General features: G+C 44.5%; 5 protein-coding genes across 5 annotated transcripts in view; 4 read left to right on the top strand and 1 right to left on the bottom strand.

Moving 5' to 3' along the window:
• LOC119460637 (Down syndrome cell adhesion molecule-like protein 1 homolog) overlaps window positions 1-25,467 on the top strand; it is a 42,967-nt gene extending 17,500 nt beyond the window's left edge. The window contains exons 2-16 of the mRNA XM_037721669.2: window positions 3,592-4,140; window positions 6,594-6,878; window positions 7,279-7,398; window positions 8,021-8,188; window positions 8,719-8,866; window positions 8,985-9,133; window positions 11,153-11,275; window positions 11,505-11,669; window positions 12,347-12,417; window positions 13,716-13,950; window positions 14,892-14,984; window positions 19,338-19,523; window positions 20,311-20,457; window positions 21,292-21,446; window positions 22,842-25,467. Coding sequence (XP_037577597.1) covers window positions 4,029-4,140; window positions 6,594-6,878; window positions 7,279-7,398; window positions 8,021-8,188; window positions 8,719-8,866; window positions 8,985-9,133; window positions 11,153-11,275; window positions 11,505-11,669; window positions 12,347-12,417; window positions 13,716-13,950; window positions 14,892-14,984; window positions 19,338-19,523; window positions 20,311-20,457; window positions 21,292-21,446; window positions 22,842-22,979 — 2,295 coding nt within the window. The 5' untranslated portion in view covers window positions 3,592-4,028 and the 3' untranslated portion in view covers window positions 22,980-25,467. The remainder of the gene's footprint in view (window positions 1-3,591; window positions 4,141-6,593; window positions 6,879-7,278; window positions 7,399-8,020; window positions 8,189-8,718; window positions 8,867-8,984; window positions 9,134-11,152; window positions 11,276-11,504; window positions 11,670-12,346; window positions 12,418-13,715; window positions 13,951-14,891; window positions 14,985-19,337; window positions 19,524-20,310; window positions 20,458-21,291; window positions 21,447-22,841) is intronic.
• A 3,369-nt stretch (window positions 25,468-28,836) lies between these two features.
• LOC119461945 (fibroblast growth factor receptor-like 1) lies at window positions 28,837-32,703 on the top strand. The gene is made up of 3 exons (XM_037723308.2): window positions 28,837-28,843; window positions 31,296-31,331; window positions 32,062-32,703. The coding sequence occupies exons 1-3, from the start codon at window positions 28,837-28,839 to the stop codon at window positions 32,649-32,651; spliced, it is 633 nt and encodes a 210-aa protein (XP_037579236.1). The 3' UTR covers window positions 32,652-32,703.
• A 2,579-nt stretch (window positions 32,704-35,282) lies between these two features.
• Window positions 35,283-36,314, top strand: LOC119460636 (fibroblast growth factor receptor 3). The gene has a single exon (XM_037721668.2). It carries the CDS (start codon window positions 35,285-35,287, stop codon window positions 36,023-36,025), a length of 741 nt encoding a protein of 246 aa, XP_037577596.1. The 5' UTR covers window positions 35,283-35,284; the 3' UTR covers window positions 36,026-36,314.
• A 780-nt stretch (window positions 36,315-37,094) lies between these two features.
• LOC119461944 (nicotinamide phosphoribosyltransferase) lies at window positions 37,095-57,366 on the top strand. Its single transcript, XM_049672331.1, has 10 exons — window positions 37,095-37,181; window positions 39,892-40,005; window positions 41,657-41,887; window positions 42,733-42,861; window positions 46,182-46,340; window positions 49,198-49,328; window positions 50,143-50,374; window positions 54,625-54,885; window positions 55,914-56,036; window positions 57,214-57,366. Exons 1-10 carry the CDS (start codon window positions 37,095-37,097, stop codon window positions 57,316-57,318), a joined length of 1,572 nt encoding a protein of 523 aa, XP_049528288.1. The 3' UTR covers window positions 57,319-57,366.
• Window positions 57,367-58,915: 1,549 nt separating this feature from the next.
• On the bottom strand, window positions 58,916-71,046 carry LOC119460635 (proteasome subunit alpha type-5-like). Its single transcript, XM_037721667.2, has 8 exons — window positions 70,956-71,046; window positions 70,537-70,632; window positions 70,340-70,466; window positions 68,493-68,560; window positions 66,226-66,392; window positions 65,692-65,794; window positions 62,006-62,092; window positions 58,916-59,062 (listed from the first exon to the last, which is right to left on the bottom strand). The coding sequence occupies exons 2-8, from the start codon at window positions 70,630-70,632 to the stop codon at window positions 58,985-58,987; spliced, it is 726 nt and encodes a 241-aa protein (XP_037577595.1). The 5' UTR covers window positions 70,956-71,046; the 3' UTR covers window positions 58,916-58,984.
• Window positions 71,047-71,277: the final 231 nt, after the last annotated feature.

Below are 71,277 nucleotides of genomic sequence, written 5' to 3'. Positions count from 1 at the left end.
TTGATCTAAATCACTCGATGAGGCGGCTATTACTTCAACGAGAAATGATAAAGCTTAGTTGAATAATTCACATAATAAACATAATTAACATGACTGCATTCATTAACTTTTCTCCTTATTTTCATTGCGGCACTTATTCAAATCCACGAATTGTAGTTAGTGAGTTTCCAAGGCATATCGACTTGGAACGAATTCTGAGGATGGAACTGGTTTCGAGATACGTACCGTCAAACTTGCGATAAAAAATGCACTGTTGTTCCACTTACTTATTTGTGAAAACACTGTTTTATGCACTAAAGCACGAACTTAACTGGAACGCCAATGCATTTCCTCGGACACATTTAAAATCAATATCTCAAAACTGGTGTAGTCCTCAAAATTCGTTCCAAGTTGATACCGCTTGCGAACTCACCGGCGTATATTTCATTCCTGGAATGAAATATATGCTGTACAATTATTTAAAAGATAATTAGTGTAAGTGTTATTTGTTCAATTAGAAAATTTGATTTTGCGTAGAAGTAATGGCCGCCTCATCGTGTCATTTAGATCAAGGGTTGGAGTTGTGTTATCTGCCACAGGCACATATCTCCAAACCGGTTCTATCCTCAAATTTGGTGCAGCAAAAAAAAAAAAAAAAAAAAAAAAAACACCTACCTGGTATAGGGTCCTGTGTTTGCGGGTGAAACACTATAATGCCCAATTTTAACACACCGAGCAATATTTATGAAAATCGGTTGAAACCCCATTTCTCCGAAATTTGACCATTTCTAAGTTATAACAACAAATTCAGGTGTTACAAAACTAATTAGCAATACCAGCTTTTGTGAGCAGATATGATTATTAATAATAATTTATAGATATGGTATATGGCTCGTGTTTGCTTAATACTCAAGCAATAGGCAGCATATATAAAAATGCAGTAAATTCAGTGTCTATCAACATTGAGTGAATGAACGAACGTTGCTTTTTTTAGTGACCGCGTTTAATTGAATACGACCAATGGCACATCGCATCGCACTTCCCACGCGTCACATACATGTGAATGGTTGTGATACCCTCGGAAGCAAAATAACGCAGCGCTGGCGTTGCTCTGTATTGCGAACGGTAGCTGTGACATCGAGATGATGTTTACCCAACTACATTATGTTCAAAAAAAGGGTCATTAAATTAATTTTGCTACAAGAGCGTATTTTGGGGACCAGAAAAACAGGACAGTAGGCAAGAACGAAAAGCCCGACAGGTCTAGGATGTACACAGAAATGCTCACAATGCATATGATAATCTATGACCGCAAGGGCCTTGCAAGATAATGAAAATCATCAAACCTCCTGCGAAGCATACCCGTGAGCACTAGTTCTGGCACTTCTCTTCCTTTGGTTAAAAAGTGCAGCGAACAAGGAAGTGATCTCGAAACCTGTCTCTTAATCTGGTTTCTTTTAAATGCATTGATAATTCCTGAAAATGCGAATTCGTAGACGTGCGATGGTCCCCTGGTTTGCAAGCAGCTCTATTTGCCATTACATGTTCTGTGATGGGATTTCGCTTGTTTAAGCATAACGTTTGTGTCCGAAAGGAGACCATTACTTGTGTTCATCGTTTGTAAACGTTACAGGGAAATCCGAAACTTGGGGCTGCCAGACAACTAAATCCCCGATGTCTACCCGATTTTTTTTTTCTTTCAAAATGACATCCAATCTTTACATCCCGAATTTCAAAAACTATAAAACCCCAAAACGAATGACCTTAAGTACGATGTGCCGATTCTCGTAAACATTACCAACATTTACCTGGAGGATGAAACGTTATGTATGCATTATGTAAGGATTGTGCATAATGAACGTTCCAGGACCGTTCGGGCGTGATAACGTCGTTCAGGGTGCCTCCTGCTCTTGGCACAAATATCCAGAGGACAGTATGTGCAGCAACGGCAGACGGTTTGATGTATTTTGTGCAAGTTCGTGCAATATTTGTCATCTTGCACAGCTTTTCTGGGGGTGTTTGATGTCTGTTCGGTTTCGATGTTTGCTGTCCCTTGTCTTCACTGACCAGTCTACTGGTGAGAGAAGAAAAACAAAAACAAACACCTGAAAGGCTCAAATCTGGGTGAGCGTGTGCGACATTTTCGTTATAGTACTGGCTATCATGAAGAGCAAGAACGTAGACATTTATTTTACGGGCCAGATGAGTCTCCACACTGTCGCACTTTTACACAGCTGCAACCTCCTGTAATTGTATTTGATATTGATAGGCTTCAAGTTATACGACAGTCCCACTTTGAAAACTTTAACCTCAAGCATTTTTCTCGATAACGACCGAGTACAGAAATAGCCAAGAGTGACACGTTATGGAAGTACGCCACTGTCTTTTCTTTCGCGACGCCATGCACTCGCTACAATACGTGAACTTGCTGTCGAGCCTCCACAAGTGACTTCACGTGAGCGAGCATGCTGCCAACGTCTGCTGATCTAATGATAATGATTATCACCGTCACCATCATCAGCCGATATTTATGTCCACTGCAGGACGAAGACCTCTCCCTGTGATCTCCAATTACCCCTGTCTTGCGCTAGCTGATTCCAACTTGCGCCTGCAAATTTCTTAATTTCATCATCACCCCACCTAATTCCTATTTGCAACCATTTGAACTGGAGTGACGACAATTAGTCACCTAGCCTGTGTGGTCTACTACGTGTTACCATATCATAACCCAGTACTCTTTCTATATCTGCTTTATCTAGCTCTCTGCCTATCTTTGTTGCCTACATGAACACAGTGACTTTGCACTAATCAATAAAATTCAGCAGAGATGTGTGGTGTAATAAAGAAATCGTTAAGCAGTTTTTGTTTATCGAGTATTATTGTTCTCGTTATCGTTATACATTTTTTTCATCATATCAACATTCTTATTGTTCAAAAGTAATCTCATTCTCATAAGGCTATATTTTGAGTGGTATTCAACACTTTTCAGTAAGAAACACAAAGGCGTAAGCGTCAGCCAGGCATCGCTAACATTAGTTAATACATAATATAATTACATTTATAAATAGCTACGTACAGTGTGCTCCGCTTGAAAGTGTATTAATAAGGTGGGATCCTACTTGCATTCTCGATGCGCCGTGTTTTGTTTCTGTTGCTTTCTGTGTTTCTTTGTCTACTTTATTGCTTCTGTATTTGTATATATTCTAGGTACTCTAGAATAAATATTTTAGTTGTGAGACAGCGCTCGTGTCGAGCAATTCTGAATGCGTCCCTTGTTTGAGCGCTGAGTTTGCTGCCATGAATATTAAAAACTTCCCATCCGTCCATTGGTCTGCGATCTATCCTGTAAGTCTATCGATTGGTAAAAATTATGTTATTGCCATGCGAACTAGCAGCAGGGACTGCCTCGCTTGCCTGCGTTATTGTACGTTTGTTTAGTGGAGAAGCCTCGAAACCTCTACGAGTTTTCACACAAAGTACTCCGGTGTGATTTTTTTTCCTTTACACGCGAACGTGCATTCCGCAAAAAAAAAAAAAAGAAATGGGATCAGAATACGTTTCCTTCAGAGCCGAGCGTAACCGCATTCGCTCTTCCCGCTTTCTGGCCCGCAGGTCCAATCACCGTGGCTATGTTAAGCCAAAACAGAGCCGAGCCGAGCCAAGCCCGAGCCCCCCATCGAGGTGGATCGAAGTCCACCGAACCCGGAATGCCCCCGCGAGCAGCCAACGCAGCCCGCTCTTCCTCCTCCCTCTCGTGAAGCTTTTTCATCCCACCGCCTGTGAGTCACGCTTCCCCACAGGGCACGCCGGAGGTTGGGGGGTGCTCCGCCAAAACAAGCCCGCAGACGGGAGCGGCAGCAGCAGCAGCGGCATCAGTCTTGGAGGCATCGTTCCCGCGAAAAGTAGGGAAGAGAAGGAAGCCGGGAAGGAAAGGAAAGCAGACGCATCCTCCGCTCCCGCTTCACAGCATCGCGCGCGTTTCGCTGGATGGTTTTGCGGGGTTGTGCTGCTCGTTTGTCGACGACGCCGCATCCGCGGTCGTGTATGTCATGGGTGTGGTGGTGCGCGAACCCGTGCGGCCGGTGACAAGACGATCGGTAGTGCTAGCGACCATAGTGCTGCTTCTCGCTGGTGGCCTGGATGACATCTGCCATGCTTTGGGTGAGTCATTTCACCTACGCTGACGTCATCAAACAATACTAATTGGACAGTGATGCTGCAACAGCACATCTGCGTGATTCAGCATCAATAGCATTCATTTCACCGTAACTTGCTTCCTAAAGGCCTGCTGGCCCAAGCATTTTTGTCAAAAGGAGTAACACGGGTGGCACAACATGTCTCACAATGTACTTAGTTTACTTAGACCTTTTCAAAGAAAGCACGACGATTGCCTTTCACTTTTAGTCCTACGCTTGCCAGAACTCGTCGATATTAAACACATCGCAACTTAATACAACTTTGTAATATTACAGCCGAACTTGAAAGCGTATGTAAAGATTTCAACGAAGATGACCTTATCTTACGCTTTTTCAAATCCATGTACTAAGCAAAAGCGACGTTTTTTTTTTTTTTCAAAGCAATAACGTAATAAGCGCTTAAACGCAGGGTTGTTTTCTTGTATTCACTGATATTTCAGGTATTTGAGGCGAACGTTGTTATGTTGTATGCTTAGTATACAATTATCAAAACTTGAGGGCAATACGCTACCGGCAAATCTACTGACGCCAAACGGCCAAGCCCAGTGAGGACCAAGAGTGGCTGCTCGGCAAACTAAAACGGGACGCCATTTTTATCGATCCGTGGTCTCCGCAACCGAAACGTCTATGTGAAATTATTCCCCCCTCGTTTTCCTTTGATGTGCGTGCACTCTGCGTCCACAGCGAATTTCTCTAACAGCGACAAAACCATAAATTATTTCTGCTCATGCATGAAAAACTAAGCAGCGAGCCTCAAATGAAGAACTGTGTTGCAAAAAATAAAACCGAAGAAAACTTACTCCTCGTGCAATGGAGACCCGATAGATTTCTCTACAATACCACAGAGGACGCTACATAATTTAGCCCATGGCTCATCGTCTTGCGTTATGCTAGATTTTATCACCTTGAATTTATAAGTGTGAGATACTGATCTTGATTGAGTGGGCGCTAGAATTGGCATGAGGCCAACATAGAAAGTTCAGGAGCAGACATGACGCTCAGAGCGGTGAATGCATAATTGCTCCAAATAATACACAAATATGTAATGCATTGATTTGGGTGGACACCATAACAAAGACCCCCTGGCTCCCCCTCCCACCTCTCCCACAACACCAGATCCGGAGTTCCGCCACAAGAATTACAGCGGCGGACTTTCGAATTATTCCTTATCAATGTCAGTCAAATGACCTAGAAGTCTAGACTCTCAAAATTCCAAGAAATCATCTAATCACCTTTACTACACTGCTTCATGAGCTTCTGTAACTGTACTAAGTCCTTTCCGCAGTGACACCGCAATTACTTCAAGTTTATTACTTTTTCTCATCAGTTTGTGTTTGCCGGTTAACCTTCTTTTTATTCATTATGAATAATAAGAGGCGCAAAACTTTTAAACAGGAACTCAACAGATCTTCTTCCTGCCAAACATATAGAATTTAAAAAAGAGTAATTAAGTGAAGTCATTTATTGAAACACGTGCATGTTTTGCCGAAACTGGAAAGGATTTACTTCGTAAATCATCCTTACTGCAGTAGAACTTTCGAACATGCGTTCAAAGATTTGTGCACAGCCGGTTCCCTTCCAAAACAGAAATACATCCGCCCTTTCTATCGAGGCTCAGTAAAAAAGAAAGATAATACTGTATTTAAAAATCATATTTCTTAATTCTCATTAGTCAATCAACATCACAGAATATGCAAGAGCAAGATCAACTAATGTTCACACGTGTCAGAGCCACATTCGCTGCGTTTCTCTTGTATGTTTTGATCATGCACAATGTCGCGGGATCGAATCCTGGCCATGGCGGCCGCATTTCGATGGGGGCGAAATGCGAAAACACCCGTGTGCTTAGATTTAGGTGCACGTTAAAGAACCCTAGGTGGTCCAAATTTCCGGAGTCCCCCACTACGGCGTGCCTCATAATCAGACCGTGGTTTTGGCACGTAAAACCCCATAATTCATTTAATTATATTTTTTGCGTTCTCTTGTGCGTGCGCATCGTCATCTTGCATCGTCACCTTCCTTCTTTCTCTCTACCTCTTCCGTGCGACGACCAAGAATTTCAATAGCCCTCTTCAAACTGCTACCTGCGTATTTCTATGGCAGTGGTCTGCAAGTTGTGTCAAGCGTGTAACGTCATACTGGCATAAGCAAATATAACACATATAAAACGTTTTAGTTTCCATAGGCCTATTATCTTAGCACCTGCACAGCCATGTTTTTATGCTCAGAATCCTTCCTTCGGGGCCTTTCATTCGCTTGCAAGCGAACAAAGATGCCTCTGATGCCAAAGAGACTAAGTATCACTGGTTTAAGACTCGCGGCGATATGCCGAAATTTTTACCTTTGCTGTTGCAAACGTTTTCACTTGAGCTCCACAATTTCAACGTCTGCTGCCACTTTCCTACCCAATCGTTGCAGAGGCTCCCGAGATGCACAAGATGTACGTGGACTCAAACCTGAAGCTCGGCGACGGTGTGGACCTAATGTGCTCTCTCAAAAGAGGTTCGGCACCGGTACACTTTGCCTGGTACCACAACGGCCGTGAAATACGCGCCGAGGACAAACTCGGGGACGTGGTCAGCCTTCAGGGGAAGTCCATTCTCGTGGTGCGCGAAATCTCACGGGACCACATCGGCAACTACACCTGCTCCGTGCGCAACCCGGCCGGGTCGGACAGCTACACTGTCAAGCTCTACGTGGATGGTGAGCGCAACAGGACAACAAAACAAACGCGCCTCTTACAAACATGGGGAGGCGACAGGTTGCAGTGGGGACGGGGTGGTAACAAAAAGTATCCGAAAACAAATGATCGCTATGCACGAGACGAAAAATGTTTTGCTAACAGTAAAGAAAAAATATCAGGTCGGCTAATTCGCATTACTGCTATGAACACACCTGCCCCAACAGCACTGCGGTCGCACGCAGTGCACGGCCGCGAGAATAACTGCAACTTCTCCTTTTAAAAAAAAGCAAAATAATTTACTAATCTTTTTCTTAACTTCCTGCCGGACAGTTTCATCTTCTGGGTATATTCGGGACGGGAGAACTGCGTTCACTATAAAATCGTCACGTTTCTTCTGACTTGTCCGTTCGTCTCTTTCAGTGAAACCCATTTGGACCAAAGAACCAGAAGATGCGTCGGCTTCAACTGGATCTAATATCGTCATTCACTGCAATGCCTTCGGTTACCCTGTTCCAAGGGTCGAGTGGAGCAAGGAGAGAGGTGAAAGACATTTGCTTTTACGTCAACGCTACCACAGTGTCTCCCAACAATCATGCACCAAGATTTACGAGCGTGAAAGAAGCCCGCGAATACACGCAAAATTGCCGCTCGACTGGCCGCTCGAGGCACTTTGCGTGGATTGGAGTAATAGTTGGACACCCTGTACATCTATACTTGGGCTGTGTACAATGCAGCAGCACATTCAACCTTCAGGTTCATATTGTTCTAGGTGTAATTCTCAAAACGGTGACATGAATAAGATGTCTTGAAAGAAGGAGAACAAAGTGACACACCCGGCCGAGAAAGGCGTTCAACATAAGATCAATGCTGAAAATATAGCCTTTTTTTCACATTTGCAATTACAAAATCACACCTTCCCCGCCACATTACGTTCTCATCACGTTGTTATTTATTAAATGACCAGATCCCGGGAAAGAAAGCTCACAGAAAGGCTGGCTATCCAAATCATAAAAAATAAGCTCCTGCCACTGAACAATGTCGAATGAAAAAAAAAAAAAAAGACAGAAAGCAATGATCCCAATAAGCTTTTCTTTTAACACAAATGTCGCTCTCTTTAAGAAGGGCTATTTCGTCAATCTCGCATGTGCCTTTTCTCTCGCAGATGACAGAGACTTCGAGCTTGTTCGCATGGGCGACAGATTCAACATGGCGCCAAACGGAAGTCTGCAGATCCGTTCGGTGAAAGCTGAAGATGCCGGCCACTACAGGTGTGATGTCAGCAACGGGCTCGGGAACGGCCTTTCCAAAATCATTAGCCTCGCCATTAGCAGTAAGTGCGGTAAATGCTTTAATGCGGTTTGATTAGGCAAAGTGGCGCGGACATCAAGTTAAAAGGAAGTGAATGAGTCTAATGGAAGCACTTTCCCATGAGAAAGTGCACGTTAGCGCAAAGAAAATATACATGTGTAAGCAGACTAATGACTTCTGTAACCTTTCGTGTCTTATTTCTGTTACTGAAGTGAAACAGTCGACTAAAATCATGCATAGTTTCTCTCTAGTTTGCGCAATCTGATATATGTCAGTTGTCAGCTTTCTGTAGATCCTGATATACACTGCTTTATAGCGCCGGTATTAGTGATAATGCGGTTCACACATGAAAGGCTGGCCGTGGTTTGTTAACTAAGAACGCCGTTGAATTCCGTTACATTATATGTGTCAAATATTTTTTTCTTCTTATTGCGTTCTTATCTCATTTTCCCCCAAAACTATTGCTAGTGTCCTGCACCAATTAAGCTGACATAACGGTAAAGAAAAAAATAACAGCCGCTTAGTTTCATGTATATTGTTTACATTTTTCAGCGCCACCGAGAATTTTAGAGCGCATAGAGGAGACAACTGTCCGAAGAAGTCACAGTGTCCGGTTGAAATGCGAAGCAACGGGCGACCGTCCACTGACAGTCCACTGGTTCAAGGACCAGAGGCCATACCAGGCGACACTGCGGGAAGGGTAATGTCGCGTCTACCATTGATATAATGTCACATGATTGTGGCATTCGTCACGTTTGAGTAAACACATTACTCTTTGACTGAAGGACAGTATTTGATCGACAGTGTTATCTCTGCAGATTCGACATCATTGAGCGAAGCCTGCCAGGTGGCGTAATTTCTGAGCTCCTAATTCAGAACAGTTCGACGTCAGACACGGGTGCTTACGTCTGCAAGGTTTCCAACAAGTTCGGCAACGTGACATCTCTCACGAAGCTCTACGTGCTAGGTATGTAATACTGCTAAACACAAGACTAAATTCAGCGAATTGTGAAGGAATAAAAATAATGCCGCAGTATTATTTGTTTTAACTAAGTTAACACAGTGGCAGACACCGCTTTCAATATAACGGAATGGATACCGACGGTGAGCAGCTCTAATAAGCATTCAAGGATACTCCACACTGCGGTGAGCGAGAAGTACGGTGTCTGATCAGGCCTTGTATGCTCGCTACTAATTGGCTTGACCAGATACTCAACTTCCTCCTCACTTGCTCTGAGCCAGTCATCTTGCGTAAGGCGCGACCTCAAATTTCCTGTAGTGACGGTGCAGATCTTGCAAATGACATTGGCAGGCTAAGTGGCACGTCATGCTCAGTGGCAAGTCGTCACTTCACAGTAGAGCACTGCACGGGCCGATTTTTGCGGCCCGGGCCCGGCCCGGGCCCGTTTTCACATTGGGCGGCCCGCCCGAGCCCGATCAAAACTTTTATGGCGAGACCCGGGCCCGGCCCGGGCCCGGAAATAATCTACGTTACCCGCCCGGCCCGGCCCGCCACCCCTTTACCTTAAGCCCGAGCCCGGCCCGAGCCCGACTCGAAACCGGCCCGAACCCGGCCCGAGACCGAAAAATACATGTTTTTCATCACAGCGCCGCTGAGATATACGCGGCGGCGTCCACTAGAATGGTGTCAGTTCGGCGACGCGCGGTTTACAGTAGCCATTCCAACGTCACGTCTTGCCGAAGTGTGGTGAAATAAAGTGAATGCCGACCAAGGAGTAAAAACACTCAGTGAAAAATTTTGAAGATGAACAAGGCTCCGGTATGGAGCCTAAATGTCCTTTTAATTTTTTCACTAAATGTTTTATTATTATTATTATTATTATTATTATTATTATTATTATTATTATTATTATTATTATTATTATTATTATTAGTTCTTGGTGGGCATTCTCTTTTATTGCGATAGCAATTATATGAACACTTCCACCAGATTTCTGCCGTCGGCGTCGCCGTCGCCGTCGCCGTGAGGTTCCGTATAGATAAAATCTTCGCCGCGCGCCATATGCCCGAGCGGAAGCGTGCGGTGACGCACGCTGTCACGGAGAGCGAACGAACTCAATCTTCCACGCGCCAGCAAGGAAGCGGGAAGCGAGCGCCGGAGGGAGCGGGGGGGGGGGGGGGGGGGGGAGGGCATTTCTACTCTGCCAACAACCGCGCTCGTCGCTCGCTCGCACCGTCTCTTATCTCCACACGGCTCTGACCTTTATGCGCTGTGCATTCGCCGCTCAGATTCCGTTGAAGCGATAGACAGCACGTACCTTCGCCCGCTGCGGCGTATATGCGCTTGCTGCCAGCGTTTTGACAGTCGTTGTCTGCAGTCGTTCAGTGTGATCGCTTCATGTTTGTTTGTGCGCGCTCACATCACAGTTAGTAATAGTCGGGCCACATTTTCCACCGCACGCTACACATACAATGCTGCCCGGATCGGCAGTGCAGCGCTACAGGTGTGTCCCTTCGCACGCGCTGCCCACGGGCAGCGCTTCTCATCAACACGACCGTTTCACACGCGCCTTCTCGTGGTCATCGAGTCTCTCTTCATGTCGGTCTACTTACGCCGCAGCACACCTGCTTACTTAATCAGCTCATGTTTACTACAATTCATATTGCTACCAAAGCCGCTCACCTTACTTCGTATGACATTGCTGTGTTGCTATCAGCATTCATTGCTTCACCCTTAGGGCGAAACCGTGACATTTTTTTATTCATCATGCCTGTTCCCGACCAGTCAAGCCCTGAATTTCTTCTTCTCGAAGTGCTGTCGCTTTCACTCCCGATATCGTCAGGCTTCGGCGAGATGATCCCGCCCTTTGATGGGCTAATGAATGTAAACGTAAAAGGCCAGTTTCGTCGTCCAACCAGTTCTGTTCGTGTGTTGATTCAGTATTCTCACTTGCAAAGCATTTTCGGCGTTATATTTTACTCGTATTTTCCAAACTCAAGCCTTTGAAACTTTCGTCTTCTCTAGAGCCACCATCGCCTCCTGTCAGCATCAAAATCTCGGACATCAGAAGCCGCACTGTCCGACTGACCTGGCAAGCGCCCTACTCGGAGGTGTCCACGTTTCACGTACGCTTCTGGAAAGAGAACTGTGAGTTGAAAATACTACTAGCAATTAGAGGTATCCTGCACAATCTACCATTGTTAGATCACTCGGCAATGAGTCGGCTCGTTTCATGACCACACTGCACTGCATATAAAAACAAGAAGCGGCAGCTTCACTGCAAGTAAAGACGTCGAGAATAATTAGCTGCGCAGCAAATAAAACTGTAGTATTCCTCTAAGGCTCGTCGGTAATCTTTATCTCGGCAACAACGCAGCCCAAAGTAGGAAGCTGACGCTGATCACGGTATCGGGATCGGAGACCTCGGTCTACCTCAGCGACCTCCTTCCCGGCACGTCCTACGGTGGCTACCTGCTGTCCGAGAACAGGGTCGGAATGAGTGCACCGTCTACGTCCCTTCACTTCACCACGAGTGAAGAAGGTAAGGAGCAAAGTGGTGATGTCACGCGTTAATTATGCCTCGCTTACACGCGGGCGTATCTGCTTTTGTGACATCCTCTCCCCCCTTCTATATTAATTTGTTTACTTGTCTGCTTCTTTGTCGGATACTGCAAGTGCCCCATGGAGAGATATTAAGTATATTATAACAAGTTAAGCTACAAGACGAGCAAAATAAAGTCAGTGCGTTCTATAACGTTGCTGAACGCAGTAGATAAGACAAATGTATCGCGCAAAGTTGTAATTGTATAACTGTAATTGCATAAATTAGAATATCAACGCAACGCTTGAAAATTGACTGTTGTCATGGAACGTGCTACGGCAGCACAGGCTATACACATCAGCTCATGGGCTCGCAGTGATTGCAGTACATGACTAAGAAACTGAATAACACTGTTAGTACATGAGTAACCAATTATCCATCACTTCTCCAAGATTTAGGTCACATTAAATGATTATATGACATTTGTTGTACCATTCAAGCAGACCCCTTACCAGATGAATAACGTGTACTTTTGTTACAAAGCACCCAGTGACAAAAGATCTGCCGAATTTATCATGCACACTTTCAATACCCCTTAAGGCATCCTCCTGACGTATTTTTTTTTTCATTTTCACCGAGCTTAAGGAAGCCTTGTGCCTTTCTTTCTGCTGACACAGCTCCCACCGCACCTCCCTTGGACATCCGGGTCGTCGGGTTAGGAAGCACGCACGTCAAAATTGAGTGGAAGGTGAGAATTACAGCCTCTTTGCTTTACGAACGATAGACAAGCAGATGTGCTATTCTTGCCACCCTCCTGCCACGATAACACAACTTCTTGCACCGTACTTTATGCGTTTTACATAAAGCGCGAAATGTTATAGTTTTTCATCCTACGATGCTATTGCAATCATCGATGACAACCATGGCAGTGATCTCCTTAACAACTCATAGGCGTGAAACATCGGCGTCTACCATAGTCATTCTAAGATAGAATGAAACAGTAACACTAAGTATGAACGTGCATCAGCTAGCGCAAGATTACTGCAACGTTTTGCCATGCACGCAGTACGATCTCATCCGGTGACCTTCTGCAGATTGTGCGACGGTTTTACGCTCGTGCTAAAGCTATGAAAACAAATTGTACTGCACGACTTCACTCCTTAAGTTCTCGCGAATACTCTTGCGCTTAAAACTAAGTAAAACTAACTAAATTATGGGTGGGAGGAACCATTAAATAAACAAAAAAGAACTGAACAGGACAAGCACTGAACTTACAACTGAAATTTATTGAAATGGTAGACCCCGACATCGATATAGCAGCGCATGCTTAAACTCCCGCCATCTGACCCGGAAACAAAAGCACAAGGCAAAAAGGAAAGCCAAGAACGCTAACCCAGGAAACCAGTCTAACATTAAAGAGATGAAAGAACTTGCGTCAGCAATCGAAAAACGCAAACTATTTATCTGTGAGGAGGAGTGAGAGGTTGCTTACACATAAACTTTTGCCCTGATTGAACATGAGCTAACTCGCCCAGCAAACAACCTTACTAACTAAATGAAACTGCATCCTTTTAGCTCAAAACATAGCAGAAAGCTTCCGGATCGCCAGGAAAGCGCCGTGTTCCTCCATCGGGTGGAACATTTGCACTCTCAAGTTCGTGCAGCACAAATCTTTACAAGTTCGAAAATACGTTGTTATTAAGGATGTGAACTATATTTAAAAACGTGAAACGTGAAAGAACAACAGTTTTTGTCTTCATTATTCACAGCGTAGACTGCGTGGAATAAATACTGTGTTTAAAAAAAATTAGTCGATGCGCTAACTCCTGGGAAAGTAGCTACAAATAGAAAGTGATACGGGATACATCTTAGGACACGTGCGAAGACAGGATGAGCACTAAACTTCGTCCTATATTTCCATCCTCACCACCTGCCCCTTCACGCTGGTGTATATACAATGCGTTCCGAATCCACACTAACTATCCTGCTGTAATGTGAATATCATTACTGATACACTTTTGCAAACATCACCTTCCGTTTACCAAGGCACCGCCCAAAGAGCACCAGAATGGCAAGATACAGGGTTACCACGTCGGACATCGAGCCTACGACTCCCCGATGCTGCCCTACACGTACCAGACCGTGACGGGCGTTGACGCGAGCCAAGCTGTCTTGCGTGCATTGCGACCGAACACCCGCTACGCCGCAGTCGTGCAGACCTTCAACTCAGCTGGGCCGAGCCCATCGTCTCATCAGCTGGACTTCACCACACTCGAGGAAGGTACACATCTCGCTTTTGTTCTAGCCGTATTTATATCGACAAGGCATTGTTCGTGCAGTACAAAACTTTACAAGTTTGAAAAATACGTTGGTATTAAGAATGTGAACTATATCTAAATAATCTTATAAGCAAGAATCCCGGAAATATTAGAACACATACCGTCTTTACAATGACCGAATGGAACACTGATTCTTTATCGAGGAACTAACGCAACAATGATTTGAGGTTGCTTTCTTTTTTTCAGATTGTGGTGGTGATTGTGGTAGATTTGTTTCGTGAGCAATGCCGTTGCAGCAAATTATTGTTATTACCAAACAGGATGACGCAATTTTTCAGCTGGGAAAATATTGAAGATACAATTTTCATGTTTATTGCTTATACTTTATTAACAAAGCAGCTTACGGGACCGCACCATGACAAGATCAATTAAATACTGCCGTAGCATCAAAAAGTCTATCAATTCTTAAAGCACACGTCCGTACGAAAAAGCACACGCCGAACGGCACACTAGCATGCCTGCCCACAAGCACTGTAACTAGAAATTGCGGGGAAGTGAGTTCGTATGACGGAAGACAACCGAACTTCATCAATTCAATACTTGTCACGTGTGCTCTTTTTGTTTTCTCGGGAATGTCTTCCTGAAGTAACAAATCAATGACGCGAAATTTCTTCTTCTCCTTCTGTTTTTTCTTATTACTCATTGGGATTTTTTGTTACCCTTCACTGTGTCTTTGTTATGCCCTCCGCTATGAGGCAGGCGGGCTTTGTTCTCCTTGCGCAGGCAGTTGCCAGCCTGCATCTAAGGCCTTTAGTTGTACTTGGCTTCACATATTAACAGTCCCCTATGTTAAATAAGTTGTTCCTTCGAGACGTTCTCTCTATCAATATTTATGTATGACACAAGCCTAAAATTTTTTGTGGATTTTTCCATATTTAACCAGACCTCCCAGTGGCACCCGTCTTCAGCGTCAGCAGTGTCACATGCTGCTCTGCAACATTTACCATAAAGGAGAAGAAACGAAGAAGCCTAACACGTAAGCTCATCGTTTCCCTTTGGACTCTTCAGAACGAGTAAATACATAATTATCAAGTATTCGATAAAAAAAACTTACTTCTTTGTCCGCTTTTCTTTATATGTGGCTGGAAAAAAATCTACAGTCAAAATGACAACTGAGTTGCGTCAGCGTTATTATTGCATGCTTTGGAAGTAATTTTCCTAAGGTTTTTATTAGTGCAGAACGGTTATTCATACATACACTATTTGTAGGAACAGCGGCATTGCAAATGGAATTACATTGCATGAAAATGAGCGGAATAAATAAAAATGTGATAGAAGGTAGCACACCCCGGCACCGTACACGCGTATCTAGCAGGAATAATCAGGTAACAATGTAAACGTGTATCCTAGTCATGAGCCTGCCTGTGAGATCAAAAGTAATTTCCGCGTGGCGACTGACACAGGATTCCCAGATGCATTTCCTGAATAATATATGCTTTTTTTTTCAAATATATATTTGAAAAGAAAGATCAAAATATGCCGACTGGTAGGAGTAACTTTTTATTGAAGTATTGAAGTCCTTCACAAAAGTGAATACCGCGAAATTTCAAAGGGGTGTAACAATTTTCCAAGTCTATACAATCCCAACAAAAACATAAACGCCATTCTGTAACGTGCGTTTAATAACGTTTAAAGTGTACCTACTGGACGTGTTTATGTATGACGCGAATTTGTTACATATAGGTTCACAGTCTCGCAAAATTTCTATTCAGGAAATTGCGCTACCTAGAGTCAAGTATGCCAGATTTCTTTTTCCATAATGTCCCTGTCGAAATCTTTGAGGAACTTGCGTCATCATGTCACAGATGGCACACATGAATCAGTGATAAACGTTCACGTCTTCCAAAGATTGTTTCTCGGCCGCGTACTAACTTCTTTGCCACTTTTCCAGGTGAATTATTTCAACTCCACTTCTTGTATTTTTCCTTTGACCTAGCCTTGCGCATACGTTGCTTTGTTTATGCTATTGCCGTGCTTTCGTGCCATGTCCCATGATGGGCATTATGTTTAACGCAGAAAAGCTTATTCCTTGGTCCCCACCAGCTTCACAAAATCTGTAACAGAACTAATGTCACCGATTTTCATCCTCACGCACTTGAGCCGCCATGCTATTAGGGCTTGGCGCACTCCAAATACCCAGGCACGCATAAAAATTTTCATCAGGCATTTAGCTTCTGTATTCGCCTATTTTGAGCTTGGAATTATAGTGTGGTGCTTTATCCCGTGTCTTCTCTCGTCAACGAAAATATTGCAGCCCCTCCTTTTTATATTGATTTACTTCGCTGTTATGGCAACCAGCGTGCAGTGTTAAACGTCATTCCTACTTCCATAAAGCACGTTCAAAGCTGGCCCCTCTCATACAGGGACACGACGAACACAACGCAATAATTCGCAGAGTGTCCTGAAGTAGGTTGCTGGGGAAATTACTGAAACCGCAGCGAACATGGCAAACGACGCTACGAGGTTTAGGACAAACACGGCGCTATATGTTTGGCCATCCTAACTTTAGTTCCATCTTTCGCCCTTGTACCTAATCATGATTTGCATATCACTGTCCAAAATTACGTTCTGCTCTGTTATGCAGGCCTTGCTTTGGAGATATTGAGGTAGAGAGTACCTCGGCTACTCTATTTCTCAATGATGTAAAGCGATGAATAAATAAATATTAATAATAAACTAAACTAATAAAAAGAAAATCCTGCGCATATATATATATATATATATATATATATATATATATATATATATATATATATATATATGCCAATCTTTGCAACTGATGTACCGCAGATAGCGAAGCTGTATGTGCAAGTTGTCGCACCATTCGGAAGTACTAGGGGTCTGTTTGCTGGCCCATCTTTAATTTCTCATCACCGAGGACGCCTGCGCGTTCTCACCGACGTTCTGGTGATGATACTGCCACTTCGGGGCTCCCACGCGGGCTGCGCTGCTGGCTGTTCTTTGATTGACATTTCATACCGAGCAAGCCGCCGCATGCCTGCCTTCACCGCCTCAAGGAAACTACTGCAAAACTTCCCTTAACAGCTGTAAAATGACAATCAAGTTAATAAATGCAACGCCGCAAGGAGAGTTCACACTTGACGTCTATCCGTGCCGCAACAGAACAATATATACTTTGTAGCCCTCGTCCATTGGTGCTATCTGGACGTCTCCTAAGTGCGCAATGATTTCCATGTATTATCCGAGACAGTTATTTACACGAGTTTAGTAACCCCAGACCTATCCCTGACGCGAAAATTGAATGATGGTTCTGAAGGATCGCGCTAAATTATTCGTGCCATAACTTCACCTCCCTTGCCGTCGTTCACTGATCACGTTAAGAAACCCCCAATAATGAAAAAAAATGTGGTTGATCCCTCTTATATAGGAATCGGTATAGAACACGAAAGTGAAACGTGTCTTCACAGAAGTAGTGTAATGTTTATTGCACATTGATATATAATGTCTATTGGTGTTTTGTGGCTAAAGCGCCCTTAGGCGTTGATGCACCCACGCTGACGCCTGGTGGCACGTCTCCTCCATCACGACTACCAACGTCGATGACCATGAGCAACCGTCGTGCATATGGAAGCTGCACTACGCTGCACACGCTAGCACAACGCGAAAGACGAAGCACGTAACTGACACACTAATACAACGCGCAAGACAAAGCACGTAACTGAATCGTCACCGAGTCAAATCAGCGCGTACAGCGCGTCGTAATTGCAGCCTCCGCGATCAACTTCAGAAACATTTTCAGAGCTAATTGCGGAGGCCACGCTCCGCTGTGCTGAGTACGGTGAACGCCACCTAGGTGGCGTTGGTAGTGCTTCTTGATGCCAGCGTCCCTTCGAATGCTGGCATCGAGGCGTCGTAGTGCTGAGACCACCGAAGCGTTCACTGTCGGTGCGCGTTAGTGTCATAATGCAGTACTTCTCTTTTCTGCTCGTAGGCGGCGGCACCGCCCCGAGCAAGAGCGCGGGTACACGGAGGAGTGTTAGATATATAAGGCGCGTCTGTGTAGCTCTCTGCAAATGCGTTTGTGGCGCAATGGGTTAAACGCTCGGCGATCTATCGTCGCGGACCGAGAGGTCGTGGGTTCGATTTCCAAATTTTGCATGTTTGTGGAACTTTTTCTTCTGGTTTCTTTCTTTGTATTATGTTCGTGTACATTGTAAGCTGACGTATTTCCGTGACGGAAATACGTCAGTGAAGTCTTGGTGGACCCCGGCATAAAACACTTTCGTGTTAAAAAGGTACAAGGCGTAACCCTTCTTGTCCGCTGTATAGTATTACATACTACTTCTCAAGAACTTGAACATTGTTACTAAATAGCGCTCGTATTCAGACAACGGCGACAAGTTCAAAATGTTACCGCTAAGAATTGAGGGTGTCAACCAAACAAAGCATATGCTAATAATAAAAAGAACTAAGTCTGGCTCAACGGTTCCTTGGACCTTTCGTAGCAGGTAGCGTAAAAACGCGCCCCGCACAATTATGCGTAAGTGTCAAATGACCCATTAAGCGAAATGCAGCTCCACTAACTTGAAACCTGGGGACGTGCGAAGCATGCAGTGATGCACCGCTAATGGGGTCATGCTTCCTTAAGCAATGGCTCATAGCCCCGTAAACGCGGCCTCTCCATTACGACGACAGAAGAGAAGTGTAATTCTACGCTGGAATGATGAGCGGCAACGCAGCCAGCTGTGGAAGACGACGAAGACGATAACGAACGCGGGAGCATTGGCACGAGCGCGTGGCGAGCGCGAGCACGAACTGCTTGCTTACCGTGACTATAACGACGACGACAGGAGACACCGACAGCCCGAGCACATATAAGGTGCTTGGCACCTAAGAGAAAACGCTAGACTGTAATGCATGTATATAATTATTTGTTGCCGCCCAACGGGATGTGAATAGATATCATCATATATCATCACGACAGTATTGGTTTCATAAGCCTCGGTCTTTATAAGCCTTCCTGCCTAAAAGTGGGAAGTTATTCTCTACAATAGTTTTCAGCCTCTCGCCCTGCTTCAGCCCAGTAGACTATAGAAAACGAGAATTCACGCTCATTCGATTTCAGATTAGTTGTTTTCTCACTGCTTGGTGAAACGAAAGAACCACTTCTAGACTTTTTGAGATCGTTCTTTTCAGCGTGTGTGTGCGTGCGCGCATTAGCTCCTTTTCTTCATTCTTTGTCCCTGTGTCGTGTTACTTACCGGGCTCAGCCTGGTGGACCTGCCCCCCTTTCTCTCGTCATTTTTCTTTTTCTGTAGCGCTCCTCTCTGCGCTACTAAGCTGTATGTGTGGTCCTCTCCACGTGCAGAGTACGTGCTGGACTACCGGGAACGAGGCGGTTACTGGCGCTCCATCTACTTTCCGTCGCACACGCACACGCTCTCGCTGGACAGCCTGAGCAGAATGACGCCGTACGAGGTGGTCCTGTCGGCATACAACATGTACGGCCGCGGCGATCCGTCAGATCCGGTGCTTTTCGAGACCACCGGAGAGCGTGAGTGTCATCTTTACTAGAACAGGCCCGCTACACATTGTCTTCAAAGATATTTATACGTTCAAAACGTAACTAGTTGAATGATGACAAATGCCGTTATCGCTGGTTGCCCGAAAAAAATCCATGACATCGTTTTCTCGATTACATTCCCTTAACACAAGAAGGATGTCCAGTGGGCGATAAGTACTTATTAACACAGAAAAAAAAAACAGAAAATGTCGACGCTGTAATGGATTCTGTGCCAGCTGGCGCAATTTAGCATCTGTGCTAAATTGGAATTTGTTTCAAATAGCAAGAAAACAAAACCTGAGTGTATATAGTCATCGAGCTTACTGTACACTATAAAAATATTAAGTGCACCAACATCTTCGGAAGCTGGACCATGTCAGTGTGTTAGAGCTTAGACAAATAGGCTTGAAGCAGAGAAAAAGCACGATACAGTTCACACATAACTGAGATGCCAATATTCCTACCGTTCGCCACAGTGCAATAATATGCACGCAACACTCATAAGAAATTTATTCCACAATGGTTACATCGAAGAATTTATTGAACAAACAAAATATAAAAGTTCGCTGATTTGCAGGAAAGTGAGATAAGGCTAAAGCATCACAAGTGTCCGACTGCATCCTTTAGTAGAACTCGATGGTTCCTTCCGAAGCAAGATACTTGCGCTAACTTCGAACTGCATTAAGCGGTTCTTGCGGCATAACGCGACTTTTCGGAAGTTTCTTTCTTCCTATTTTCCTAACAAATGGTGACAATTCGTTCATTGGCGCTACCGCAGAGCCCTTGCCACAGAGGACGGATGAAGGCACCAGATACCTTCTGAACGCTCGAATCATTGGCCCTGTGATCGCCTCCCTCCTAATAATCTTCACCTCAATAGCTGTGGCTTGGATCTTCTACAAGAAAATCACGTCCCCGGAAAAAGGTACGCCACGTTGAAACTGAACACAGAAAAGCAAATAACCAACACTACAGCTCGCTAGGGCCGGCTATTTATCTATTTGCCTTTCAGTGAAGTGAATGCGAGCACTGATCCTAGTCTAGCGACGAATTAGGAGCATATGCTAACACGAATACAGACAAAGGACAGAGAAGGGGAACGTGCGTTCCTTCCCTACCCACGGTCTTTGTTTGCGCTGTTCCCTTCTAAATATACGTTACCGACAAGCCGAAATGTTAGCTTTTCAGTTATATTTGGTCCGTCAACTGATCTACTAACCCCCTCAACATATGTGATGCAGCTCGTATCAATCTGAAATTCAGCAACCACAAGTGTTTTAATGCGACAACATTACACGGACCATTCAAGAGCGCTCGGCCTTGTGGGTTATTATGGGTTGTTACCGAAAACAGTTGGAAAACATTGGGAAGTGAGAGGAAGAAAATAAGCCAAGGGGTGATGAGGAGCGCAGTTCCGATGAGGAATAGGCGGGAACATTGGATTACGTCATGGCGGCGCCGCCTCACACCGGGCAACGCCGATAGTATAATCAGCTTCGGGCGCGTTGCTTAGCGCATCACCCTCTCCGCTCGATGTGTAGGTGAGCATGGGCTTCTGTACTCGCTTCATGGCATCCGTGCTCATTTAGTTTTTGCGGATGACGATATACATCAGTGCTTCACGACTTAAACAGCGCTGGTGAAGGAATGTAAGCATTTGTGTACTGGCGTTCGTCATTTTGGAATCCGCAAGCGCACGTCTTCTGCTCAACGTCTAGGGGGACTGCAATGTGACTGTAATCGTCGCCCCCGCTTTCAGACCACCCAATCATCTACCAAAGTGCGACCCTTCCCAAGCACATGTGGCCGGAGCAGGAGTATGCGACCATCGCCAGGACCACCATTCGAAGGAGGGTGGAAGAGGCCTACGACGTCCCTTGGGACATGGAGGACGTCGTCGAATGCCCTCCTAAGGTTAATCTCGCACTTCGGTTGCCTATTTGCGATTCTGTCCGGTGCTTGTGCAGTGTCATACGTTGTTACTTTCAAATAACCAATACGCTACATCTAAGAAACGACTCACGCTCTTTGACAGACGCCACAGCTTTGGGCTCTCTGATGATTTGTTTGTAGGCAGGATATTTGATTTACCAAGTATAAAAGACAAGTCGATCAAAATAAAATTCACGACGACATATTCAATACACTTCTTCGTTTTATGATTAATGAAGGTCATTTACAACACTGCCGTGGGCAAATTACGGTTGTTGAAAACCTTGGAGGATAAAAAAAGCATGTATGAAAATTGTGACAGTGGTTCCTGTTCCACAAACTATGGAGCTTATTTCCTATAAGTAAAGCGTTGTTTGTCGGATATTTAAGGACGCGAGACAACGCCTAACGTGCGAAAAACGTAATCGTAAGCCCACAAGGAATGATACAAATAATGTTGGGAACGACATCGAAAGCATATACTGGGAGCTTCTTTTTATTTTTTTTTAGATTATACAAAATATTATAAAATATCCTGTGGCAGATAGCGTAATTGCAGTCCTTAAGCTAGATTACTCGAAGCGGCAGACGTTACTCGCACGAGAAGTCGAAATGAATAATCGAATATTAACAAACATTTGCTAATTAAACTTCAAAGTAAACTAAGTAATTAATTACTTAATGGCACATATTGCAATTCATGAGTTGTTTGCATGAGTTTGCAAGCCATATCCACTTAAGGTGAATACTGAGGTAGGCACCGGTTTGGAGGCAGGCGCCGTCAGCCTTACGGGAAAATGCAGTGCTGTACGGCTTCCTTTCATCTTTTTTTAACGCCGTTTTGTACATCTAAACACAAAAGTAACTGACACGCCAATGTATTTTGTCGCCAACTTCGGGAAATACCTCAAAACTGGTGTCATCCTGAAAATTCGTTTCAGGTGGATACACCTTGCGAATTCAGCGGCTAAAATTCGTGAATTGCTATATGTGCCGTAAAGTAATTAATTAAATAAATAAATAAGAAATGTTTGTTTTTCAGCCGCTTGTGTATTTCAATTTCTCGTGTAAGTAATGCCCGCCTCTACGAGTAATCCAGCTCGATGACTACTACTAAGCTATCTGCCACGGGCAATCTTTTTTAAATTGTGTATGATCTAAAAAATTAAAACAAAAAAACACCCGCATATAGAACTGACTTGGAGGTTCAGTACTACCTCATCTGACTGGCGTGGTGCAGAGTGTGCTCATCTCGTACTATGATCCATAGGCTTGAGATTTCAACGGCTAAATAAATCGCGATAAGCAAACTTTAAGGACGAGTAAGATATCAAGATGTCTAAACATTGGTTCTCTTGCATCTCAAACTCATTGCAGGTTGTGGAGGACTGCTATACGCTGCTCAAGAAAAAGGTGCCAGGCGAGCTGCAAAGAGTTCCTGCGGGCCATTTCCTGCTCGATGGTCCGTCCTGTTCTATGCCAGACGAGCCGCCCGTTGAAGAACCGGAAAAATGAACTTCGATAATTTCGTGATATTGTGCTTGCCTATATCATCGCGAACAAATCACCCTCATTTGATTTTGTACGGATCATTTTTTTACCATAGACGCAGTATCAGTCACATCTGGTTGAAGCATTCACTGATAAAAACTACATAAGCGAAGGATTAGTAATAAAGAATTATCCACGAAAATTAACAGCAGCTGTTGTGAAGTACGGACAGCGCCGTGTGATCCATGATCTAATTTTTGCAAAATCAGGAGTGAACTTAACGTTAGCGTTTGGGTGCGTTATTGGAATGAATTCTGGTTGGAAGGCTTTCCGCGTTAGGGTGACACTTGCGTTTTTTGCGGTCGTGTTCTCCTATTAAAATTCAAAAGCAGGATGTCTAGCAAGCAGAAAATTCAGCGACCTAGACAGGGTAAGGAAGCATAACAGTAAGAAAGCACGGTACAAGAAAGCAGAACAAGCTTACCGTTCAAAACAACGATACCATTATGTAAAAAGGGCGATAAAGGTTTTAAAGTGCAAGTTAATATGTGATATGTGTTAGCAACACTTTGATGGATACGAAATATTTCATAGTCCGAAATACCCACAAAACTTCTTTCGATTAAAATTTTTATACACTTGTTTGTGCAGTGGATATAGTGAGGACAGTTGATTGGGATAAGCCGTGGCGTCTTAATTGGCCGGCAAGGCAACAGTAATAATTCGTAAGATTAGTACAGAGCGTACGGCGCCTGTGGTACGGCAGCGACTCTAAACAACCGTTGCCTAGATAGCGGAGAACCGATCAGAGCAGATTCCGCTCAGTAGCCTCTGCTATAATTGTTCTGACGTCATTAAGATTCATCATAAGAGGACTCGTCACTACTCATTCAAATAGGGTTACGAAATTAAAGTGCAGGGCGCACATCACTGGGTATGCACATGTACGATTGAAAATTCCTGTTCCAGACAGATGTGACTGGGCTTGCAAACATCCATCGCGTTTTACTATGAGCGAAGGCTGGGGACGTGCAAGGAATACCTTTGAACGCTGCCGTGTAGTCAGTATTCTCGGGAATGTAGTGTTCGCCAGTGTCTGGCAAATACCTTAGATATTTGAGAAACGTATGTATATTGTAGTGTTTGGTCGAGTGCTCCCGTCCTTCAAGATTTCCTCAAACTTGGTACGTTTAGCGCTTCCACAAAAAAAAAAGAAAATAGCATTGGAGCGCCGCCAATGTATGACGTTTGTCTGGTGCACTAATTTTGAGAACGACGTGTAGGTCGTGCTTCACTGCTGGGTGTTTCTTTTCTCTTTGGCTTAATTGCTTTCCGAACACGCCCGTCACTTTCTAGCACCTTTTGGAACTGCATTTAGCTTTGTTACACCGGTATAACACAGAGCTCAATATGAGCCACCTGCATTTTTAGTACAGTCAATAACAGAAAAACTCCTTCACACCAGTTTAGACATTGAGAGCGCAATTGCATTTTTGGCGCGATCTGAGGTGAGACCTTTATGCAACTAAACCTTTGCCTAACATGAAAAATGCAAAAACAGCCAGGGCTTCCGCAGAACAAAGGTTACCATCTCATCTTTCCCGCTGCCATAAAAGAACCGTACACGAATTTTTTCGCAGATTTGCATGATGCACCGCCTTTTGTAATGCTTTTTTTAGAACGTAGAGTTAGTCTTTTATACGATCCGCGAAATGATCACACGTAATTTTTAGGCATTAACTAGATAGCTTTTACAATGACCTCAGTGCTTCAATAATATTTTGCAAACTTATGAAAAAGGAATGTTCTTTACGGCTTTTGTGAATGTTTCACTTCCTTGTATTTATAACAAATATTTCAATATGCTCACACGCGTATTATTTCAGAGTAAAATAAAGGCAATGATCTGAATTTTCTTGACCATCTGCAGCACATGAGAGAACAGCAGCTATCCTAAAACGCCGTTCTCCAATTCTTTGACCTCAAATTGTTAAAGGGAGGCACACGCGTTATGAAACAATTTTCATCTTTCTCTTCTTAATCATTTTTTTAATTCTGCATTAACACTTCATACAATTACATGTGGTTTGTGGAAGTCGCAGAGAAATGACTTTCTTTTATTAGGGCATCAATTTCGTATGGTTCTTGAAAAAAAAAAAAAAGTTACTTTGGACGCTTCGTTGTTGGCGTTCCTGCATGGTGTAAACGTGTTACATAAAGGTACTCAAGGAAAAAAGTATTACCGTGGCCTTATATAAAACTTCAGATACTCGCAAAATGTGATTGTCGAGTGGTCGAGAAGGGACTTTCTTGTACCGATAATTAAATGTCATAGCACATTCGTAAAATGTTGCAGTAGATATTACATCTGGAGCTTATTTAAGCCATGGGTCACATACCATGGGTCACATACCTATCAAGTCAATATGCGCCCTTAGATCGCTAAAGAATGCAAGCCTAGCCGAATAGTGCGGCGAAAATACTCAGTGAGTGTCGCATTACAATGTTCTTTTGGCCATTGTATGTTTGGCATATAACTGCGTTCGGACATATTATTATTATTATTATTATTATTATTATTATTATTATTATTATTATTATTATTATTATTATTATTATTATTATTATTATTATTATTTGATTTCAAAACATATATACATGTGACAGGAAAGGGAAAGTAAGGAGCAGCCTGGCAACGGCCACCGGAAGGGGCACAACGCCGGCCGAGAGAGTACCGATTAAATTATTTCGGTCTTTTGTTTCCGTTCCTAGTCTAAAATACATTTTCTGCACATTAATGTTTTTCAGTGACCACACGTAGTCAATTTCGGAACGGCAAATACCGCTTTTTTTTTTCGGTGCATTAAACATTTATTTGAGTAGGCTGATATTGGTATAGCTTAGCATTATGGTTTGTCGAATGGTCAATGAGGATGGTCCGCCTTGTGCGAGCTTAAGAATACTACTAGTGTACGCGATAATCCAGAAACTAATTTTACAGGCCTAATTAAAGCTGTTAGACGTAAGACTGATTGTAATCAGGCACTACTAAGCGACAGGGTCTAATTTATGCAAATTCAACCATAAATGTAGCAAATAATAGTAGTCATACATTTGTGCACAGACATAAAGAGTACGCACATGTATCTGAACGTTAGGTCAATAGAAGTCTGCACCGTTCAGTTCTTTATTTGATGCCGTTCGACACGAGATCTGCAAATGCTCCGAAATATCAGTTGATTCTGCACAATTCGAGCAAAGTAGTGATTTGTGAGTGCAGCATAACTTCTAATACCAATGTTCTGTGATATTCAGCGCCGTGTTTTGAAACGTGGTGGTAAATCCCAACAGTCTAGATTGCTCTCCCTACACGTACATCGGGAAAGCGAATTATGCATCGAAGCGGTCAAGAAGGGACATTTGCAGATAGAAGAGCGCTGAATTGCCGAGCGTTTTATGCGTCAGTGTTCTTTTCATCGGCAATTCAGCGCTCTTCTAGCTTCAAATGTCACACCAACTAACCCAGCGGTTCACGCTTCTACAGCAAAAGTTCTATAATGCCATCTTGATGGCATTCCTAACACTTGGAATTACCATAGAAGTTTTGTCTGACGCGAGACTCATTTTACTTTTGAAAGATGTGATCATTTATGAAATAATGTGCTGCATTTATGTGCGTCTGCATGTCAATAAAGAGCGATGTGGTACCGTATTGACTGCACGTGTACTGTTTGGCATTCGCCATCACATAAACGTCTCGTTCTATTGAATTGTGGGTTTAGTTTACTTGCACGGAATATGTGAACGCAATTAGTATTCCGAGCAACTTCAGCGGCTGCCGAACATTGATGATTATGCATATGCTCCGACGCCTCGAACGCGATAAAGGCCAAAAAGAACGCGAATTTCGATGGCGAGCTCCCGCGTCTGAGATCATGCTAGCGATACAAAGACGTGGACATCATGGTGATGATGTCCGCACAGCCACTAGATCTCATGTCTATATATGTCATATATGTACACATGTCCTGTCTCATTAAATTTTTCGTGCAAGACAATGCACAGATATTGGCACTCAATACGGTAAGGGGGCCCGTCACAATACTGTAGTTGCTAAAGTGATGGGACCCCTTTTTATCCCATCTTGATATGTGCACAGAGCTGCACTAGTCAGGCTTTGGCCCGTGTCACTGGGACGCACGGTAACATCGTAAAATCGCGTCAATCCATTGTTCTGCGACCGCGAAGCGATATCTGCTGGCCGCTAAGGCGGCATCATCATCATCAGCCTATATTTATGTTCACTTCAGGACGAAGGCCTCTCCCTGCGACCTCCAATTACCCTTGTCTTGCGCTAGCTGATTATGCGCTAAAGCGGCATAATAAGTCGCGTATACCTTATTCACACTCGGCCGACGCTACACCGATTTTGGTCTGCCGACTCTGCTGTCGCCAACTGCTGTCGCCTGCTGCTGTCGCCAACAGTCGGAAGTCCAAAATCGGTGTCCTGTCGGCCTAGTGTGAATGAGCTTTTACAATTTATTTATTTATTTATTTATTTATTTATTTATTTATTTATTTATTTATTTATTTATTTATTTATTTATTTATTTATTTATTTATTTATTTATTTATTATTTATTTATTTATTTATTTATTTATTTATTTATTTATTTATTTATTTATTTATTTATTTGCTTCAAACATATACAATATGTGTGAAAAGGTCGAATGTCAGCCCAGTTTTATATATACCGGATGTTCAAAATTAAGTTTTACGGAATTTTTAAAAATCGCCTAGGGCAGTTAGCATAATTCTTATCGTTGAACTGGGTTATGCGAAGAGGCGGACAATAGTAGTGCGAGAAATCCAAAAACATATTCAACGAATTAACAAAAATTGACTAATGAACTTCTTAGCTAATTACTTTACGACACATATTGCAATTTACGAATTGTAGCCGGTGAGTTTGCAAGACGCATTCACTTGAAATCAATTTCCAGGATGACACCAGTTTCGAGATATTATTTCCCAAAGTGTGGGACGAAATACATGGGCGTTCCAGTTAGGCTTGTGCTTCAATGCAAAAAACAATATTTTGGTAAAAAAGTAAGTGGAACAACAGTGCATTTTTACGGCGAGTTCGATGGCGCATATCTCCAAACTGATGTCATTCTGGAAATTAATTTCAAGTGGATACGCCTGAGAAGATCACCTGCTACAATTCGTAAATTGCAATATGTGTCGTAAAGTAATTAACTAAGAAGTTAATTAGTGAATTTTTGGTAATTAGTTTAATATGTGTTTCGATTTCTCGTGCTACTAATGTCCGCCTCATCGAATAACCCAGCTCAACGATAAGAATTATGCTACCAGCCACAGTAGATTTCTAAAAATTCCGTAATACTTAATTTTGAACACCCGGTATATAGCTGGCAGCCCTTAAAAATGTACAGCAGTGTGTTGGTCGGATGCATCAGTACACGTGGCACATTTGAAAACCAGGCTGCGCGCCCAGGCTCGGTAAATATTCTGCTTTTCTCTAAGATCCCGCATTCCGCAACCGTTTGACCCTGCCTGTATCCTAGAAGCCCCAGACGGGCACTACGCGGGAATGGGAAGCAGCGAGAGGAGACACTCAGTCCAAGGAACGGAGTGGTGTGGGAGTTCTACAAACCAGTACAGCCTGAGAAATGAATCTGAGCAGTACACGTTCTACAATGTCAATCCATGAGAACGCACACGCTCTATAAACGTTTCCCTGTATAGACTGTGCTTGCCACAACTTCCACCTACGTGAAACTAACGAACTATGTCTGCCACAGCTGCGGTCGGGGCTCTGGGAATCATCCATTGGTCCCTTGGGAAAGTACTTCGACCATGGCCAGTTAGTGGCCTTGAAAGAACAGCTTTCATTACAGTAAAATACTTTTCTGTAAGTACGGAGAGATTACCAAAATCCTAGGAACGATTTTATTCAGGGACTCACCTTAGTTCTTGAAGTTTTGTCTTTTGTTTTTCTTTTACGCTTGTTTGCGTTACTATTTGCGCATTCCAAGGTTTCCTTTTTATTAAATGTATTTTTTTACGTTATAGTAATTTTCTGTATGCACGTAAATATAAATAGCTGCAGGCGCACTTTTTTCAAACTCTACAGTCTTTCCCTTTTATGTCGTGAATCCTTTAATGGCCACATGTGCTCAATGATGAGGAAGTTTCAACATTTCTTCACTTCACTTGTCTCGGCGAGGGGAATCGCCGACGTTTGTCGGCATTGTTTAGCGCAAATCATTATCTGCGAGTACAAATGTTATGACCTTTGATGAAATTCCTGCGAAAGAGCTAATGGCACGACAAATGCTTGATAGCGTGGCCTGCGGCCGTATCAGGCCGAAGCAGCATGCGCGGCTTCGCTTCGTAGCAGACGACAAATTCGGTTTCCGCGTGATGGACATGTGCGTGACGTCATCAAAAAATGCATAAGCACCCTCAGGCGATGGCGGCACTCTGGCGGCGAACAATCGCTGCACGCAAACCGAATTCTTCGAAAGCCGACGCGTTACAGAATACGACCCCTGCATAATATAACGATTCAAAGTATCGCATCTTCTTTCCTTCCCTTTTCGGGGTGTGTCCAGATAAAATCAGTCATTTGTAGATAAACATATTTGACAGTTAATGCAGAGGAATAAAAAGCATCACTCACCGCCGATATAGCTGAAAAAGCACTTATTTTCGCTGGAAGGTGAATACAGGAATAACAATAGTGGTACAATTCAAATTATCATTGGATGGAAGAGGCTAGAAGGGAAGCTGACGAAATTAAGCAAAGCTTCCTCAGAGCACAAAACTGTCCCACCCTTAGGTGGCAAATGCATCTTTGCAGTCTATGCTTTATTCTGCTTACAAGGTCGTGAATTTTTATCATCGCAGTTTATTACAAATAATGTAGACGAGCGTTCTCGCATTCGGCCTCCATAGAAATGCGGCCGCCGCGGCCACGAAGCAGCAGAACGCCACGACCACTGAGCTACCGCTGTTGGTGCTTTTGCGTCGTCCGCTGACCACAAGTGCTGTCTGTCGAATCGACCAGCAACACATACCTATCTATTCTTTCCGTTACAGTGCACTGATTAAGCGCTCTAGACAGAAGTGTGGACCATTGCACGTGATGTGATGTCCGCAGCAATTGTCATTTTTTCCATCAGAGTGATTCCGCTTTGAGTGTATCAATTTTATGCGACTGGCCGATGAACCGTAAGAAACTCGTATTGTCTGCGAGCCGAAAACTTGTCTACATGACGAAGTACATCCCCTGGTTCCGCGCATCGATGCCGCTTAGTGTGGACCTATAGGCTTTTAGTTAGCGTCGTATATGAGCAAGCTCGCATCCGCTTGCCGGCGTTCAGGATCTGGAGCCGCACCAAGCATTTTTCACCCACGTAGAAAATTTAACTAGGCCAATCATAGTTACTTATCACTTCACTATTCACTTATACTATTCACGGCAAGCAACCTTTTTAAGTATGAAATGAGTTTAGCTCCCGTTGTCGGCGACCTTCAAGTGACCTTGAGCCAAAAGCCAGAGCCATTATCCGGGCACTCAAAACGAGAACATTCCGGCATGTTGCCAAGGAAATTTATTCACCCGTAGGCACGTCTACAACTGTGGTATGAACGTAGAGTACCATATAACGTACCGCACATGCAATAAATCGTACTTGGCATAAACAAAACGTATGAGCGAAAAAAAAATAGTAACTGGTTGCGAGAACAACACGAGATCGTCCGGGCAACCAGTCATTAATAAAATGCGGTCTCTGGCCCCCAACCCTTTGTACAAGGCCGCATTACATACGCTAGTTACTCTCCAAACAAGTTACAAACACTATTGCTTCCGAGTTCTTCCTAATGTTTCTTCACAATATCACTCAAGCTGTAATTTCTAGTTCGCTGAAACTTTATTTGTCGTTTCCAATAGCGACGTTCAAAAGGCCTAAGGCCGCACAGGGGACCTAAGGCCGCACATTTGCAGCCGACCGCTTCGATGCGACAAGACTAAAAAGTGGCGCAGACGCTGAGCGCGTTGGGTTGTTGCTTGAAGAAACGAGGTTGAAGGCGACGGCACCACAGGCGGCAAAAGACGCCATATGGTAGCCATTTCATGCTTACACCTACTCTCGATTAAGGGAGAGTCAGCAATTTTTTTACTGGTAATATTCAGTGGTTTCATTACAGGTACAGTGGTTTCATTACAGGTTAAGTCGTAGGTGTAACACCTACGACTTAACGCCGGCAAATTGTGTGTAGGGTAGCCACATAAACGCTTGTGTGCTTAGTAACAACAAGGAGACCATCCCGGGTGATCCGCCGCGGTGGCTTAGCGGTTATGGTGTTGCGCTGCTAAGCACGAGGTTGCGGGATCAAATTCCGGCTGCAGCGGCCGCATTTCGATGGGGGCGAAATGCAAAAACGCCCGTGTCCCGTGCATTGGGGGCACGTTAAACATCCGCCGGTGGTCAAAATTAATCCGCAATCCCCCACTACACCGTGCCTCATAATCGTCGTGATTTTGGCAAGTGAAATTCCAGAATCCAATTCAATTCATCCCGGGTGAATGTATGATAAACCTAGTCTATTTTGCAGCGTTGTGGGCTCGCCAACAAGAACTTCGTTTTTCGAAAAATTCTGCGTTCACATTTGTGTGCTCCTTACGGATGAACTTTTGAAGCCGTGACACGAGAAGCTTCGAAGAGCACGTGTGAGCATTGGCCTTTGCGGCACCAGAGGCTGCTAATAAGACAAATAAAAGCAAAACACTACACAAAATATCGTACAGCAAAGGCTACGAAATATGAACCTGACATGTTGAATATCTATGTGTTCTACGACATTTCGACTACCTCCTCCCATGGCGCTGCTCTGTTTTAGAATTTCAGATCAGTAGAACAACTCGAAGTGGCATGTACACTCACTTGATCTTCGTTCTTATAAGTCTTCTCGTCTTCTCGGAGTCCGGCGACGTCGGAGGAACTACAGACCAAAACGGCTATTCAAGCCCTGCGTTTACGAAGAAAACTACAAAATTCTTGGCTTTCGTCACAGGAGAAAATGTGTCTCTTAACTGCAATGCGACCGGATACCCTTCTCCAAGCGTCCAGTGGACACGCAACGGTACGTCGTTTGGCTTCAATTCTAAAAAACGCAATGACACACCGGCGAATAATCGAAGAAGACAGCATGGATTTGTTCTGCGCATAAGAAACATCCAAAAGAGTGACAGTGGCAAGTATAAGTGCAACGTTTCAAATAGTGCCGGTTGGATACAAAAAACGTTTACCGTGGTCGTGATCGAGCGTAAGAGAACTCCTCCAGTCATCACTGAAATTAGCGGAAATCAGACTGCTTGTGAAGGCGACAACGTAACGCTGAAGTGTAAAGCTGAAAGTGACCTGACACCGTATCTCACGTGGGTGAAACAATGTACTGTTAAAGATAAAGACTCCGCAAATGATGCCATTACGGTCCCTAAAGAGGAGATAAGTGTCCGTCAAGGTGACGCCGTATATATGTTTATAAAGAATGCCCGGAAATCTGACAGTGGACAATACGTGTGCTCAGCCACGAATATATTTGGATCCACAAATAGCAGTACCTGGATTAGTGTGTTGACTGTTGGGGAAAGAAGCACTTGAGCCTTTCATTTCACATGACCAACTTATGCAACCATGGAGACAATAAAATGAGGGATCAAATGCGAGGTCTTCTGGTGTTACATTTCTACACGAGCCTCGCGTGTGTTGGCTGCTATTACGGCGCTCTTTATCGTCAGTAACTGATGGCAGAATAACACAGATAAATGAAAAGTTTATCCCCTACTTCAAAGAAAGATTCGGTATTGTAGTTAGCTTACACGCATCACCACACACTTATATTTTCATAATCAAAATAAGCTAATAAAGAAGTCATTATACTTGCTGCGCTGCCATCATACTCGGCCGCTACGCACCTGGAGCGGAATTCACGATTGTATTTTGTTCGTAAAATCTATTTTCCACTAGCAGGCCACCTTCGCTGACATGTCCGGCATCGCCATTAAATGACAGCTGCTATTACGAACAATTCTAGCGCAAGAGCTTTTTTCGTGAATGCGGGCGCTGGGATCGAATTCACAAAACGTTTCGTTCGTAACTGCTCTTTGTCATTGGCCGGCCGCCTTGGCTAATACAGCCAAACGCCTTTAAAACGAAGTGTTGGGGTTCCTTCGTAATACCGGTTACTTTGTTGTAAAGGTCGCACACCGTACCGCACAATTTAGAGCAGACAAAGCACGTTCAATAAAACAAAATCTTTAATTTACATGAACTCAAGAGTGACTTAGTCAAATGTCACAATTTTTTCCTGAGAACGTCGTCTGACAGAATGTGCTCGACTGCAGCCAGTCTTATTTCCCCGAGCTTCACAGCATGCTCCGCGGCAAAACGCAAGAGCCATAACCAAAGCAAAGCTGCAGATCGTCGAATACCACTATCGCCTCCCTTGTCAAAATCATTGGTTCGTCTACAGGACTTTCATCCCTGCTGCCTTCGCTGACATTCGCGTTACGATTACGAGCATGTGGTCATCAACTGCAAGTATTCGTCAGCCGTCGCACCCACTGATGTGCTAAAATACGCAGGGTACGCGTTGAGCGACTCCTAGAGCAGTCCAGAAGGACTATACTTCTGACATCGTCAGGCTCTTCAATGGTGTCGCTAGCACTGCCGACACTAGCACAGAGCGCACCTTGGTAACGTCGTTGGAGGGCAGTTGCGGCACCGCTACGCGGCGTTCGTTGTAAAGCAACAAATGAGCCGTCGGGGAGGCCTAAAATCTTTCGTTGTAAAGGCAAATTTGTTGAAGTGGGCTTCGTTGTCATTCACAGTACATACGAAAGATAGGAATAGGGCCGGAACTTAATCAGTCCTTCGTTATAAAGGTCACATCGCTGTAAATGCGTTTGTTGTAGAGGCGTTCGACTGTAATATGACCGACATCAGGATTGGCTGGAATTTGATCCCAAAAATAATTCTAGCGTAAGAGCTTTTTGTGAGAACGGGCAGCTGGCTGGAATCTGCTCTAACGCTAGATTTGTTCGTAACAGGAAATGTCAGCCAGTACCGATGCTGGACATATTATTAGCGAAGACGGGCGGCCGATGACAATGAGCATTTACTAACAAAAAAGCTTTCGAAATTCGGGCTCTGGCTGCTTCGACTGCACATACTTTCACGCTATATAAAGAAACAGAATCACAAAAGCTGTGAGTTTTTCTGAGAAAATGAAAATCAAGCCCGTATAGCTTACGCTTTTTGACACTACCAGTGAAAAGCAGTAAGGTCTTAAGAGCTATACCCTCCTAAGAACCCCTTGCACAATATATTGCGCATTGCCTTCAACATTTTTTTTTAATTCACTCGGGAGTGATTACGCAAAATATTATTTCTGGGTATGAAGTACGGTGCATGCAAGTTTACAGAAGTGGTTTACTCATATTCTTGCCATCCGCTTTCCAGGAATTTGACACTCAATTGATCTAGACCTCTATGTTGTCCCCGACGGCCGAAAGCAACCTTGAGGTGTGTTTCGAAATCACTGAGATTGCATGACAATGCCGAACGCGGCAGCAACATGGCAATGTACTACACGCAGCTGGATCCATCTTCATCTCTGCGTTTATGCAATGAACTGCAGTTTTTACCATAGCAAACATGAGATGATGGAGATAGTTATTTTTCTCACGTACGTGAAGACGCAGCTTTTCGCATCTAAGCGTGGTATTAAAATTTTTCAAATTGTTTTTCAAGTTCATAACATAACAGTAGACAATAAAAACCACCTTGAAGAGCGATTATGTCCCATAGTTGTGTTCGGGTCTCAGGAGGAAACGCTGTATTTCTTGATTTATTAAGGTTTGTCGGCTTTGACCTCAATTCCGGATGCGAAATAACGAGATCGCATTTGCCGCTTCCTGCGCAAGAGTTCACTGACGTAGTCGGCCGCCCTCCAGATATCTCGGCTCTTTAAGTTTCGACCTTGGCAGAATTTCGTCACTCCGCTGATAGGCGCCAAGTGTCTACGCAACGCGCTAAAGCGACGGTCGTGGCCACCGGCCCTCATATACCCTTGTTTTACCAAAGGGCCAAGCCAGCCTCTACGGAACGCAACAAGACGTGCATAAAACGTGAGCTTTTGTTGCCTTCGCTTGGGCCAAACCAGCAAACCCTACGTCTAAAAATATTACCATATATTTTCACTGCTTTGTGCCAATAGTTAACGAGAAGCAGTCATGAACCGGCGTCACATCAAGTGTGTCCTTCTGATGGTCGCAAGCGGCTTTGCTATCGCCGCAGAAGACAACCTGATCGAGTCCTTCTACGAAAACCAGAGAGAGTCGCGACCTCGGTTCGTGAACCCGGCGAAAATGGAGAACGCCATCAAGGTGCAGCCCATCGGCGGCAGCGTGAGACTTAACTGCCGAGCTACAGGCGTGCCCGAGCCCCGGGTCGCGTGGTTCAAGAACGGCCAACCACTGACCTTCGCCGCCTCCAACCGAGAAAACGGACAGAGGTACACTCTGCTGCTCACGGACCTCGTCCGCAACGACAGCGGCGAATACACGTGCGTCGTCTCCAACCCACTCGGCTCCGTGCAGTGGACGTACACGGTCGAAGTTCACGAGCGGTTCATTCCGACGCCCACCATAGTATGCCCGTTCTCCAATGTCACCGTGGCGGAAGGTGAAAGCCTGAGCATCGCGTGCAACGTCTACAGCCACCTGACGGCGTTCGTGCGTTGGATCAAGCACTACCACATCAGCGGGAGCTACTTCGACCGGAACGGAGCCCCGTACGCTAAGTTGGTCAAGGACGCTGCGCTCGCCGACGTCACGGACCCTCACACGTTGACGCTGTATAACATCACGCTCGCTGACTCCGGCTTTTACTCGATACTGGCGAGCTCGCCATCGGGGGCCTCGCACAAGACGATCGAAGTTCTCGTCGTGCCAAAGCCTTTCCCGGGCTTGTGAGCTTCCCGGATAGAACAAATGATGTGGAAAACTGCAGTTTCATCAGCCCATATGCTGATCCAATTTGCCATACAAACGCTTCGGCTACTACTTAATGCAGAAGAACTTGTTAAAGCTGATGCCATTAAATGAAGTGACTCAGGAGTTGCAGTTGATGAAATTATCTCTTATTTGTCACTCAGTAGTGTGGTGCTACGTTTACACGGCAGACAGGCGAAATGTGTGAAAGGTTTGTAATAAACTGAACAGAATTTTATTTGCAACAATGTCTACTATATGGTTATCAACACATGTGCCATTTATTCCACGAATAAATAAAAAGTATTCAGACGAAACATGCACTCGATTTTTCTTTCTTTTCGGGAGGTTTCGCAGCAAGGACGCAGTGTCTACGAATGCAGACGTAATCATAGAAATTATAGTAGAGTCCTATATATTGAACGAAATATCTTAGAAATCCGTGGGAATGAGGAGGGGACGTTATACCTGGCTGCAGCTTCACAATTCGCGTACGCTACATTTAGCGAGGGAAAGATGCTCCCGCGAATTGTTCAGTAGACCTGTTTTTCATAATTCTAAGCCATTCACAAAATGACCAAATTACATATCGCTAGAAGTAAATCGTCGTCAGCAGGAAAAGCAGCAAATCACTCATTTCAGCAAGCCTGCAAACAAACAAACTTATACCTTACAAAATAGCAAGGAGAAGTAATAATAAAAAAGTTGTGCAACCGACACGATCACAATACGGCACATAATCAATGGCAAATCAGCCAATAAGAAAGGTGGTACGTGCGTCTCTCTTCCATTGGACTCGGTACGAAGTGAAAGAAAGGAATACAAGAAGGCTGCAGCGCAAGCGAAGCAGCCTTGGAGACGTGGCGGTGCAGCCAGCGCAAGGCCGCAACAACACGGCGGCTACTTCGACCGTCGAGCCGTGATCGGTGTTGGCCGCGCGTAGGTATCGAACCACGTTCGATCTACCGCGCCGCTGCTATAAGAGAAACGGCCAGCCGTTCGAGTCCGCGCCTTCGCCGCGTGCCTAAGGAAGGGCTGCCCGGAAGCGGATATGGGCTGTGGAAGCGCGTTCAGGCGGGAGGCCCCCGCTATCGCTCAAGCACAGCCAACGAAGGAAGACGGCGATAGCACGATAACGGTAAGTGTAATAGGGCGCACGTGTAATGAAGTGCGTTGAGCTCGAGGACTTGCACCCACGGTTACCAGAGAGTTCGACGACTCCCCTTTCTGCTCTTTCTGTTTGCAGCCAGCTGATTCTCCTGTTGGTTAGGTTGCGTGACAGTCAGTCAGCAAAGCTCGTCCTCTCGGCCGCCACTACCTCGCTTCTTCAATTATACGTTAACACTCTCTCCCGCCATCCGCCCTCTCCCTCTGCAACGGAATAGTTTATGCGTCCCCCAGGGGCGACATGGCTAGGCTACCTATGAACGGCAGTAGTTCCCCTTCCCACACTCAGTAAACAAGTCCTCCTGTTGCAGTTTTCGACAACGTTATTGTCATATCCAAACCGTATATGAAACAATCAGCGCTGTTCTCAATCTGTAGTACCGGAAAGCTTGTTCATCAATCTGTGACCTTGACTCCTTTCTGTAGACAAGAACGAAACATCGAAATCGGCTGATCCATGCGCCACAGTGGCCGCAGTGGTCAGTGCACGGCTAGTGAGACAGATTGGTTGAAAGGCAAAGCATAAAGCTCTGCTCCAGAGCAAACACGCGTGGGAAAGTACGTGCTCTGTGTCACACTGCACAATCCGTATTGTGAAGGCTTCACGATCGCTCGCCAATCGCTGCATCATGGCACTGCACGACACTTAATTGGTTGTCTACTTCCCGACGTATCGCTAATGGTTTTGCGTAATTTCTCTATAGACATTTTCACGGCGTCGGGAGAACGCGTTTTATGGACTACAACTTCCGAGCACGGGCGTTTCGTGTACCTGCACAATGTGGATAATTTCGGTACAACAGGTGTCTCGCGCAGTCCATTCTCGAACATGCCAGCACTTATAGAGTTTTTCGTGAAAAAATATTTACCGTGACACAAACAGGCGATTTAGAGAAGTATCTTTAATGAAAGAAATAGGGAGAGTTCGGCCGGAGGAGATGTGAGTCTCTGGCCTGCTACTCCGCATAAAGGGAGGAGGGATGGGGAAGAGAAAGGAATATCAGGCGGTGAAACTGATCAGAATTGCAGAAAGCCACATCATTTCATCTCAAGCGGCGTAGGAGCATCGATAACGGTACTATAGCTCATAGTCATGTTCACTCTACTTTATAAACAGCAGAAGAACATCCATCACAAAACAAAGGAGCACTGAAAGATCCCCTAAAGAGCGGCTGAAGTTTTACAGTATTTATTCGCAAATTATCTGGAAAATTGCATTGACTTAAAACTTAGATTACTAAGCGCAAAACTTCTGCTGGAGTGCACTCCTGCCCAGCGGGACTCGCCATGATTCATGATTCACTACATATAGGAAATAGTAAATGTTGCGATTGTCGGTTCTCGTAAAATAGCCATAGGCATCAATGCGTCCACCTTATTCTTTCCAGGCAGTCTGGAGGCAATACCAGGCAGTTTTCTTTGTCCAGAAAGCCAAGGCTAGACTGTCAGAACAGGAATGAGAAAGAGAGAAGTTCTATATGGGGAGAAATAAGGAGATTTAGGCTCGAGGAGCCTCGGTAATTGTATAGCTAAAAGATTACTCCATTTCCCGCTAAAGGGAACCATGTGTGGATGCGAAGCAGCGGGGAGGTGGTTAGCTTGAGTGGGAGATGGTTTCGCGGCAGCGGCCCGAGCGCTTATCGTGGCGCTGCACAGGGGAGAGAATGAGGCGCGCGCGCTCCGTCATTTTCATACCGCAGAACTACCGTGGCGCCCCCAGCGGAGTATGCAGCTGTCGCACCACCTGTCGAGTGCGCCGCTCCGGATTCCTAGAGGAAAGGGAGGGAGCGTAGGAGAGGAGAGAGAGGGGGAGGGGACGCGCATGCGCTGTAGGGGTGTGGCACGCGGGCGCCGCTCCGTAGTTTTCCTAGAGGAGAGAAAGGGGGGAGCGTAGGAGAGGAGAGAGAGAGAGGGGGAGGTGACGCGCATGCGCTGTGGGGGTGTGGGACGCGGGACAACGGACAGAGCCGCCGGCAAGAAATTCTTCGCATTTAATAGTTCACTATTTAACAGTTTATTTGATGAGCTATGCTATGCGTTCAAATTGGGGGAACTGAAGCCGGCCAATGCTTAAGGAAGGCTTTAGCTCGGATCAAATTCTAATTTTATTGTTCAAATACGTGTGAAACGCAGAAACGCTCGCATTAATACAACCCCTGAACCGATAAGAAGGAAATTTGCTGCAGTGATGGGAAAAAAGCTAAATTCTACTGTGTGTGAGAAGTAAACTTTCAATTTATGACCAAAAATAGTTTATAGAAATTGCAGAAAATCAATAAAAAATTTTAAAAAAACATTGTAACACACAGTTTACATTATTCTGACTGTCCTCACAACAACTAGCTATCACACTTCTCTAAACAGCACTGTTTCATTGTGTAAAGCGGCAAAATATAGTATATTAAATCAACGCTTACGCGAAATCAATGCATTCTGATCTTTTAAAGCCCTACTAACAAATTTTTGGTGTAGTGGCAGCGGTATAAATTTTTTAAATTTTGTTTGCTGCCGTTGTCCCAATAAGTGCACTTTATAAAATCATGATGCACACCGACGTACACACAAAACAGCGCCCGATAAACAGTGGTTCATGCAGTGGTCTAAAATTCTGAAAACTTCCCTGCACGATCACACGCGCACTTGACTTAGTTGTCCCCTTAAGCTCCGATCGCTGCGCACAGCGTGCAGGTTCTGGGCTAGATGTCCTTACCATCGGCAGCGACTTCGGGCTTTCGAAGTGGGACGAAGCAGCATGCGGTTCAGACAACGTCATTCTGCTCACCGACTCTTCAAGGGTGAGAAGTGCGCGCTGTGTGCCGATAACTCAGTATTGAAATAAGTTGTGTGACAGCGTAGACAACATAAGGAAAAAGACTCGGAAAAGACAAATATTTGAGGAATCTTCTCTGAAAAAAAGTTAAAGAAAAGCAATGGAGTAGCGTTATTCGGTTCGGTTTAGGCAAGACATCATCCCTTCCAGGAATTTCTGATGGCTAAAAAAACGTTCGTACCTAGAGAAAAAAATAAGCAGCGTATGAAAAATTTGCGGGCACAGAACCTAGTACTTAAAGAAATTTCTCTTGAGAAGTATGCACCTATATATTTTTATTCTACCGATCAAGAACAGTGAGAACGTGCCCCAGAGCCTTGTTAAAAAGTTATATACAGGTATGTAAGTCATAAGATCTCTATATCATCTTCGGACCAAAACTAAATGCAACCAGATATATGTGTTCGCACACAGTCATATAGGCCGCAATTCCACTGCTGACGGCTGGCGGATTCAATTGATAATGCGGGCGGAGCGTCTCTCTAACCACTGAAGAAGCGCGAAAAGCACGAAAAGGAATAGCATGGAAAAAAGCATCGCCATAGTGGAACTGAAAAAAAAAAAAGCAGCAGTTGGCAACAAAGGCTCACGGACCGCGCAGGGTTGTGTTACTCCGCTCGCCAATCACAGAAGCAAACAAAATCGTCACCATGCGACCTTTTCAACATGGCGTCGTACTTGATACGACTGTACTTCTCGTAATTGCATGTTCCACTATAATAGACGAGTGAAAACGTATAAAATTGCGCGTTTATCCCATAATGTGTGTGTGTGTGTGTGTGTGTGTGTGTGTGTGTGTGTGTGTGTGTGTGTGTGTGTGTGTGTGTGTGTGTGTGTGTGTGTGTGTGTGTGTGTGTGTGTGTGTGTGTGTGTGTGTGTGTGTGCGTGCGTGCGTGCGTGCGTGCGTGCGTGCGCGCGTGTGCGTGCGTGAGTGTGAGTGTGAGTGTGAGTGTGAGTGTGAGTGTGAGTGTGTGTGTGTGTGTGTGTGTGTGTGTGTGTGTGTGTGTGTGTGGTGTGTGTGTGTGTGTGTGTGTGTGTGTGTGTGTTGTGTGTGTGTGTGTGTGTTGTGTGTGTGTGTGGTGTGTGTGTGTTTGTGTGTGTGTGTGGTGTGTGTGTGTGTGTGTGTGTGTGTGTGTGTGGTGTGTGTGGTGGGTGTGTGTGTGTGTGTGTGTGGTGTGTGTGTGTGTGTGGGTGTGTGTGGTGTGTGTGTGGTTACCGTATTATTTAGGTAACAGGGAAAGATTGAAGTACGAACTATTTGCAGCTTCGCGGAGGAACAGTGGCTGGCGGTTATGAGAGCTTAGGCGGGGCGTCACTGCAGACTTAAGGTGTATCCGACTATAGTGCCATATGTAACTGACGGCGACTTAACTGTGCAACTACATTTTATGCAGACATGTGTAATGAGCTGTTTTCGCTATTTTTTCTACACGTGCTTCACTCCAGCGCAATATCTCACGCCAAATGTATGTTGCCTCCCATAAGGATTTTTTTTTTTTTTTGCTGCCCTTTTCATTTCCAAACACGTACGTACATCTGAATGCTTATGTGTGTTGTAGTTCACCTCACACAGCATATTGAAGACGAATAACTGACACAATCTCGTCCCCTCCTAGGTCTGTCATTACTTGCAGTACCCCGAAGGAACCACATTTATCTATTCGTACTTTGAGAGCATAGGCAGCAAGTATGACAAGACGTTGTTCTTCGGGCTCCAGTACGTTCTGAAGAAGTGGATGGTCGGGCCGGTAATCACCGTGAAGAAGATAAATGACGCCAAGGAATTCTTCAGGATGCACTTCAACCAGGAGCTCTTCAACGAGTCCGGATGGATGCACATCGTCGAGGTGTCAGAGTATACTTGAACTTGTACACTGAAGTAAATGTACACTCCTGCAACAGTTCTATATACTGGCTGACAGCATGAATGAATAAATTAATTATATGGCAGCTTGAAGCTGACAAAGCTCAGAGATGACAACACGACAATCGCTTACTTGTGCCTTCTGTCGCTTAAATGATAGATTTAAACTATATAGGACAGCTTCAACTTTGAGTGAACCGAATGTCAATTTTGTAAATACTTAAACGTCTAATGCACGCCTTACAAATGTGACAAAGAAATTAAGAAGGGCAGGCTCAGACGAAACATGCCACTTTTTCTTCTTCATGAATACCAAAAATATTAATAGCACCTATTTTATAATATAGCCTTAAAATTTATATTAACGATTATTATTCATTTAATATATTATCTTTATAATTTATGAAACTCCATTTAAGCTTTCTTCCCTTTTTTTACCTACTACCACCTGATTCATGGCAGATCCTCCGTAGTGAGTAAAGCCATACCATTAGGCACCACACCAAAATAAACCACAATAACATGAAGTCGAGCTGATCGGTGGCTCTCTTAGGGTTGTGCAAGTTTTGATTTTAATATATATTTTTGTACGTTAGGTCATTAAAGTGCCCATCCCTTCGCCGTGAACAATCCATAAATTACAGAACAAAAAGTACTCCCGCTCGAAAAAGGAAGCCTGAAAAAACGCACTGTCATGCTCGCTCTTAAACGCTATCTGGCGTCTTCATAACTATGGTCGTACTTTGTCAGGGCAGCCTTTTCGATCATGCTCTGCCTTTACCTTAGCTAACAGGAAGTGTTATCTTGGTGTCATTCTTGTGGCAGCAGCAGCACGATGGCCACCTGCCCCTCTCGATCAGGGCAGTGCCCGAAGGCAGCCTCATCCCCACGCGCAACGTCCTGTTTACTGTAGAGAACACGGACCCTGAAGTACCGTGGCTCACGGGATGGTTTCAGGTGAGCCTTGTGTCACGGATGCTCCTTGTGAGCCCCGAGACTTTGGTAATAAGAATAAATGACAGAAATGCGTACAGGCAGGCTCAAACGTTTACGGGATGCGAGATCTGAGAAGAAGCCGAAACATCTCTGAGCCTGGGCCACGCAGCCTGGATTCTAAGTTCGCTATGCTTGTACTAGTGTATATGCGACCAACATATTATTGTATTCTTTCAATGGCTGCAAGCTAAAACTGGGCTGATTCGATCTTTTCGACGAACCCGCCTTCCATAAGCTCTTTTACCCTGCCTGCATGCATCAAGAACAACACGAGAACAAGTAAAATAAGAAAGAAAAAGAAGGGAAAAAAATAACGTTCTGTTCTCTCTTTTCCTCACACAGTCAGTCATTACCGGCTCGAATATGTTCACCCAAATTCGCTACATGTAAAACTATAGCTTCTCTCCTGATATTAATGCTGGCCTTCCTTTATTTTCTGTTCTGTCATGTCCATATCCTACCTCACCTATCCGTACCCGTATTCCTATCAAAGGTCTAAAAATATTTCGACCCGATTCATACTGCAGTGTAACCTACTCTGCTTCTAAAATATGTTAATTCGAAAGTACGTTCAACGGCAGAAATTGTCATATATTCATGCGCAATGCAGTGCACAAGTAGCGAGAACTGGGCGACTTTTGAAAAAAAAATGGGGTTTTACGCACCAAAACCACCATCTGATTATGAGGCTCGCCGTATATAGTGGGGGACTCCGGATAACTTTGGACCACCTGGTGTTCCTTAACGCGCACCTAAATCTAGGTACACGGGTGTTTTCTGCATTTCGCTCGTATCGAAATGCGGCTGCTGCGGGCGAGTTGGAGTATGTTCATGATCTGTCAGAGCAACTAGACAAAGACGAAAAAGAAGAGACGATCACAGGCAATGAACCGCTTGAGATCGCCTCTTCCTTATCGTCTTTGTCTGGTTGTTGCACTGACAGATCATGAACATACATACGTAAGTCGGTGTTAGAGCGCAGCTCTTATGCGCCTGCCCCTGCGGCGAGCGTCGGCGTCCCACCTCGTAACGGAGCACAGCGAAAGATGAGAGCGAAAGCGGAGAGCAGCGGGGGATGAAAAATCGGCGAGAGCGAGGAAAGCGCGAGGCGGAAAGCGGAGGAGGAGGAGGGTGCAACGGAACCACGAGGCGGAAAGCGGAGGAGGGTATGGCGAAAGCGTCAGAAGAACAGCGTAGTGCCGCGCACGAGGGGCTTTGCGGCGGCGATGGCTACGAGATGGTGCCAGAGTAGCGCGCGTCGTCTGTATGGAAACAAAGCGCTGTATGAGCGGAGGTTGTCTGCGGCGGCTGCTGGGAATCGCGCCCACGCGTCACCCACGCGCTTTCTGTCGCAGTCTCCCGATTGGCGAGGCAGTCGAGCCATAATTCGTTCCATTTGCAACGTGCCACACAAGACAGCTTGTCCGCGCCAGCCAATATATCGCTAAATGAAAACAGCTGCTGAGCTGCTGACAGTCGAAATTACTGGTCGACACGCTCGCATGAACTCTACATCGCAGCACTTTCAAAATCCGAAGCCATCAACAAGTCATGCCGCAAGCAAAGAAGGCCAGGGAACAGTCTGGGAGACTGTCGAACTGCTGGCGCCAAAACAGAACCAGCACAATGAGCCCACACCTTATAGTCGAGAAGTTGAAAAATACTTCAATGAGCCGCTGATCCCAAAAAGGATGATCCTTTGAAATATTGGAATGAGCATGGACCTTCACTGTGTCCCCGAATCTCCAAAATTGCTTTGCGATACCTTCCCTTCCCTGCTACAGAGGTGACCAGTGAACGCATGTTTTCAACTGCAACAAACACCGTAACATCGCGGCCATGTAATGTGGAAAAGCTTATGCTTCTGTATGACAATCTGTAGCCTTGCGGTAACAGTCAGTGTGCTGCAGGACATGAGCAACATCATTTCTTTGTTCTTTCTGTAAATGTTTAATAAAGTCTTTCGTATGCGATATTCGATTCATATTCGATATTTTTGGCCACTATACGGCACTATTCGATTCGAATTAGATTCGAGATAAAGTATCACTGTTCGCACACCCCTAGAAAACACGTATACAGCTGCGCTGAAATTTCGCCTTAGGGAAGTATCGTAATCATCGGTGAAGTTTTTTACTATGTACATCATCATGTCACAGTACCGCACGGCACGATGGAGGGGGACCATGAAGCTATAGAAGTATTGGTACGGGCAAATTGTGGGATGGGAGTCCACTGCACTTAGGGGCGACGCCGAACGCGTTTCAGAACGGGGAATAACATATCTTCAATGGAAATTCTGAAAACGCATCGCTGTGTTCTTCTGATCGTGTTTTAATAAAAGATTCACAACATAGGTTGCCATTACTGTGGGTTCATTATCTTTATCTTTCTGCTAGGGGAAACTCGAATATTTTTAGGATTGCGCCAAATACATGTTAAAGATAGACCACCCTGACCATGTGCTGTGTCGACTGCTGCTTCTCAACAGTAACAACAATATTTGCGCTCATTAAAGTTATGCTAACTTCAGCACATTTATCAAGAGCAGGGGAGCGCTGGGTTCGCAAGTGCGTTTGCGCAGTATAAACTAAACCACTGGTTCTAGATGAAGCAACTTTGAGCGTGGGTTGCCAGATGGCTAGTGATTCTCGTTATGCGAGTGGACTTCTCAGCTTCCTTTTATCAAACATGCCGCCTTACGCCAGGCGAGCATCAATAGTCACCAAAGGGCAAAGTGAATGTGTGCCTTATCGCGTCGCGTTACCTATCACTCACTCCTGCATGCAATAGTGTGTGCCGTGAGGCATGCGGTGGCCTGTCAATAGGCGCCGCTTGCTGAGATGTAAATTGTCTTGAGTCAGCGATCTACACTAGGCGGCGCAAATACACTGTAAGGAATTGGGTCCTTATTGCTGAATAGGGAGCATTCATGCAAAGCAGTGCATGCAGGCTCCAGCCGAACACAGCTCCGGTACTCTAGACCATAGACAAGTGTATATACACACGACATTACGGAAAGGCGAAGGACCACAGAGCTACACTTCGTAATGCCTTTTCCTAGACATGATTCGCAACCCGCTCGTGTCATACGTCATAACCCTGCAAGGAGAATTTTGTTGTTAGGATAAAGCGACCCTATAGAAACTATTCGCAGCAGTTCTTAGTGTTAATAGTGCCACGTCAGACTCGAGCTGAACGTCTACGTAGCACACATATAGCAAGGGTCACATCCGAAGACGTAACATGATACATTAGCGAAGATATTTCCCTCTGCGCAGACACTATTTATGCAGACATGGTACCCGACTACGGTGGCGACGAACGCGTGGCATTACAAGGAGATCATGGCAAGGTACCTTCTGGACACCTGCGGTTCTACAGCTTCTATACCGTACCAGCTACATGACTTCGGCTCTGGTGGTGCTTCCTCTGTCGAAGTAAGATCCGACGACCTTATACTTTTCGTTACGTTTGATAGTCGCCTCACGAAGTCAGTATAAACGTTGCAGAAGAAATATTGATTGATTGATTGATTTTTGATTGATTGAAGTTACGAAAGCAACACACGGGCTAAAAGACGCTGTAATACCATTAAAAAACGGCGCCACGGCGGACGGAGGATGGAAAGAAAAAAATTATATATATATATATATATATATATATATATATATATATATGCATACTCGAACACGTGATCGCAATCGTACTGTAACTTTGCGAAGTTGTCAACAGAGCTAAAACGAGAAAGAACAAAAAAAGTTGTCGCAGTTTCACCTCAAAGGTGAAGCATCAATTGCGATAGCAAACTTGAAGAGAGCTATACGGAGTAATGATAGCAGCTTTATCAGCTGTATAAACTTGGACATGCAGCAGCACCGGCAACACGCAGAACTGTTGTCGACGCCGTCGGCGTTTTGCCCGCGTTCCCTCAAAATGCGTGCGGCGTTGGTGACTGTTGCCGGAGCCTCTGATATAAATAGGCACTTGGTGCCGCAGCTAAACGTCGCCTCCCTTCCCTCCCCCCCCCCCCCACGGCCTTTCGTGCGTCGGAAGAAGGCACGCTTGCTCTACATATATGGTGATTGTAGAGGAGGAAAGAGGCGCCTACTTCTGCAGCCCTTAAGGGAGTACAGAGCAGAACGCGCGTTTGTTCTCCGCCGTGCATTCACTCCCCGTGAAAGCGCGCGTCCCTCGCGCCCTTTCACTCGCACAAACAGCGTTCGGCGCGCGGCGACGATTTCATCTCCATTGACGTCATACGGAACCTCACGGCGACGGCGACGCCGACGGCAGAAATCTGCTTTTGAGTGTCCATATAATTGCTATCGCAATAAAAGTTGTCGCAGTTTCACCTGAAAGGCGAAGCATCAATTGCGATAGCAAATTTGTAGAGAGCTATACGGAGTAATGATAGTAGCTTTATCAGCTGTATAAACTTGGACATGCAGCAGCACCGGCAACACGCAGAACTGTTGTCGACGCCGTCGGCGTTTTGCCCGCGTTCGCACAAAATGCGTGCGGCGTTGGTGACTGTTGCCGGAGCCTCTGATATAAAAAAAGTTGTCGCAGTTTCACCTGAAAGGTGAAGCATCAATTGCGATAGCAAATTTGAAGAGAGCTATACGGAGTAATGATAGCAGCTTTATCAGCTGTAATAAACTTGGACATGCAGCAGCACCGGCAACACGCAGAACTGTTGTCGACGCCGTCGGCGTTTTGCCCGCGTTCCCTCAAAATGCGTGCGGCGTTGGTGACTGTTGCCGGAGCCTCTGATATAAATAGGCACTTGGTGCCGCAGCTAAACGTCGCCTCCCTTCCCTCCCCCGCCCCCCCACGGGCTTTCGTGCGTCGGAAGAAGGCACGCTTGATCTACATATATGGTGATTGTAGAGGAGGAAAGAGACGCCTACTTCTGCAGCCCTTAAGGGAGCACAGAGCAGAACGCGCGTTTGTTCTCCGCCGTGCATTCACTCCCCGTGAAAGCGCGCGTCCCTCGCGCCCTTTCACTTGCACATACAGCGTTCGGCGCGCGGCGACGATTTCATCTCCATTGAAGTCATACGGAACCTCACGGCGACGGCGACGCCGACGGCAGAAATCTGCTTTTGAGTGTCCATATAATTGCTATCGCAATAATAGGCACTTGGTGCCGCAGCTAAACGTCGCCTCCCTTCCCTCCCCCTCCCCCCCACGGCCTTTCGTGCGTCAGAAGAAGGCGCGTTTGCTCTACATATATGGCGATTGTAAAGGAGGAAAGAGACGCCTACTTCTGCAGCCCTTAAGGGAGCACGGCGCAGAACGCGCGTTTGTTCTCCGCCGTGGGTTCACTCCCCGTGAAAGCGCGCGTCCCTCGCACCCTTTCACTCGCACATACAGAGTTCGGCGGTGCGCGGCGACGATTTCATCTCCATTGACGTCATACGGAACCTCACGGCGACGGCGACGGTGACGCCGACGGCAGAAATCTGCTTTGGAGTGTCTATATAATTGCTATCGCAATAAAACTAAAAGCAAACATCACCACTCATCGTTCATTTGTGAGCAATCAAGGTAGATTAGGTGCGAGAACCACTCTACAAGGCGAATTCCATTCCAAGCCTATGTAATGTACCATGTACTGCAGCGGACAAAAGACACCCTTCGCATTTTCAGCGAAGTGGCTTACTGTATGCCAGCTTACATACATACATACATACATACATACATACATACATACATACATACATACATACATACATACATACATACATACATACACACACACACACACACACACACACACACACACACACACACACACACACACACACACACACACACACACACACACACACACATACATACACACGTACATCATACATACACACGTACGTACGGTCAGACAGACAGACAAATAGATAGATAGATAGATAGATAGATAGATAGATAGATAGATAGATAGATAGATAGATAGATAGATAGATAGATAGATAGATAGATAGATAGATAGATAGATAGATAGAAACTCTATTGGTGAAAAAAGAGAGTTTGGGAAGTAGATTGTCGGAGTCCTCTAGTGAGGCCCCTCTGGCTTTAGCCGTCCTCCGGACCTGATCCAGGAGAGCCAGCTGCTCCTCCAGGTCCGAGAGCTTAGTAAAATGCTAAATTTCCAATTACCACGTATATTGCGAGGAAGATGGAATTGCGACTGGATCGCGATGCTTCAACACTTGGAGTTCACCTATTTTCCCAATGAACATGCATGCTAAAACACTCAGGCGTCTCTCAGCGTCTTTTTTCATCCCACAATTGCAGTCGGCTGCCATTGGAGGCGCGGCGCACTTAGTCAACTTCCTAAGCAGCGACAACATAGCCGGGATTCGCCTCGTCCACCAGTACTATGGCTTGCCCATGGCGGGGTACTCGTACCCTTCCACAGAGCACAGGTAGGGAACTGCACAATGAGGACCCCGCACAAGCTAGACCTCTGGAAACCACGCTTAGCGGATTGTTTTCTCATTGTTGTTTTTAAGCCAGTGCGAAAAGAGGCGATGCCCTTAAAGCAATATATATAGAGAAAAAGGAAGGAAAGGGAGGGGGGGGGGGGGGGTCCTTAATGAAAATTGGAGATGAATCCTGGAGCATGATATAGGAATTCCTAGGCAAAAATTTATATATTGGCATACGAAAAACGATGATAGATTTATAGACGAATACTCTGTCGATCTAACTCCACTTGATACTTAAGCGTCACTTTAAGATACAGACTATAGACGGAAGACAGCGCTTTGTCTACGTCTCTTTCGGCGTCCTTATGGTTATAGCGCAGTTTCTGCACGGATTGCCTGCTGTGCCTGTCAAGCTTTAAAACACGCAGTGTATTATACATATAGGTATGTGCTTTAACTCTACATATACAGCGTGCTCCACAAACATTTGACAGTGCAACAAGCTAACTATGCTGACGATGAGTATAGGCATAGTGTATTGCCTGTCATCCGATTCCACCAATAACGTTATTGTCACCAAAATCTCCTTTTTTTTTCCCTTTCTTTATCTTTACTGGTTTATCTCGTAGGAGCACGAAAACTTGGGCTTGTTTGTAAAACGGCATGGTTGCTACACGGCGAAAAAAAAAAAAGAAAGGCGAGAACACTACGCGAGGCACTTCACCTTGCCTCGTGTATTTTCTTTCGCCGCATAGCAACCACCTTTGGCTGAAAGAACCATCTCCGCTGAATTAAGTGGCATGGCTCGCAGCACCATGACACCGTGGGGCCCGGCGGGGGAGTCGGCGGCGTGTCGCCAGGCGATGCACGCGTTCCCCAGCGGTCCGGCCTCAGTAGCCAGCGACACCTACCACGCAGCGAACTGCTGCGAACACGTCTGGGGTCAAGACCTACGACACCTGGTCGAAGCCCGCGCAGAGCTCTACGGCGGCATGCTCATCGTCAGGCTGCAGTCCGGCGACCCGCCGGAGATCATCGTCGAGGCAAGGAATCGGATGATACGCATATATATCATATCATAAGAAGCAACAAACAATGACACCAAGAACATAAAGGGAAATTACTTGTACTTACTAATTGAATTAAAGAAATGATAAATTAATGGAAATGAAAACGGATGAAAAAATGTCGCAGTTTCGCCCGAAAGGCGAAGCATCGATGGCGATAGCAAATTAGTAGAGAGCTATTCGGAGTATAGGGATAGTGGTTTTATCGGCTGCATAAACTTGGACACATTCGCTTACTAAGTGAATTAACAATCGTGGTGTCAGCGTGCACAAGCAAACATGAATAGATCACTCTGAATGACCGCAGACAACGCCTGTCAAAACGCCGCAGCGGGCGAAGGCTCGCGCGGTCTATCGCTTCAGCGGAAACTGAGCGGCGAATGCACAGCGCATACAAAGGTCAGAGCCGTGTGGAGATAAGAGACGGTGCGGGCAACCGCCAACGCAGGGCAAAGTGCAGAGGAGTTGTGCAGAGAAGTTGTTGGCAGAGGAGAAGCTGCCAACAAGAATGGCTATTGCCATCAAAACGGGATTTACGTCCTAACACATGAAAAGAGCGAATGTCCTCTCATGAATCTAGGGAACCACCGCAGTGCCACTTAAATGAACACTAAGCAGAAAAAGAAAGCAATTTGACCTGTGTATTAGTAAAATGCCCTTGACAATACCAGAAAAGCCAATCTGCTCGCAAAAATATTAGAAAGGAAAATACAGAAAGGAGACGCCGACAGGCAAAAGCGCATGAGCGTGCGCTCTGCTACAAAAATCGCAAACAATTCGCCATATATTATTTACACAGATGCGGCAAAGAATTCCTCTCAAGAATACTCCTGAAGAAGGAGCCGAATTGGCTCCGAAACATCGGGCTAATAAATTCCCTTATTTGGTTGGCGTCACTCTCTAAGTCTTAGGGAATATATTGTATTCTAATACAGCCAAAAACTCTTAACCTAGCAAGGTTCAAGAACTTCTACTAGGCCACAAAAATTAGCACCCAGATTCCAAAAAATAAATAACAAATTGTGGCATTACACTGACGTACCGTTGCCGTAGTTTCGGCGCGAAATTCAAAAAATGGAAATTCGACCTTCATTTTCTTGTTTGTGAGCACGAAACATATGACAGCGAGACAAGAAAAACAAATACACGAGGACGAGCGCTAATGTGCAACTGCTGTCGTTTATTTCCACAACACATTTATCTGAGTACAGAGCGCACGAAAGAGTCCAGAAGAACGTGGGGGGAAAGCAAGAGAACGAGACAAGACACTCAACATCTTGCATCTTATCTCAAAATTGACGAAGCTAAAGTTTTGAAGGAATACTTTATCAGTCTAATTAAATTGGTATGGTGTTTCCTTTAGTGTTCCTTTAATCCTAGCCGTCGCTGTCGAAGTACGGACTTCACCGCGCGTACTTCGCGAGCATCGAACACTACAATGAAAGTTCACTTCTTCACCGAGTGGACACAAACGACAGCATTCTTCGTGAGTACGCGTATCCCTCGTACAGTGTCCGTGTAATCAACCCTATTTCGCGGTGCCGAGTGGCCCATCGCAGCTACTACGGCGGCGCGGCTACGTGCGCATGATGAGCGAGCAACGAAGCAAACTTGCGGCATACTGCGCAGGTTTAATGCCAAAAAGCTCGAACTAGATTTACGAGCGGTCACCCTAGACTTTTTCTAGTGAACCCAGCGAAGGAAAAATGATAATAAAGCCAGCCTGCACGTACGTCAAACCACAAAATCAAAATAAAAATAATGAATTAATTCAAGGCTGCAGCATTACATCGAGATCAAGAGCACGTCACCGTCTTCAGTCATCCGATGAAGTTATCGTTTACAATTAGGTTACTTCAGTTTTTGCCGTAGCCACCCGGATCCAGTAGCATCAATGGGTGGTGGTTTATCAAAACACGCAGAAAACGGGTGGAGGGCAAGGAAGGAAGGCGCACGGCATGCTCAGTTTTGTCAGCGCACGAATTTTCGGCGCAACCTGTGTGTCAAAAGAAGCACGTGCACTGCCCCCGCCCCTCCGCACTTTTGGTTTTGCCAGCGCATATGCGCCGGCACATCACAACTCTGGCACATCAGAATCACACAGCGAAACACTCAAGAGCAAAGTAAATATCGATGCGCGTTTTTTTAAATAAGTAGAAAGCAGTTGGCTACTTACCGAAAATAAAGAAGTTGTCCCAAATGACGTACTGGTATCAAACCACCAATTAAGACGCCAGTCTGTTCTTCCCAATGAGTCCACATAACTCGCGGCGCGTCGCCTGCGTTCGCTGAGAAACTATGAAACACTACGGATCTTTTACTGCGAAAACGCACAGAAGGTCACCCAACAAAACCGTCCGGACGTCTGCTATTTCCTTTTCTAGCTTCTTCGCAACGACATCACGTAAGGATTTGGAATCGCCGTTTGCGCCATGTAAAAACACTGCCGACGCCACCTCAAGGCCGGTCTTGAACTGGCGAGTTCTTGCAGCGACCGCTAGGTTGGCTAGGTCTAATGGCGAATTTGACAAAATCGCACTGGTGCTTACAGGCGCGGACAAGTTCCTGTGGCGATGAAGGGAAAGAAAAGCGCGCACAAGTGAGAGCGCTTCAGAAAAAGAGTCCCGCGTTTTAATCTACGTTAGTTTAGGCTGGGGAACAGAAAACATAAACACCTTATTAGCAACAGTTAAATATGACAGAATACACCACTGAGCGTAAAAGTTTACTTATTTTGCGGCTTTTGCCTTCTGCGTCTTGGCAAACGCGAAACCGTCGCACGTGGAAGCTGCGTCGATTCAGCATCTGTTCCGAGCAACCAAAAGCACTGTCAAACGCTGCTGGACTAATTGGCGCGGGAACACATGCGAAGCAGCCAGGGGCCCGTAGCTTTCCCTTCATAGCCACAAAAAGTTGTATGCGAGTACACATTCACTGCGACCGCCATAGCGTAAGGGTTTAGGTAAGGGGGCTTAGGTCTAGGGCTTGGAGGGAGTAAAAATGACTTTCCTTCCTCCTTGGTGTAGGATACTACCACTTTACTAGAGATCAGTGGGTACATGGTTTAGTGTACTAGAATATATGGTCTGTGCACGACCGGTACAGTGTGGCTTTGCTGTGTGGCGACCATCAAGTGCCACGACCGACTTAGCGATGGACAACATGGAAACGCAAATATGGTGGCATTTCATTACTTGTGATGAAGTTCCTGATCAAATGCTAGCTATGGAAACAACTATGAGCAGAATATATGGGAGGTATTCAACTTATCTTCATATCTGAAATAAATAAATAAAAGAAAAGCTCAGTGAGGCAGCATTTTCTCATGCTGGTTATTATCAAGTGGTGTGCAATGAACTTATAAAACAGATTGATTCATTCAGATAAAAACAGCCTTTATTTACATAAACATATGAAGCCATTGAACGCCATGTACGGGGCTTCCAAACAAGAAGTTAGAGGAAGGAGGTGGCTTGGCATGATCAACAGTGCTTGAACAAAGAATGTCACTGTAGCCATCTCTTATTCAACCACACAGCTGATCATGTATGTATGATCATGATCATATTACAGGTACGTCATATTGTGGTGTATATTTGAAGCACACTTTACAGGCTTTGTTCTTCGTCAGTGGCAATGTAATGGTCTTGAACACGAGTGTAAATGTGCGCAAGGACTGCCAGCATTAGGTGACTGCATTGGTTCAAGGTTGGGGTGGGATTTTTTTTCGCTTATTGCTTCTCACTTTTTGAAACCTTAACAGCTGATGTCTATGAAAAGGGAGTTCAAGAAAAACAAATCATAGGAATAGTAACATCTTTAAATGCTGTTGATGCAAAGTGATTGAAGTATTATGCCACTCCATGTGCCGCAGGGATCCGTGTCTTAAGGCCACCATGGATTCTAACGGACCGACTGAGGCCCTGAACAATGGTGCAACTTAAATGTAAAAGAAGAAAAAAATAATGTTTTATGCTTGAACCACTGTGTCCACAGCGGGCGCTTCTGTGATTATCAGCCCAAGCAGTTGAGTCATGCTCACATACAGCTTTGTTCATATTGTCTGGTGCTGTGTACTTACTTGGAGATAAATATTAATGACACTCGCAACATAAGTGCTGCGTTTTTGAGACGACGCCGTTAATTTGCGCCAGCGACTCTCTTAGCTAGATTGTTCCCCAGCTGTTCTACATAGATACTCAACTTACACTGTGCTTTTCTCGAAGGTCTTGGAGATACTTGGGAGGCACTACTCGGTCACGGTGAACTCACTGGGCTTTCGCGAGCTGCCACCCTATGTGCGCTTGATGCACAGCGACGGCATGACACTGGAGATGGCTGAGGCTGTCCTAGCCAATGCCAAGGCACACCGCTGGAGTGCTCAAAATGTGCTTCTGGCCAGTGATGGCACACTCATGCGGGACCCGCGAGGACCAGCTCAGCGCTTTGCCTTTCAATGCAGTGCAGCCATCGTTGGTGGACATGAGGTGATCATGTGTGGCATCTGCTTTATTGAACATGTGAATGTGACAATCTAAGTCCCACTGCATGCCTTCGTGCTGTGGTGAGTGCGTGATTTACCATGGATTTCCTACCGATCATGTGCTGATGGCATGTCCAGTGGTCATGTGTTGCCACTCTCCCTGCAGCCTTGTAGCAATGTTACAGACATACCAGTTGAGTTGTGACAAGGATTGCCCTGTTCTCCCAGCCCCTAGAGCAACGTGTTGGGGGAAAAGTTGCACATAAGAACATCCCAACAACATGGCTATGCATTGATGGGCTAGCTGGTGCAGCCATAGCAAATGGCTTGGTTGTGGCATTGCAATAAACACAGAGAACAATCATCAATGTTCTTGTCTGTGTCCCCTGTGTTAGAAAGAAACCGCGATCAGTGTTCCCAAAGTATGAAGGCCACCTGCTACAAGTGCTGTGAACACAATGAATTCGGTTGCACTCACTCACTGGCAAAGTTGCACTGAAACAAATGTCAATAACTAATGGTGCATAAGGTGCTGTTCATGGGGAAGTCAGATGCTCAGAGGTGTCAATGTGGTGACACAAGAGAAAATAAATTGGTAAAACTGGCAGGTTGGCGACTATTAAATATGATACAGGGAGAGCAGCAACAACTGAAAACACAGACAGTATCAAACACACTGCCCCTTTTAGGTGTGTTAAGTTCAAAAGCCTTGATTAAAGGCACTTCTGAATATATTTCAAGACACCTGGCCCCAACATAACTAATGTCCATTAGTTACGAAAATTAGTTCTTTGAACGTTGAAAACTGCAGATTGTTTCACTATTGCGCTTTCCGTGTCACCTTATTGTGTCTTTCTTATTGCCAGCTGCATTTAATGCAGCACATGCAAAATCAAAAAACCTTTTGAATTTGAATCCCATAAAAAAGAGCTTTCCTGTTTACCAATAGTATCAATGCACATTTTAGTTGTGCCTTATTCTTGGTGGTTTGTGAGACAGTGGTTGAAAAAAGTATGTTTCTCTTTCCATCAGAAAGAAGTACACAGGAACCCAATGACTGACACCGGATTGAGCTCCAAGAAGGGCAGGCTGACTTTACAGCATTCTGTCAGCGGGTACACCACAGTGGAACATGGCCAGGGAAACCCTGAAGAGGTGACAACTTTTAAGCAGAAAGCTAAAACTAAACTCGCTGCATTTTTTTACATGATCGCTTTCACATCTACCCGTCTTCAATAGCATTACCACGAATGAACCTCGTAAGCAAGTCTGGACCACCTGCAGGTTTTTTTTATTATTCTTTCAAGGTTTCATATTGCTCGAAAATTAAAAAATCTCTCACTGCCGTCATAGTTTTCTATTAGGAAAGAAATAAGTTTTTTTTCCTGCAAACATATCAAGCGTGCCCTAATCTAATCAGAGAAAAAACAAAGGATGAGAGAATCTGCTGCACTTGTTTATTTCATTTCCTTCCACTGGTTATCAGTTCTGCACATTACAAGGCATGTCAAATTGCATTTTCTCTTAGCATTACTCAGTCGCATCTGATCCCAAATTCATATTGCTGTCTTTTTCTTTTATTTCATACCTATCAATTTACTTTCCATTGCTCAATGTGCAATCCTCAGCTTTCCGTGATGTGTCTACACACGAGTTAAACCGTACAGGACAAGAGTTCACAATGATCTCTGGATGAGGACATTGTCCAGCAGATTTACTCTTCCTCTCATACATATTGCTCCTGGAGATTTCTTTGAATGTGAAATCCCTTACATGAACAGTAAAAGACAAAGGCAAAGCAACAGCTTACAAATGCGACTTCAAGGCTACCATCATGTGAGTGACTGCTCGGAACTGGATTCAAAATAAATGTGAACACGCTACTTAATGCAGAATCTCCACCATTATTCAGATCTGCAATTCTCTGTTCCCTTAAATATGATGTGGTGTTATTACCATGATTTACAAGAGTATGTGCAATTTTGATGTTATGGGGGCTACAATATGGTTTGGTTGAAGTTAAAATGAATTTAATGTTTACAACAGCACAGATCTACATTAAACTAACAAAACAATTGAACTTGAACATTGCAGAACCATAACAAAGTTAAGTGTTTAAAATATATTTATACGGAAAAGGACAATAGCAATGTTACCATTGAATGTCACTGCATTCATCCATGTTTCATCCACATTTATCTGCTATTGTGTTTTCTATAGGTTTCTATTATTAGTTAAAACCTGCCCAGCAAGACATTTATAGTTCTCGTATGGCTCTTGAACGTTTTCCAATGCCATTTAATATGTGCTTGAATTAAATTTTTCCTTTCAGGATTGTCTTGTGCATGTGTTTAAAGACGGCCATCTCCTTGTGGACCAGACATTCGAAGACATCAGAAGACGTTCCCAAGAGCCCTTAGATCGCTTCAATACATAGCGCCACAAGATCATATATTAAATGGCTTGTGTTTTGTATGTGCCCAGCAACACTAAAATTGAAGTACACAAACAACATCTTTCCGAGCAGCCCTGTAAGCAAGGCCAATGTTGTCCAATGAAGGGCCATGGTGGCCCAATTGAGCCCATTGGCCTTGCTTCCCTGGATAGGGTGGCGGTAGAGGGCCCTCTTCAAGTCATCATTTTTAGCAAGGTTTGTCCTTTTTAACTTAAAATATAACTGCAATGAAATTTGGGCTGTGTAAAAAGTAGTGTCAAATAGCTTAGATAATGCAGCCCCCATGTACAATTGTATGTTTGAAATATGTATGGATGCAACATGAAAAGCTAGCAAAAATAGATAATCTCGACACTGAAACAGAGGAAAAAAAAAAAAAGCTGCCATTGTAGCTTGCTCAACATGATGCAATTAGAAAATTATATTCGCAGGTTTTACATGCAAAAACCATCATAAAATTACGAGACGCGCCATAGTGGGGGGACTACAGATTATGTTTGCGTTTTTTAACGTGTACCTAAATATAAGTACACAAGCGTTATGTAATTTCACCATCAAAATGTGGCCGCAATCAAACTACAACATCAAGCTCAGCAGTGCAACATCATAGCCACTAAGAAACCACGGCGGAGATGGAAATGACGCACAATCCACCATATTGAGAATCAGTGTAGCTTCTCGGCATGACCTCAGAGATTGAGGAGTGCCCTTGGCGCATTGAAAATCTCGGAGCTGGAATCACCGGGATGCTGGAATCTGCTAATATAACTGCTAACCACTAAGGGCACGCATTGTCTGCTTAGGTGCTATTTAAATGTTGTTGATAAGTAAATTAGACAGTTACAAGCACTAAAGTTTTGCCAAGATTGCATCACCGCATATACTGCTCATGTACAACCAATTCAGCTAAAACAATGAGCAAAATGCATCTTGTTCTCGTTTCGCTCATCATCTTGAATTTCCATCTTCAGCATTCCCCGTTTCCCCCCTGAAAGTAGCCAAAGTGAGATTTTGTTACAGTGGGATTTAATGATTCACCCATTCTTTTCTCAGGTTTTTGTCATATCTCAGCAAGGCAGGAACGACTTTGAAGACAATACTAGATTTTGATAGGCCAGCCTTACTTGCCTAGTCATCAGATGGCATAGATAAAGCTCATAATAATAAAAAAAAAGATATCTGCTGGAAGTTGCTATACAAGAATGCCTAGTAAACAATTTGCACAACTGTTATAAAGGACACAGACACTGCGAAAAACGTTATGCGTGAAGCTTCATCGATCATGCATGTATGACTACTGTGCTTCTTAATTTCACAGCATGCAGTGCTTGCAAGAAAATTATATTTCTTCCCACTGAGCCCGAATGTTCCGAGAAGTTTTTCAGTTGCCTGCAGTACACCTATAAGGCACCTGTTTCCTTTGTCAAATAACTAAACCTAGAGCACCACAGTGTGTGGTATACTTTTAATTTGCACTTTGATTTATTAAAAAGCACTTATTTTACTTTAAACACGATGACCACCATAAAAAAGACAGCACATCATTCCAATCTTATAAAGTTATGCTGCTTCACATGTAAAAAAAAAAGTTTATTTCAAGTGATGGATTGAATCCTTCAAGAAAAACAGAAAGCTGCACCAAGAAATCTTATATTGTGTTGATGACCGCTTCAACCTCCTCCTTACTGAACATGTGGTAGCCCTTCTCCTTTGTAACATTAGCAACCTGAAAGACAAAAATATCATGTTAAGGTACAGCTTGTGCGAGGATAATACATCGCTTAATGTAATAGCGCACGCACGCACATGCGCACACACACACACACACAGGGTGTTCTGTGGGAATGCACGACTCTCATGCGTCCTCTGATGCTTTCCCCGCATGGCTCGCATCTCCTGTGGTCCGGCTTCTCCGCGTGGCTAAGCGCCGGCAGCGGTCGTGGTGGTTGCGGCGCATTGCGAGAGATGGAGTGAGTGTCGCGATGCTAGCACCATCGAATGGCAGTGTGGCTTGGGAGCAAGGGGTCGAAGGCGCTTTCTCTTTGGGTTGAGATCGGTGAGCGATGCGGACGTCCCGCGCATGCGCCGATCCACGATTCGCGAGACTGTCTCGTGTGGCTAGGGCACCGGCATGGACGAACATGGACCGTTCAAACGCGCCACCGTTCGCATGGCCGTACACATGAACAACTAGGCGATGGTGTGAGAGCATGGGGCAAACATATTCGCTCCCTATCTGGTCGCGGTGAGTCGGACTTCCTCGATTTGTCGCGCGCCCATGTGAATGTTCTATGCGTAGCATTTCGGCTAGCGTGCATTAGTGCATGAAAGGTGCAATAAATGCCCCTTTGTTTGTGTACACTACTGTGTTGTCGTTCCTTTGTCCCAAGAGTTCGAGTGAAACCCTACAGTTCATATTAAGTTTTACGGAATTTTCAGAAATTGCCTGTGGCAGGTAGCATAATTGTTATCATTGAGCTGGGCTATTCAATGAGGCGGACATTAGTAGCACGAGAAATTGAAACACATATTAATCTAATTTTCAAAAATTCACCAATTAACTTCTAAAGCCCGGCCCACATTCAGCGTTTTTACCGGCGTCTGCTGTCGTTGCGTCTCTCGGCGTTGTTGCATCAACGGCGCCGGAGAGGTCACCCAGTCACATGAGACGCATGTAAACAGCGTCAGTCCAGCGTCGCACAATGTGACCAGACAGATTTAACCAGAAGCAGTGTGCAATGTCATTCAAGTAAACAATGAGAAATGTTCCCAATTAAGGTTTTTATGCCCTGTTTATAGTTCTATGGGACAGCTTGGTCAGTTAAAATTATAATTTTGCCTCAATTACATATCTTTAATAATCTGAGAGAGTAATTACAGAAATCAGGGTACAGTTCAATCTTAAAACACAGTAGACTTCAGTTCGACTCTGGCTAATGCAATTTTACTGTTAATTTGAATGCAACCAAAGATCCCGATCAGTGCCCAAGCATTCAAATAGGCCCAAACTCTCGTTAGTTCGATCCTGACAGCATGCACGTTACTGAATCCCCATAGCGAGCCCTTTAAGGCAGCATGTCTCAGCAGAGGTTAGGGAACAGTGAACACACATTCTCTGCTGCCTGAAAATGCCTATTTTCGGCCTGTGCTAAGAAGATTTTCAAGCAATAACGGTAGCTGCCGATGCAAAATTACTGTATTTACCCTGTAGCGCCCTCCTTTGGGCGGCGCGTAGAGCCCGGATAGCGTTCCCGCATGATAAGAAAATAAAGACGGTGCCTGGCCGTGGCACGTGAAGCCACAGCTCACTGTTCTATTCTGGCGTCGATTCATATCAGCTGTATCTCTCTTTCGCTCCTGAGGCATAAGCCTACATCCCAATTCCAACCCACACCTTCTTAAAAAAGAATCAGTGGGCCGAAAATAACTGGGCACTTGCGTGGTGCAATCAGATATGAAACCAAGACCGCATTCGCGGTGTTCATATGCTTTACCGCATAACACGGCTGCATTGCGGAGAAGCCGCATGCAGCCCAGCTGCGAAGCTTACTTAGGGGGGAACGCTGATTAAAGAAACCATGCGGCCGAAGCTGACTTAAAAAAACTGGCCACCATTGTGCAACACATATTAGACCCTTGACAATTTTTATTCCTAAAAAATCGGGCACGCATTAAATTTATCGATTGCTCAGGAGCTTTAATGTCATTTATACTTTAGTTTTCTACTTTGGACACATAAAGAGCAGGTGCGTGTTTGATTCAGGGGCTTGTTATAACTGTGCAAATACTACTAATAAATAAATAAGTGATGTGTTTCGAAGTTTTCTTTTTTTCCGCATCTTGTTTAATTTGACCCACCACAAAATTGATCAGTTTCGTTGGTCCTGTCAAGATTGAATTAACAGAAGTCGACTGTACAGCCACAAAAAACTTGGTGAAGGTGGTACATATACCTGCGGACATTGCATTCTAACCTTCTGTGTTCAGCATCACCAGCAGAATTCGGTCTCCAGCAACACCTCACTTTGCAATTTCAGCTAAACAAGGTTGTCTAAAACCCTCCATGGGTGCTACATTGTACATTAAGCAAGAATGCATCAGTTAAAAAAAAAAAAAAAAACAGTACGAGACTTGAAAATCATATCTCTTTCGTGACCCAGCGGTGCCTGTATACTGTCACTCAGCCCAATTTATGAAGTTACCCAGTGATAATACTTCTCAATGACACTAGCTCCCACAGTGTTATACTTTCCTTCTGGAACTGTTGCAAAGCAGGAGAGCAAAATAAAATGTCTTACTCAAAGCAAGAGTACAGTACGAAATAACTTCTGTTTGCATGATTGTGTTATTGCTCAAATGTGCCTTAAACTACCTGAAATTGTAACAACACAGTTCTTACATTTAAGTTTTGCTTGAAACATCCCACAAATGCTTTGATCTTTCATAAAAGCCTGCTGCACACTCCTTTTAGCTCCTGTGAAGTTCAATAGAGCTTGTTTGTTACATGTATTTCAGAAGACATCTGGTTAAAGAACTACAAGGAACGCCCTGCCACTGACTTGTTTGCTTAAATGATGTGGTAGTATTCTGAGACACTGATTAATGCAGACATTTGCCTTCAAACTGCAGCCAAAGAGCCATCCTGCATGGTGTTTGCAAAGATACATACCTCTACGTTCGTAGAGTTGAGTTTTTCTTCCATGACTTGCTTGAGTATGGTAAGGGCATTCGTGGTCGCTTCAGCCAATGTCATCGTCTAAAGAACAAGCAGCACCAACGTTACAATTCCAATCATATATCAGTGGAAAAACACAATATTGTAGTGTTCATGCCTTTTTTTCTGTCCGGGCACCTATTAACATATGGCAAATTCAAAGTGAAAGAAACAACTCTGATGTTATACGAAGAATTAAAATCAAGCATAACTAAGTTGAATGATGCCAACAAGTTTAGAACATACATATTATGAATTGCCTGATACTATTAGAGAAGTGGTATTCAGTCTCAAACCAACAAACACCACAGTTAGATAATGCTATTACACATATCTGCTTTTTAAGTGCACGTCACAACCAAGAAAATGTATCTGCAGGGAGTGTATTAGCCGGGCATTAAGGCATATTAAAAATTTATTCAATTATGGGGTTTTACGCAACAAAACCCCAATTTGATTATGAGGCATGTAGCAGTGGGGGACACGAAATTAATTTTGACCACCTGGGGATTTTTAATGCGCATCCAATGGCCGGCACACGAGCGTTCTTGCATTTTGCCCGTACCGAAATGCAGCCACCGCAGCCACGATATAATCTCGTGACCTCATGCTTAGCAGCGCAACGCAAAAACCAATAAGCAACCACGGCTGGTGCCTATTTATTATTCTAGTTGGACTTTCTGTATGATTACCGCAAGGCTGTAGCAGTGGTACGAACTGAGACTTGGAGCAATTTTGGAGCAGTTTGGAGCATCCAGATACAGATTTCGGAGCACTTTGGAGTTAATGCCAGCTGCTGGACACGTCCTGAGCTATTTCAAACACATAAAATTGACAAGCGTTATTCTAAAATATATTTGCTTGCTGTAAAACAATGTTGCTCTGCCTCTGAATACATCCGAGTTTCCCTTTAATTTGAATGAAGAAAACAAACTTGTTCACAAAGTGTGCTGTAATTAGTTTATTTCAAGTTGAGTGAAGCTGCTCAGATGTTGCCTTTTACATCGTATGATTTTTTTTTATTGACAGTTGACACTTTATGTTTTCAGCAAGGCTCTAGTATCAGTCAGAAATACCTAGCCAGACTCTATGCTCTTCTGAGCCAGGCCAGCTTTGATGAGCTCCTCGTAATGCTCAGTCATTGCTTCAGATGACACCAGGTACTTTTCAATGGTCTGTTTTTCTTCGTAAAGCTGAAGCCTCTGTTCAGGAACTAGCTAATTCACAACTGGCGTCGACCGATCATTTCAACACCAGCAATTCAAACAAGCTCGATTATTCCGACTACTTTGAGGCACCATCACTGGCCCATAAATTTAATGTATAAGTACGACTGCAATTTCGGACACCTTAAGGTACGCCATTCTATATAATTCGGACTCCGCCTGCACGACTGCGTGCTAATTTGACTGCCGAGTTGAGCGGAAATAGCAAAAAATTAGAGGACGCTTAAGCTTCGCCTTTAAGAGTGGAACGTTATCGGGCCCCGTTCGCATCGCATTTTTCTTAATGAGTAGGCTTCACTGCAACACAGAACGTGGGAAAGCCAGCTTACAAAAACCAAGCTTACACCGATCCCCTTAAAGTTGGCTTCACTTTCAAACAGAATTGCACTAGTGGGAAGACGTTCTTCCATGGGCAATATATTTATATATGTATATATATATATAGAAACTTTATTTGGCTGGAAAATATTTTAAGTATAGCGGTGGTCGGAGCCCCTCAGTCCAGGGCCCCAATGGCCTCTGCCGCCTGCCTGACCTGGCTAATTAAGGACTTTTGTCCTGCCAAGTCGGAACGGGCGAGCTGTGCCTCCCACTGCTCCAGTCGTCTTATACTACAATGTGAAGACCCTAGGACCTTTCTTTTATTATTTTATTAATTGTTTGCTATTGTCCCAACGCGCCCGCGCGTCCAAAACGTATTAGGCATGCTAAGTCCCAATTTGACCTGCCGAGGATGCGAGCGCCATCTGGATAGGATTTTCGCAAGTAAACAACCCGAATGCGCTGCTGTTAGTATGGTAGAAATGCTGGAAAAGGGGTTTGTATTTGAGCTTCCTCGTAACACGAATTTTACTGTGAGAAATTAAATTTTTGTTCACTAACACCTTGCGCCACGCAGAGGGCCTGCACGGGCGGGGTGGTTGGGTATGATTTTCTCTGCCACGGACGCCGGCACTTACGCTGACACTGGATTTTCTACGACACGAGGCCCTGAACGCTCTCGCATTAAATTTTTTCGTTGATACGTCGGCTGGCATCGCCGCAGCATGGTGGTCGGCCATGTTGCCAACACCTCCTGGAAACCGAAACTAGTGAAGCCTAGTTAATCCAGCACCGACCGCACCCAAACCGTCGAGCAAGCGAACTCCGGCAAGCCATTCGGGAGTCCATTCGGGTTGGCTCTACGTGTCCAGTGTTTATTAACTTAAGTGTTAACTAGCGACTTCAGTTGTTGAAAGCGGCGCCGACTACACCCTCGATGTCTCCGCCGACGAGGACAGTGACTGTTCAAAAAGAAAAAATGCCGGCATTCGGCTATGATACCGCGGTCGACTCCTGCGCTGGCGATTTTGTAGCGATGCATTCCGCTCAATGCTATATGCCGCCTTTATCATCCCCCGTTCTCTGCCGGCTGATACCATGCATGTAACGAAGGCGGAGCGCCGCTCTTATACCACTGATGAAGCGCAAGGAGTGGCAGCAGAAAAGGCATCGCTACAAGATCGCAATCCTGTCGCCAAAGGTTGAAGATTCGGTGCATGCATTAATTGTACTTTTGTCCATTTGTGGCGACAGCATAATGGTAGAGATACGGACTGACCAGATTGTTGGCAAGTGTACGTGCGCGCAGAACCGCATTGTTGACAAACTTCGGCTTTATTTTTAACTTCACGTTATCTATACATCGGGGACCGAATTATCGGTCCCCGATGTATAGATAACGTGAAGTTCCATTTATGAAGCCACTTTAGTCATGTGCGCTATGCATATCTGCGGGCCATTGTGGCCACACACGTAATGCACAGTCGCTAATTTTGGCGCACTTCGGCGCAAAATATTGTATTGTTATCAGGATGACGCAGAAAATCTCGTAGGGCGAAATCTGGCGCATTTGGCGCAGAAGTGGGAGCACTGCTGTAGCTAAAGAAGCAGTGTAGAAGATTAAACGAACTCATTCTTTTGAAGTTCAATAAAAATATTGATGACTACAGTAACCAATTTCAACAGTGCTACAGTGCTTTTCAATACATGTTAAAAATATAAAAAATTAAATTCTGGGTTGTTACGCACCAAAACCACAATACGATTATGAGGCATGCTGTAGTGGGGGACTCTGTGGATAAGTGTTACCAACTGGGGTTCTTTAACATGCACATAAATTAGCACACGAGCGTTTTTGCATTTCGCCCTCATCAAAATGTGGCCACCGAAGTCGTGACATGCTCAGCCACAGCATGCTGTTACCATCAGCTGGTGCTGGGTTGGCAAATCTTGGAGTTGTCAATAGATTCTTTTATCAAAATGTTCAATGGTATGCATAATTAGGAATCTTAGAACCTCATAACAGAGAGTTAAATGTTATAAGAGGACAAAAATTATTAATGCAGGCACAGCAGCTGTTGTATAGTGGCTTGCCTTATGGTATTTCTCCTGCAGTGCCTGCTGGGCACCTTCAGAACCCGAACCAATTGCCTTGGCATTGTACTGAACATATGTACCAGAGGGATCCATGTGATACCTGTCAAAGATCAGCAGAAAGGAAAGTTCAAAGCACATGTAGAAAGATAAAAAACAACACTAGTGCACTTTGGAGAAAAGCCCTATCTCTCCCAACCACTCACAGCAAAAGAATATTTTTAAATACTGGAGGTAACAGGTAACACTTTAGTAAACATATTACCTTGGCTCCGCTTGCATTCCTCCCACAGAAGCAATAATTTCAAGCAAAATCATGAGCGCAAGCAAAGGCAGATATGCTAGATGTCACGTTGTAGTTCTGAGGGTCGACAAGCTAACAAACGAAATGACCTAGCATCCAAAAATAATAGGAATCTGTCAGAATGTAATAGGCAAGATGCATGGGAATGCAGCCGCTGAGAACCAAACCCGCAACCATGCGCTAGAGCAGAGCTGCACTGTTATCGAGCCACTACAGCGGGTGGTACTCACAGTTGTGGGCCCTTGGCATCAATGCCAGCGAAAAGAATGGCTACACCGAATGGCCGGCTCATGGCATTCCCATCATCATCACTGTCACCAAACTGGATGGCCAAGTTTGAAACGGCCAGGGCCACACTTTCCACTTGCATCTTTTCATTGTAGAGAAACCAGTGGTTCTGAGGCAGGGAGGAAAGGACAGAAGAGTACCATTCAAAAGCTGTGATTCAACAAAGCAAAAAAACATCACGTCCCTTAAAGCGATCTTGTCACACCGTTTATGAAGGTTTGAAATGTGTATGGTATTAAGGAGGACATGATTACGCATCTTTACCAACAAAAAAAAATTTGCGTATTCTTGCATGAACAGAGTTATTGGCAACCAAATGCTGTTGCTGCTACACCCTCACCGCATTCTCTTCCTTTTCATAACTATGCTCAAAACAATACTTGCCATTCACTCATAAGATTGGTTTTATTAGTATACCTTGAGATTGTGTGGTACAACTCTCAGTTGTGCCCTACCAGTCAAAGTGTCACTGCAGTGATGCCTTAGAAGTGATGAAATTTACCCCTTTTACTTCTGTTATATACACAGCTTGTCAAAATACCCAAAGTAATCCAGCCAATGATCACCGTGTAAAAAATTGTATGAGAATGAACATGAAAAGTATAGTGGGGATTTCAGAAAGTGCCAGAGAGTGCCTGGTACTCTTTTGCGAGAACCTGCTCGGCTACTTACTGCAAGTAGTGGAATAATATTAGGTTCAGGTGTTTATGAGTGTCATCCAGTAAATAAGGAAATTTATTTGCTGCTTTCAAGATGTCGCAGAGTCCCTTCACAAAGGCCTTCAATCACATTCAACAAAAAGTTTGTTCTCAAGTGACAATTCTGACTAGGATCTGGCCTTTACTCCTAACAAATGCCAAACCCAAAATGAAACCTCAGATTTCGTTTTTTTTTCTTCTTTTTTTTCTTGCATATGTGCTGACCCCTTGAGTACTTCTACCTCCTTGAGCCCCCTGGTAAAGGTGATTAAAAAAAATTGTTAGGACACATACATGCACACAATATCCATGTAGTGTCAACTTGTAAAAATAATACTAGCAGCTGAATGTCAGCACCCTTGTATGTCAGTTTTTGTCTAATCTTGTATTTTATCATTAGCACTGTCAAATGTTTGATAGGAATGTAAGTGAAGTACTATATTTGCACGAATATTAAGCATTTTTTAACGAAATTTACAGCCACAGAACATGCCTTGCATTATACAGTTGACCCCAGATATATCAAATCTACATATAACGAATTACTGAGCATGTATATGGAGCAGTTGTAAAATCCCATTGAAAATTTCTGTATAAAATTTTTATGTTATACATCGAATTACCTATATATCGAACTTTATGTGATCCCCTTCTGACTCGATATAGCCGGGTTCAACTGTATTCAGGTTTGCGACACGTGTAAGCGTAATATTTTATTTTTTACTTTTTCGGAGAGACCGAAAGTGCCCCCCTCGTGTTACACATATTCATGGTCACGTTATTTATGTGCAAATATGATAAGTTACTTCCAAGTACTTTTATAATGTTACAGGCATGTCTGCGCTACATTGCCAGTAGGCTAGCTGGCTTTCACTGTGTACAAGAGCAATGTGACTATCATAGTACCCGGCCTTGTTTTAGTTCCAGTTATTGACGTGGTGAAAGCAACATTCAAGCTTGTTGACAGCAGGTGACCGCTGAGCCACTGAGAGAGGCATCAAGGAATCAAACCCCCCCAAGCAGCTAGATACACTTTGCAATGATGTGATGCAACGCATAGCCATTGATAACCAGAAAATAAAATTTACTATCAGACTCATCACACAGTGATCGTTTGGCCAGTTGGTCAGACGTAACAAATTTTCGAGCATTTGGGGTGCTGCTTGCGACACTGGGGCTGGCATGCCCATGGGCCAGGGACAATGGCCTCTTCCCTTCATTCTTACGACAGACAGCACCTTGTAGTATTTCCTTTTTGTGCCTATGACTGTATTCTTAATTTCTCTGCACAAAAGTACCTAAATGCATATCTAGCGTTTTGTTTCGCTAAGGATCTAGACATTAACTACTGACAATATTGTATTCTGTGAAACTAATAAAATCAAAACAGAAAGACAAATACAAAAAAGCTTCTTAGATATGGACAACAGCAGTCACCGACAGCAGCCACCGTCATCTTAAAAGTGCTAGAAAAATCACATAATGGAAAATAGAAAGACCTCAGCTCTCACCTGGGCTTCCACTCGTGCTCGGTCAACCATGGTTCTTGAATCGGCCATCAAACCACTGACAGCACACCCTTGAAAGAGGCGAACCGGTGACATCTATAAGCGCCTTGTAATCACACTATGCTGCCAACTAATAAAATGCGCCGCAGCAGAGATCTCACAATCAAACCAGGCACCACACACCTCCATCATACATAGCTCCCTGCTAGTTGAACTAGCAAACCACGAAAGAATGAGAGAAACTCGGGCAACAGATTATGATAGAGGGGGTAAACATTCGAGGCAACCACGCAGGTCACACAAACGCTTCGGTGGATTCCAGGTGGCTAGCTTACCACACATTCATTTTGTCACTGCTTAACTATAATTTACTGCAGCTTACAATATGTAGTCTAATCAGATTGTTTTCACCATTGGGGCAGCAAAAAGTGCTTAGCTAAATAACCATAATCCCCTCGACCAGGGCTCCTGCTACAGGTGCAAAAGATAGAAAAGCACACATTCAGGAGTAATAAAAATACACTGCACACAAGTCTTGAAACATCAACATCAATGTAGCAGAGCTGTAGAATTAATTTCACCTTTTTGAACAGCAACTTTTAACACATACATTTTTTTATCAGGCCTAATTACAACTTTGTGCTGTCCTGCCGTTTCTAGAATTCCTTTTTTTAGCATTTCTGGAATTAAGCTTGTTTATATGAAGCCCCATATAAATACCTTTAATGTGATAGGATTTCTTTGGCTACCTCCCAGACACAATTTTGCTGCACCGCACTGATAAGCAGAGTGAGGGGGAAGTAGAGAGAGCAAACACGTCAAAGGTTGGAAAAAGGCATTGACATCATTCCAAAGCCAACCAGATGCAGCGGTAAGGATGAGAGAAAGGAGGAGTGGAAACGAAAGGTAGAAAGACAGCAGAGCATTTGGCTGCAAAAACGAAACCAAATGGACGCACCGCACCGTCATGCTCTGCTCAAATGGCATTGCAGTAGAGCCAGGGCAGTGTGCCACCTTCCGATGCTGGATGGAGCGTTGTGTGCACAAACACTAGACTTCCTGCTGTGCAGCTGTGTGCATGCAATGGTCTGAGCCGAAGGGACAGTAAACTTAAGCTACAAAAGCCAACAATTTTCTTTTGGTTTTGTCTTGTGCACCATGAAAGTGTGAAACCTGCAACGCTGTTGGCAGCGCTCCTCATTATACCAGCATTCCGAGATGCCTGGTTTCCACTGCGCAGCAGCAGTAGCCTCACAGGCTGCATTGCGCCAAGATATCGCCCCTGCATATTGTTAAAACAACATCTGAGGAGCGTCAGCAGAATGCTAAACCTTGCCACTGCTTTCAATGCTTCACCCTTCAGGCAAAATTGGCATTTTTTTTTAAAGCCATAAGGTTATCTTTACAGACACAATCCAGTGGTTTTCGCCTTCTTCCTGGAGTTTTACGTGCCAAAATCAGCTCTGATTATGAGGCACGCCGTAGTGGAGGGCTCCGGATTAATTTTCACCACCTGGGGTTCTTTAACGTGCACTACAACACAAGCACACCGGCGTTTTTGCATTTCGCCTCCATCGAAATGCGGCCGCCGTGGAATCCAGTGGTTTTGGACTACAAACCTAGAATTATAGGATGTGTGAAACGAATGGGGCATGCAAGACCACAGAAAAGGCGAAGACACGGCGCTTCCCTGTCACCTTGCATGCAAGTGTGCCCCGCCTGCACTACACATCACAATGAAATAGGAACCAGCCCATTAGTGTGCCCTGAAATATTCAGCAACCCTTAAGATCAATAACAAGGGGCGAGTGAAGGCCTGTAAAGATACGATAAATGACAGTTCTGCATACCAATGTGGTTGTCGATTTCGACGATCTTCTCAATTGTAGTCGGCTCCATGAGCGGCGATGTCACTCGCTTCTCGACGGCCAAAACCACGCCTTCCGAAGTTTGTATGCCAATGGCAGTAGAGCCAAGCTGAAATGATAGGGCGCGTTAAGATCTTTCTCTGAGCCTCCGCCGTGGGTTCACCAAATGGTTTTCTCACCTTGATTGCTTCAATGGCGTATTCGACTTGAAATAACCTTCCCTCTGGGGAGAACGTGTTGACCCCTCGGTCGTATTCCGAACGTGTCATGAACATCTACGACGAGGAAAGACAACGTTACGGTCATTGAATACTCGTAAGGGACTGTCAGTTTTTATAGTGACAGAGTTACACCCTTGGGACGAAATTCAACGAAGCAGAGTATCGCTACGCTCCACAGATTGCTAGAACAACTACGTAACGAAAGATTAACTCAAGATTCACATTCAATAAACAGCGGGGATGACATGCAACTCTTAGCGTCGCCTGAGACGACCCCCGATATGCAGTTTACGAGAAGCCAGCAAGTTGTAATTTTCCGATTAATATATTGAGTGCTGCCTAAATATTTTTTTACATGGCAAAAATTGGGTGCTTACTTTCACTGATGCTTTTCAAATCACGAATAAACTCCAAAACACAACCCGGCACAGTCCGACCTGCAAGCTCGTGGAGGACTGTGCGCCACCTGGACACCAAAATCTGAAAAACTTACACTGAACCAATTCACTGAACTAAGCATAAACTGTCACACAAAGCGAGTCCTTTAATTTCTTTGTCACAAAAACGTAATAACGTAATTAAATTTGTAAATGTAATTTTTATTTTATTTGACGAGTGGCTGACTTGATGGCTCGTGTCATGGCTCGTTTCCAGCGAGCATGGCTCATTGAGACTTATCGAGCCATGACAAGGCAAGCT

This window comes from Dermacentor silvarum, chromosome 8 (assembly GCF_013339745.2).
Source record: "Dermacentor silvarum isolate Dsil-2018 chromosome 8, BIME_Dsil_1.4, whole genome shotgun sequence".
NCBI lineage: Eukaryota > Metazoa > Arthropoda > Arachnida > Ixodida > Ixodidae > Dermacentor > Dermacentor silvarum.
This window is presented reverse-complemented; position numbering and strand designations above follow the sequence as displayed.

Bases quoted from the DNA above. Each gene is read 5' to 3' on its own strand.
- LOC119460636 (XM_037721668.2), top strand. From the start codon at position 35,285: ATGAACCGGCGTCACATCAAGTGTGTCCTTCTGATGGTCGCAAGCGGC.
- LOC119461945 (XM_037723308.2), top strand. The intron at 31,332-32,061 runs GTGGCTTAGCGG...CTTTCGTCACAG, and splicing joins ATCCCGGGTGATCCGCCGCG to GAGAAAATGTGTCTCTTAAC.
- LOC119461944 (XM_049672331.1), top strand. From the start codon at position 37,095: ATGGGCTGTGGAAGCGCGTTCAGGCGGGAGGCCCCCGCTATCGCTCAA. The intron at 37,182-39,891 runs GTAAGTGTAATA...CGCTGCGCACAG, and splicing joins ACGGCGATAGCACGATAACG to CGTGCAGGTTCTGGGCTAGA. The intron at 54,886-55,913 runs GTGATCATGTGT...TCTTTCCATCAG, and splicing joins CCATCGTTGGTGGACATGAG to AAAGAAGTACACAGGAACCC.
- LOC119460635 (XM_037721667.2), bottom strand. From the start codon at position 70,632: ATGTTCATGACACGTTCGGAATACGACCGAGGGGTCAACACGTTCTCC. The intron at 66,393-68,492 runs GTGAGAGCTGAG...TCCCTGCCTCAG, and splicing joins GAGCACGAGTGGAAGCCCAG to AACCACTGGTTTCTCTACAA. The intron at 65,795-66,225 runs GTGAGTACCACC...GATCTTTGACAG, and splicing joins GATGCCAAGGGCCCACAACT to GTATCACATGGATCCCTCTG.